Raw genomic sequence first — 72,089 nt, 5'->3', positions numbered from 1 at the left:
TTTCATTATTTGATTCAATAATTCATCAATAAGATTACCAACTATTCATGAACCTTTGGTTCATCTCTCAATCACATATAAATATCCAATTCACATTCAAATATGAATAATTTATGAGCCTTGGTTTTATGCCTTCTATCTCATAACTCAAATTGTATTTCTCATCTTATAATATCACTTTCTCATTTCATTCAATAATTCAATTTATCAATTTCATTTGATTTTTCTCTTCACATATATTTCCCCTATTAAGATAACTCGGCCTTTGGAGATACACGAATCCAACCAAACACACCAGAGTGGCAGCCAACGCCTCATCGGATAGTTCGAAGTAAATAAGTGACGACCAACGTTTCATCGACTAAGCCGAAACAAAGTGGCGACCAACGCCTCATCGAATGTATCCGAAGTAAGTATGACACACCAAGTGTCTCATCGACTCGAGGTCGAAGAATCACTGAACTCTTCCTATCCTATGGCATGCCAACTATATCCACCCTAGCCCGACTAGTTAATAGGGTATCGAAATCACATATTCATATCAGTTTCACTTTCAGTTGATCATAATTATTCGAATTCAAATCCATCGCAATAACAATTCAATCATAATTTCAAATTCACCACAAATCATTATACAATTCAATTTCACACTTGTATACATTCATCAATCAAATCCAATTCTCATTCAATTCAAATATCACTACTTACCTCAATTTCATTTTTCATGCACATATATTGAAATTATACATTTAATAATAACTAACTTGAATTAAGGTAATACAAACCGATATTTTCTCGAGCTACTCCTCGATCACTTTGTCCTTTCCTTTTGCATTCAACATCTCGGTTTCCTTGTTTGCTACGAAAATTAGATAATTATAATTAATTAATAACACACTTATTTTATAGAAAATAATAACCTTCCATGCAACCTTAACCTAAATCCCAAATTTGTTTTAACTATTTTCATCTTCTTCCTTTTTATAATTCATATTATTTCCTTATTCAATTTCTATCAAAACTTTAATATACCAATCAAAATTTTATCATTTTATCATAATTTCGAATTTCTATCAATTTAGTCCCTACAACACAAAACTTATGACCTTGTTTACAATTCAATCCTTTAATCAATTTAAATCAAAATTTCTATTAATTAAACCCCCAATTTCATCATTAGTTCAACATAAACCCTACTTAAAAATATATCATCTTTCAATATTTTCACACAAGTTCAAAAGTATTCATCTTTAGAACTTCAAAAACATCAAAATCACTAAGAAAGGGACCTAATTGACTTACCAATTTAACTTCCAAGCTTTCAAACCCTAATTTCTCCTTTTTCTTATTTTTTTTCTTCTTTCTTTCTTTCTATTTCGTTTCTTCTCTATTTCTTTTTCTTGTTTTTCTTTCTTTTATTTATTATTCATTTTATTTTATTTCTTTCATGTACTAAATTAATAATTAATTATAAAATATCTAATTAATACAAATAAAAATACTACATGTGTATTCATACACACATGTACACATGTAATATTTCATCACCATACATTTGTCATTATCTCAATTAATTGATAAAATATAATAATAATAATAATAAGTAAAAATATCTTTTACTTAATTTATAAGTAAATTTATATATTATATACACTTGTACTAATAATTTAAATACACATGTATTTATTTTCTAACTTACACATGTCACTAATTTAGTTTAATTACTAATTTAATCCTTTATCCTTTCTCTATTCTATGATTAAGCTTTTATGCTCTATTCAATTTAATCCTTTCTACTAATTACTTCTAATTAAAAATAAATTCACCTAATTAAAATCTAATTTAACTCACAATTAACTTTGTAAATATTTTTTATAAATATTTACGAACTCATTTTCCTAAGAAAGAAGCCCTAAACTCACTTTTCCGGTGCCTGTGAAATATGGGTTGTTACATTTCTCCCCCCTTAATAAATTTCGTCCTCGAAATTTACCTGAGAATAGATGGGGGTACTGAGCTCTCATAGTTTCTTCCGATTCTCAAGTCCCTTCTTCCACCTTATGACTTTTCCATAGCACTTTCACTAGAGGAACCTTTTTATTTCTTAATTCTTTTATCTCCCATGCTAGAATCTCAACTGGTTCTTCTTCAGAAGATAAATCCTGTTGAATCTCAATATCTTCAATAGAATTGACATGAGAAGGATCTGATCTATATCTGCGTAGCATTGAAACATGGAAAACATTGTGTATCTTTTGTAATTCCGGAGATAAAGCTAATCGATAAGTAACTGGTCCAATTCTCTCTACGATTTCATACGGCCCAATGTAACGAGGGCTCAATTTACCTTTCCGACCAAATCTCAACACTTTCTTCCATGGAGAAACTTTAAGAAATTCTTTATCCCCAACTGAATACTCAATGTCCCGTCATTTCAAATCAATGTAGGACTTTTGTTTATCAAATGCAGCTTTTAATCTCTCTTTTACTTTCTTGACTGCCTCTTCTGTTTCTTGAATCAATTCCGGTCCAATCACTTTCCTTTCATTCAGTTCAGTCCAACACACAGGTGATCTACATCTTCGTCCATACAATGCTTCATACGGAGCCATCTGAATACTTGGTTGGAAACTATTATTATACACAAATTCAACTAAAGGTAAGTAATGTTCCCAACCTGATTCAAAATCAATGATGCAAGCCCGAAGCATATCTTCTAATATCTGAATTACCCGTTCAGATTGTCTGCCAGTCTGCCGATGAAATGCTTTGTTGAAATTAAGCCGATCAACAATTACCCAAATGGCATTCTTTTTGCTCGCCGACAGTGGCAATCCCGTAACAAAATCAATTGTGATACGATCCCATTTCCACTCAGGAATACTTATCGGTTGAAGCAATCCAGTAGAAACCTGATGTTCTGCCTTTACTCGCTAACATGGAAGACATTACAAACATATTCAACTATATCTCTTTTCATTCTGGACCACCAATATAGATCTCGTAGATCATGATACATCTTTGTTCCTCCCGGGTGTAAAGTAAATGAACCATCGTGTGCCTCTCGGAGTATTAACTCTTTCAATTCAGATTTAGCAGGCACACTAACTCGATCTCGGTATCTTAAGCATCTATGTGCATCAATGCTGAAATTTTCTACTGTACCAGTATGTATCATTTCTCTTTTCTTCAACAATTTTTCATCTTTCAATTGAGCTAATGTAACACCCCAAACCCGGCCCAAACGTTATGGCCAAATCTGGCCCGTCACATTGAAGTGTTTTAGCGAAAACCTTGTTTTCATTGGAAACACTTCCTTAAAATGAAAAACCTTAATTACTTTGTAAAACCTTAATTACTTCCTTAAAATGGAGTTGCAGAAGCGTAGAAAACATACTATAATTTAGGAAACCCATGTTCAACTTCTCGTAATTACAATGAAAATAGTAATAATAATTCAAGTAACCATAGCATAATCAAAACCTTATTACAATCTGATCTGAAACATACTTAATAAAATAAAACTTATAAGCTTAAAAAAACAAGTCCAATTTTTGTCTTGCTAACTGGCCACCCAAAGTCCCTCCAAACATTGAACTATCTACCGAGCATCACCTGAAAATAAAATAGAAGAGGGGGTGAGTTTTCGAAAACTCAGTGTGTACAACCTTGGACAGAAAATAAGTATTCAAAAATCATCATACATCAAACATGCAATGCAATCCCATTCAAATTATCCACCCGCTACACACCAGCTTCGTCCCCTATCACACCATGTAGGGATATAAATATCGACCCACCTAATAGTAGCCCGGTTGCGGAACTACCTTCATTTACATATTGGGCTTAAAAGCCGTCGGTGGATCCATGATTGTCAGACAACCATGCGATCCTCATAAACTTCCTAAGCAGAACATCATATGTATGCATGTCACATCCAAAAAACTTACATTCAACACCTAGGGGTATTTTTGTCATTTTCGCCCTTAGGGGCATTTCGGTAATTTTCCCTTAATTACGGTTTTCACTTACCTTGTCCCATGAACAAGTCCTGCGAGCTAATATGAACGAATACTATGCACCGGGTAGGATTCCAGAGAAGAGGAGGTGGGTCATTAAGACCGCTTAAGTACCAAGCTCTCCCTAGATCCAATCCTAGACATGTATGTACCCGTTGCCACACCTTAACCCTATGACTTGTCCACGGTCTCATTTAAGTAATTAAGTTTTATGTAGTCATCATATACTAGTCCCAAGACCCCTTACAAATCCCAGATAAGTTCACATACCTGTATATAGCCTACTAGACCTAATTATATTCACATGGCCCATTAGACCCAAATCACATTTATATGGCCCTTTAGGCCCAAATCACATTATATTCATTCTCACATATGAATTTCTATCACATAGCATCAATGATAAATTTTTGGCCTATTATGAACAGCCCATCGGGCCCATTAAGCCTATTCTGGCCCGATTCGCCAATTCACAGCCCAAGTCCATGGAGTTGCCCATGGGCCTCAGATAAACTATCAGTTTTCTCTTCACGAGTGTTCGTACACTCGCAAGACTACTGTAGCCAAACTTTCGGCTTTTCGACATTTTGACTTTTCGACAATTCAGTTTTTGCCATTCTACTTGTGTGTGCAGTGTATGTACACACCTAGTAGGCAAACGTGCTGCGATTTCCTTAGCCGAAACCTACAATCGATATCACTCAAAGATTAATCTCACATACTTATCGAATACTTTACCAAAACCCAGAATCTCACCTTAACCTTACCTTGTGCGATAAGTATAACAGCCCATTCACTAACCACGATCAACTCCTAGATTTGCACCAATCGTAACTATTAAAACCAGAATAATAGGTGACTCGTATCCAACACAAGTCCTCTTACCTTACTATGGCTATTCGACAAACCTTAGCCAATGGATGATAAATACTTACCAAAATCGCAACACCTAAGGGGCAATTCGGCAATGAGCTAAGGTCTGAGATCCGATACTAATTCGCTACCATAGTTGATTAGAAATAGTGAGGGACAATATTCGATACTTAGTAAAGAAACCGATTGGGAGAACAACACTTACACTAGATTTGATCGAAGTAGAAGGAGTAGTGATTCCACCAAGTGTATTCGGCCAAAGAAGTTCAGCCCTTTACGATTTTGTATGGCAAAAGAGGGTTATTCGGATCCAAGGAAAAAGAAAGAAAAGCCAGCAATGAGGTAGAGGAAGAACAGAATTCGACACAAGGAAGGAGAAAAAGAAAAGAAAGGTAGAGGGTTTTCGGCTTTTAGAGAAAATAGTTTCTGGTAACAGGGTGAAGGAAATTCAGTCATTAGCTTCATACCCTAGCATTCGGCACCTATTTATAAGCCTTATAGCTGAATTTTCCCATGCCCAATTCCCCATTCGACTCCATCACTTCTCCCTTCTCATCTCCTCGTTTTTCTCCCTATTAACCCCTTGAACCTTTCCTTAATTTTCTCTCCTGAACACTTCCCTTGGAGTCCACTTTCACTCCACTTCCATCCTTCTAAAAGGATTTTTGGATTTCGGGATTTTTGGGGCGTTACAACTGTAACATCCCAAAATAGGGCATAAATGAAATAGCGGTTGCGAAACCACAAATTCGAGGTATAAAAAATTATTTTATTATCACTTTAAGGTCTATGGCATGATTGCATGATTGTGTGAAAAATTTGTTTAGAAATTTTATCGATAGAGGGTCCAATTTGATATTTAGGACTAAATTGCAAAAGTTGTAAAATGTGTGTTCTAGTTCACAAAGGTACTAAGTACTTGTGAGTAATGGGTTTTTAAAGTGGAGGTCCTTGGACAGTAATTAGACCATTATACTAGTTTGGACAAAAATACCTAAAGGAAGATAAAACACCATAGTTTTCAATTAAGGGCATTTTGGTCATTTAGTTATTAAAATGAATTAAAAACAAAATTAAAAGCCAATTTTTGTCCATCTTCAACCCCTTGGCTGAATTTCACATGAGGAAGACATATCGAGGGTTTTTCAAGCTTCCAAGCTCGATTGTAAGTCCGTTTTAGCCCTATTTTTAATGTTCTTTACGTTTTTGGAGTCCCGGTAACTTGATTAAGCTTATTCTAGCAATAATTTTACCTAGGGTTTATATTTGGAAAAAATACCCACAGGTGAAATGTGTTTATTTTGATGTTTTATGGCAGAATATGAAGCTTTAAATTGTGTTAAACAACTTTTGCTGAGCGATTTTACGTGAAAATGAGTAAAACGACATAATTGGTAAAAATACCTAATGTTCATAGGTACATGTTAGAGTGAGAATTTGATGTTGTCATAGAAGGGAAAAATGATCAGCATGTCATAAAACATAAGAAAATAGGATGAAGTTTAATTTCCGAGTGTTGGGGAAAAAGTGTAAATATGTAAAAGTTTAGGGGCAAAAATATAATTTTTCCAAGGTTTGAGTCAAGGACTGTTTTAATAAATGTGAGTATTAAATAAGCTAATTTTTTTTATTCTAGATCAAGAAGAACGAAATCCGGAGTTAGACCGGGGAAAGAAAAAGATAGTGGACTAAATCGATATAGTTGATCGTATATTGTTTCGCGGTAAGTTTGTAGTAAATAAATGAAATATTCTATTGTTTTATGTTAACGTTGTTAATTTCCAGCATGTGTATATTTATTTTATGAAATTATTCAAAGAAGACTCAAGCATGAATTAACGGAGAAGTAATTTCAGAAAGTCCCGGTTGAACCTTAGGAATCTGTAGGATACAAATGTCATGACATTAGGGTTTCAGGATACCATGTAAGACCATGCCAAGGCATGGCAATTGGTAAGGTTTCTAAGGCAAGGAAATCATGTAAGACCATGTCAAAACGTGGCATTGATAAGTTATTACAAGGCAAAGGTCCTATGTAAGACCATGCCAAGGCATGACATTGGTGAGTTCATAAGGCAAGGATACCATGTAAGACCATGTCACCCGTGTATCCTTAGTATTCCCAGTGGTTCAACGGGAAAATTTAAAGAGAATGTCAAGGTAAGGTAAGGTAAGACGAGTTATGCTAAAAAGGTAAAACAAGTTCATGCTAGAAGAGCAAAGGTAAGTATATAATGTTCATGTATGCTTGATAAGGAAAAAGGTAAGTAAAATGTATTAATAAATTTGATTAAGTAAGTAAGTATTTAAGTAAGTGAGTAAGTGAAGAAGTTTAAAATATGTCTATGACAATTAATGAAGTTGCATTAAGTAGTATCATGCCAAGTAGTAAGATAATTCTTATGAATGTTGTAATTTATTTGCATGCAAACTTACTAAGCTTAATGCTTACCCCCTTTATTTTCCTTCTTTTTGTAGTTTTTTCAAGCTAACTCAGGGATTGTAAAGTACGTCAGAGGTTTGGGCACACTATCACTAGGATTATTTTGGTAAAGCTAGACGTTTCATTTTGAGTATGGCATGTATAGCATCGTAGCCATTTTGTGTGTATGATCTTATGATATGGCTGATGAATGGTATGTAAATGCTTGATAATGATTAGCTGTTGGAATGGCTAATCAAGGACATGTTTGGTGTTATGTATGCCTAAATGCTAGTTATTCCATGGAAATCATGAAAAAGGTGAAATTAGCTTTAAAACAGTATCAGATAGCAATAATGATGTGAATTTGGAAAATCACTAAAAATAGTAGAAATGGATTTAGATAGTAAATGAGATATAAAATTAAATCTTATTGAGTCTATTTTCATATGAAGGAAACAGAGTAAATAAAGGAGTTGTATTTTACGAGATATTTAAATTTTAGTGAAACAGGGTCAGAGTGATTTCTGAATCCCCTGTTCTAACTTTAGAAATTCTCTAAAAATTGTAAAACAATAATTATGAGTTATACTTTATATGTATAGATTCCTTATTAAGTCTACTTTTAAAGAAAATAAATGTCATGGTTATTTGAATTACTTACAGGGAGAAAATTAATTCATAGTGAAAAGAGGTCAGAGCAGCCAAACACTGAAATAGGGGAAATTTTAACTAATAAACTGTACTAATTGGCTAGACCAAAAGTCCTGAAAAACATTTAGTAAGAAGATATATGAGTCTAGTTTTAGAGAAAATTTACGGATTTGGATTTCAAGTTTCGTAACTCGAGTTATGATTTATTTAGTGACTGTGATGCAAATGGACAGTTTATTTATGAAAGATGAAATAAATTATTTTGATTTGTTTAAGTGATCGGAAAATTTTTATTGATTCTGGTTTGTTCTCGAACCATTTCAATTTCATGTTTTAGGGTCTCGAGGACCCTTTTTAAGGACATATTGAATGAATGAGACTAAATTAATTTTAAAAGCAAATTTTTATGCCCCAAATTAGTAAGCTAAGTCAGGCAACGCCTCGTGCTCGACTCCGACGACGGTCTCAGGTAAGGGGTGTTACAACAACTCTCCCCCCCAAAAGAAATTTCATCATTGAAATTTCCAACTACTAACATAGACTACCACACCACACTTCTACTGCGCACTCTAATTCCAACTTAGGTAAATAGCACACTATGGGTAAGTACGTACCATTATTCGCCTCTGAAGCGTCTCCATCCTCTTGAAAACATGCTGCATAGACCAAAGCTGGCTGCCTTGCCTCAGCATGATCAGCACCTCTGCTTGGTGCTCCACGACCCAAACCATTTCCACCCTTGGCCTGATCACGACCTCTCGGCGGTAGTTGACCACCCCTCGGTGGCTGTACACCACCTCGGTCCACGACTGGCACCTGAGCTAACATTCTAGGGCAATTCCTGATCCTATGCTCCATAGATCCACAAGCTAGACAAGCTCCCGTCCTCTTCCAACACTCGCCTACATGACCTTTCCCACAATCAGCACAAAGTGGCACCCCTGGATTAACAGCAGAGGTCCCTGTTCTGTCTGGCCTATTAACTCTGGCCCTAGCCCTAGGCATCTGTCCTACACCGGGAGTTTCAGCCTCCCTCTTATTCCTACCCCTTTCTTTCTCCTTATTTAAGCGCTCAGTGCACTTTACCTCCTCTGTAATCTTTGCCTTCTCCACCAACTCTGAGAAAACTCGCTCCCTTTGTGGAGCTATCAGTACCCTGAGGCTATCTCTAAGTCCATCCTCAAACCTCACGCAACGCTCATACTCCGTTGTCACCATTACCCTCGCATCCCTACTAAGGCATAAAAACTCCACCTCATACTCTGCCACTGATTTGTTCCCTTGGGTCAAATTCAGCAACTCCTTCCTTCTAGCATCCACATAACTTGCACCCACATACTTCCCTTGGAATGCAGCTTTGAAGAACTCCCAAGTAACCCGCTTCGGTTGGGTGCCCTCTTTCACCGTCAACCACCACTGGTAGGTTCTTCTCTAAGTAGTGACACTACACCTTTCAATTTTTCCTCAGGTGAGCAGTCCAGGTCCTCCATTATCCTTTCAGTGGCCTTCAGCCAATATTCTGCCACATTAGGAGCCACGCCGCCACGCCCTTAAAGATCTCAGCCCCGTTCGATCGAAGTCACTCCGGAATGGACCCCCAATTTTTGCTGCCATTATTGGGCCCAGCGGACCTTTCCAAAATTCTCAGCATTGCCTGCGACAATGCATCTTCTTCCTTGGCCCGATCATACGGTCCATCCCTAGCCACAGGTGAGGCCGGAGCCTCTTCTACTTCAATATTGGGCATATGGCTTGATGCCGACGATTCAGCCCTAAAACTTCCACGGCCTCGGCCACGGCCCCTTGCATCTCTTTTAGCACTCATTGTCGATTCGCGTATTATCTGGATTAGAAATTTTATGAAGTTTTAGTTAGTAATTAACACGATGTTTTATGGAAATAATTAAAGAGAAGACTATTTTTGGAATTCCTTTACAGTTCCAAGTTCCTGCGTGCTTTGGTTCCCTTCTAACAAAATAATCTAAAGTAGCCCTCTAACTATCTACTGTATAACAATTTAAATAAACTTTAGAATAAGAATACTTACTTGGTTCGACGTCGAAGACTCGGTGTGCCACTCAACAAGACTTCTTCTTTTCCACAACATTGTAATTTTTTTAAAACACAAAAAGAAACCAAGTAATAAGGCCCAAGTCACAGCCCAGTTTTGTAACTTGGGCTCTGATACCACTAAAAGTAACACCCCAAACCCGGCCAGACGTTATGGCCGAATCTGGCGTGTCACATTAAATTGTTTTAGCAAAAACCTTGTTTTCATTGGAAACACTTCCTTAAAATGAAAAACCTTAATTACTTTGTAAAATCTATTTTCAGTTGCGAAAGCTTTATTTAGAACATATGATTTTATGAAAACTCGTCATTTAAAAATGGAGTTACAGAAGCGTAGAAAACATACTATAATTTAGGAAACCCATGTTCAACTTCTCGTAATTACAATGAAAATAGTAATAATAATTCAAGTAACCATAGCATAATGAAAACCTTATTACAATCTGATCTGAAACATACTTAATAAAATAAAACTTATAAGCTTAAAAAAAACAAGTCCAATTTTTGCCTTACTAGCTGGCCACCCAGAGTCCCTCCAAACATCGAACCGTCTACTGAGTATCACCTAAAAATAAAATAGAAAAGGGGGTGAGTTTTCGCAAACTCAGTGTTTACAACCCTCAACGAAAAACAAGCATTCGAAAATCATAATACATCAAACATGCAATGCAATCCCATTCAAATTATCCACCCGCTACACACCAGCTCCATCCCCCATCACACCATGTGGGGATATAAATATTGACTAACCCAGCCCATACACCAGTGGTAGCCCAGTTGCGGAACTACCTTCATTTACATATTGGGCTTAAAAGCCGTCGGTGGATCCACGATTGTCAGGTAACCATGCGATCCTCATAAACTTCCTCCGTACCATAATTCCCACCCCATATGCAACCTAAACAGAACATCATATGTGTGCATGTCACATCCACAAAACTTACATTCAACACCTAGGGGTATTTTTGTCATTTTCGCCCTTAGGGGCATTTTGGTAATTTTCCCTTAATTACTGTTTTCACTTACCTTGGCCCATGAACAAGTCCCGCGAGCTAAGATGAACGAATACTATGCACCAGGTAAGATTCTAGAGAAGAGGAGGTGGGTCATTAAGACCGCTTAAGTACCAAGCTCTCCCTAGATCCAATCCTAGACATGCATATACCCGTTGCCACACCTTAACCCTATGACTTGTCCACGGTCTCAATTAATTAATTAAGTTTTATGTAGTCATCATATACTAGTCCCAAAACCCCTTACAAAGCCCAAACAAGTTCACATACCTGTATATGGCCCACTAGACCCAATTATATTCACATGGCCCATTAGGCCCAAATCACATTTATATGGCCCTTTAGGCCCAAATCACATTATATTCATGCTCACATATGAATTTCTATCACATAGCATCAATGATCAATTTTTGGCCTATTATGGGCCCAACAGCCCATCGGACTCACTAAGCCTATTCTGGCCCGGTTCGGCAATTCACAGCCCAAGTCTATGGAGTCACCCATGGGCCTCAGATAACCTATCGGTTTTCTCCTCACGAGTGTTCGCACACTCGCAAGACTACCGCAGCAAAACTTTCGGCATTTCGGCAATTCAGCATTTCAGCATTTCAGCATTTTAGCTTTTACCGATCTACTTGTGTGTGCAGTGTATTACACACCTGGTAGGCAAGCGTGCTGTGATTTCCTCAGCCCAAACCTACAATCGATATCATTCAAAGATTAATCTCACATACTTATTGAATACTTTACCGAAAGTCAGAATCTCACCTTAACCTTACCTTGCGCGATAAGTATAACAACCCCTTCACTAACCACGATCAACTCCTAGATCTGCACCAATCGTAACTATTAAAACTAGAATAATAGGTGACTCGTATCCAACACAAGTCTTCTTACCTTACTATGGCTATTCGGCCAACCTTAGCCAATGGATGAGGAAAACTTACCAAAATCGCAACATCTAAGGGGCAATTCGACAATAAGCTAAGATCCGAGATCCGATACTAATTCCCTACCACAGTTGATTAGAAAGAGTGAAGGACAATATTCGATACTTAGTAAAGAGACAAATTGGGAGAACAACACTTACACTAGATTTGACTGAAGTAGAAGGAGTAGTGATTGCACCAAGGGTATTCGGCCAAAGAGGTTCGGCCCTTTACGATTTTGTATGGAAAAAGAGGATTATTCGGCTCCAAGGAAAAAGAAAGAAAAGTCAACAATGAGGTAGAGGAAGAATAGAATTTGGCACAAGGAAGGAGAAAAGGGAAAGAAAGGCAGAGGGTTTTCAGCTTTTAGAGAAAAGAGTTTCTGGTAACAGGGAGAAGGAAATTCGATCATTAGCTTCATACCCTAGCATTCGGCACCTATTTATAAGCTTTATAGTCAAATTTTCCAATGCCCAATTTCCCATTCGGCTCTATCACTTTTCCCTTCTTATCTCCTCATTTTTCTCCCTGATAACCCCTTGATCCTTTCCTTAATTTTCTCTCCTGAACACTTCCCTTGGAGTCCACTTTCACGCCACTTCCATCCTTCTAGAAGGTCAAAATTAAACTTTTAAAAACACTAAGCTAGGATTCGAACCTTGGACCTCCTTGCTAGCTATTAATGCCACCTCCCTACACTCTAAGTGACGTCACTTAGCCACTCCTCTACTAGGCACTTTGTTGTTATTTTCCCCTATCTTTATTTAAAAGCCCAACTACTTGCCAACCCTGATTCTTTTAATAATTAACGTATTATTTCTTCTACCCCTTAATTCAAACTCAAACTTTGACCAAGACCTACCTTTGTGTAATTAGCACTTAACCAGAATTATTAAGCACAAAAAGAAAAATTCAAGATTTCGGGATTTTTGGATTTCAGGATTTTCAGGGCGTTACAGTTGATTTAATATGGTCGAACATCACTGGTTTAACTTTCAATTCAGCTATCAAACTCCCATCATCACAGATACTGAGCTGTGCAAACATTGCTCTCAAATCAATTGCGTCTTTTCTACTCAAAGCGTCAACCACTACATTATCTTTTCGTAGATAATAATCTATGACACAATTATAATCTTTTAAAAGCTCGATCCACCGTCTCTATCGCAAATTTAATTCTTTTTGGGAGAATAGATATTTCAAACTTTTATGATCCGTATAAATATAGCATTTCTCACCGTATAAGTAGTGTTTCCAAATCTTTAAGGCAAAAATCACTGTTGCTAGCTCCAAATCATGAGTTGGATAGTTACGCTCATGTGGTTTCAACTGACAAGATGCATAAGCTATTACTTTCCCCTCTTGCATCAGTACACAGCCCAAACCACTTAATGAAGCATCACTGTATACGATAAAATCTTTCCCCTACTCTGGTAATGTTAGAACTGGTGCCTCTGTCAAATTTGTTTCAATTTTTCAAAACTTTCTTGACACTGATCATCCCACACAAATGGTACATTCTTTTGTAGCAGTTTGGTCTTCGGCAAAGCTATCTTCAAAAATCCATTTACAAATCTTCTATAATACCCAGCTAAACCAAGAAAACTACGTATCTCTAATACGTTTCTTGGTGGTTTCCACTGTACAATCACTTCAATCTTCTTTGGATCAACTTAGATTCCATCTACAGATACTACATGACCTAGGAATACAATCTCTAACAACCAAAATTCACATTTGCTGAGTTTTCCATACAATTATTTTTCCCGAAATATTTGTAGTACAATCCTGAGATGCTGATCATTCTCTGAATCTGACTTCGAATAAACTAGTATATCATCAATAAAAACTACTACAAACTAGTCTAAATATGGTTAAAAGATATGATTCATGAGATCCATAAAAGCAGCTGGAGCATTTGTCAACCCGAATGGCATTACTAAGAACTCATAGTGACCATATCTTGTACGGAAGGCTGTTTGTGGAATGTCGCTTTCTTTTACTTTCAACTGGTAGTAACCTAATTTTAAATCAATCTTTGAAAATACAGAAGCTCTTCTCAACTATTCAAAAAAAATCATCAATGCGAGGAAGTGGATACTTGTTCTTAATTGTCACCTTATTCAACTGTCTATAGTCAATGCAGAGTCACATTGAGCCATCTTTCTTCTTAACAAATAATACCGGAGCTCCCTACGGTGATACACTCGGTTGAATAAAACCACGGTCTAATAAGTCTTGCAATTGTATCTTCAGCTCTTTTAACTCTATAGGTGACATCCGATACGGAGGTATAGAGATTGGAGCTGTGCCCGGATAAACCTCAATAGCGAACTCGACCTCCCTATCTGGCGGTAAACCCGGTAATTCTTCAGGAAATACATCAGGAAACTCACAAACTATCCGAATTTTACTGCACTGGCTTCCAACTGAATCTGAATTAATAACATATGCCAAATATGTTGAACAACCCTGCTGAAGTAATTTACTAGCCTTTATTGTTGAAACAATTCATGCTGGCCCACTAGTATGAATACCATTTACTTCAACCTGACCTTCACTCACATTCTGAATGTTGAATCTCTTTTTATAGCAATCCAAAATCACTCCATGTTCAGATAACTAGTCCATTCCCAATATTATATCAAAATCCCCAAATGGCATAATTAACAAGTCAACCGGAAAAGTTTTATTCTGTATAATTAATGAGCATCTTGGACAGACCTGGTTCACTAATACTGTTTGCCCCAACGGACTCGACACCTCAATAGACACTCTAGGTATTTCGAATTTTAATTTTCCCAACTCAACTAATTTTGAATTAATATAGGAATGCAAAGATCTAGGATCAATTAAAGCATAAATAGGCTTAGAATATAATAAAAATATACATGTTACCACATCATGAGCATCACCTTCTTCGCGGGTTCTAACCACATATGCTCTAGTCGGCACCTTAGCTTCAGACTGCCGAGTCACTATGTCATTTCCTCTTCTCGTACCTCCTCCTCTAGATACTGGTCCACCTCTGCCCGATCCTCTGCCTCTAGCAGTACAGACCGATCTCTATGATATCACATGTGTAGCACCATCATTCTTCGGGCAATCTTTAATATAATGGTCTGTAGATCCACATATAAAACACCCTCTTGTCAATCTCCAGCATTCACCTCTGTGCTTTTTCCCGCAATGTTCACAATCTGGAATATTAACATCTCGGGACGGACCTCTTACACTACAGATGGATACTGTAGTTTGTTTCCCCTGACTCTTTTCTCTTTTATCTGATCTAAAACTGGGTCTCCATCCACTCCGGGAATCCCTGGATCTTTTACGTAAAGGGTTCGAACTTGCAGTTCCCATTCATTTTCCAACAAATTTAGAAGTTCCGAACTTTTTGTCAAATCCTAAGACTTGCTCTACCATCTTGGCCCGCTCAATCAAATCAACAAATTCAGTAATACTTTTAGATACCAACTGTAATTTGATCTCATCTCGCAGACCCCGTAGAAATCTCTTACAACTGTCAGCTTCAGTTGGAATAAAATCTGAGGCATATCTGCTGAGTCTCGAGAATTCTCTCTCATAATCTATTACTGACATGTCACCTTGTTGCAACGTCAAAAACTCTTGCTTCTCGTCTTCGATATACATTTCTCCGATATATTTCTTTTGAAACTCTTTCTGAAATAGATCCCAAGTTATATGATTCTCTGGTAAATGTCGAACCACTGATTCCCACCATACTTAAGCCTCCCATTGCAGTAATGATACAACACATAACAGACTTTCTCGAGGGGTGCATTCTAGTTGTTGCAATACTCTCTTGGTCAACTCCATCCAATTTTTAGCTATGGACAGATCAACTCCTTTCAGACCCGAGAAATCTGTGGCACCATATTTTCTTAATTCCTTAATTGGGGCCCGTCTAAGAACAGATACAGTCGTAGTAGCAGGTATAGACTCCACTGCTCGCTGAAAAGCATCAGCTAATATTTTTACTAATTCAGATTCCCTTCTACCTTTTTCATCTCTTTCTACATTAAGGGGTTGGTTTCTAACTGGATTTACACTGCGAGTAGCTGACTCTGTTTCATCTAACTTATACGACTCTTCATCCCCAGTGAACATTTCTTCATTTATATCATCAAGGTGTTCATCGTACATCTTTAATCTATAAAACAAAAATAATTAGATAGGTCAGCATCCAAAACTCCTAACTCAGTTCTGACTTGACTGTGGCATGTACTTCTAGACTCACTTACGAGCTCGATTTAGTCCGGGAATCAACTAAACCTGATAGCTTTGATACCAATAAAATGTAACACCCCTTAACCCCAACCCGTCGCTGAAACAGGGTTACAAGGCATTACCAGAATTAGACGCTAATAACAAACAACACCGAGTCATAAATCTATACTTCAATTTAAAATTTCTCAAATTCCACCTTTAAGTCCCTAATTTGGACCTACGAGGCCCAAAATATACTTAGGAAGTGTTTTGGGATTAAACCGGGAACTTTGAAAACTTTTCCTTGAGAATAGGGGCACACACCCGTGTGCCCTGGGACATGCCCGTATGGCCTACCCGTGGGGCTCCCATGGCTGTGGGGCCAGCCTATGGGCAGATCTGACTTTCTCACACGACCGTGGAACTAATCTGTAGGCAATTCTGACTATGCCACACGGCCTGGGCACACGCCCATGTGATTTGGCCATGTGAAAACATGATTTTTCACCATTTTAAAGCCATTTTCACATATCAAACACACCTAATTCATGCCCAATACATTGACTTATAAATCTTGATCAAATAACATTCATCTATTCATTTCAGATACTTTTTAAAAGTTACAAATTACTTACACCCAAAACATAAATATATTAAAGTGACTAAACAAAACCTAATACATGCCACACTTCTAAAAGATAGATTCATCACCAGAAATTAAGCTGAGGTCGGGATTAACTCTGATGCTGCACCGAACTTCAACTTCACCTAGCCCGCGCACGGAAACAAACCGTACGCTAAGTATTGGAATTACTCAGTGGTATTACCATAATTCAAATTAAAGCAAATATAAAATATCATAAACATGCATAGATAATTAACAAATCATACATATAATTCATACCAAGTTATCATATTTCCATTGTATCATTTTCATTATTTGATTCAACAATTCATCAATAAGATTACCAACTATTCATGAAACTTTGGTTCATCTCTCAATCACATATAAATATCCAATTCACATTCAAATATGAATAATTCATGAGCCTTGGTTTTATGCCTTCAATCTCATAACTCAAATTGTATTTCTCATTTCATCTTATAATATCACTTTCTCATTTCATTCAATAATTTAGTTTATCAATTTCATTTGATTTTTCTCTTCACATATATTTCCCCTATTAACATAACTCGGACTTTGGAGGATACACGGATCCAACCGAACACACCAGAGTGGCGGCCAACGCCTCATCGGATAGTTCCAAGCAAATAAGTGACGACCAACATCTCATCGGCTAAGCCAAAGCAAAGTGGCGACCAACGCCTCATCGAATCTATCCGAAGTAAGTATGACACACCAAGTGTCTCATCGACTCGAGGTCGAAGAATCCCTGAACTCTTCCTATCCTATGGCATGCCAATTATATCCACCCTAGCCCGACTAGTTAATAAGGTATTGAAATCACATATTCATATCACTTTCACTTTCAGTTGATCATAATCATTCGAATTCAAATCCATCGCAATAACAATTCAATCACAATTTCAAATTCACCACAAATCATTATACAATTCAATTTCACACTTGTATACATTCATCAATCAAATCCAATTCTCATTAAATTAAAATATCACTACTTACCTCAATTTCATTTTTCATGCACTTATATTGAAATTATACATTTAATAATAACTAATTTGAATTAAGGTAATACAAACCAATATTTTCTCGAGCTACTCCTCGATCACTTTTTCCTTTCCCTTCGCATTCAACGTCTCGGTTTCCTTGTTTGCTATGAAAATTAGCATAATTATAATTAATTAATAACACACTTATTTTATAGAAAATAATAACTTTCCATGCAACTTTAACCTAAATCCCAAATTTGTCCTAACTATTTTCATCTTCTTCCTTTTTATAATTCATATTATTTCCTTATTCAATTTCTATCAGAACTTTAATATGACCATCAAACTTTTATCATTTTTCCATAATTTTGAATTTCTATCAATTTAGTCCCTACAACACAAAACTATGACCTTGTTTATAATTCAATCCTTTAATCAATTTAAATCAAAATTTCTATCAATTAAACCCCCAATTTCATCATTAGTTCAACACAAACCCTACTTAAAAATATACCATCTTTCAATATTTTCACAAAAATTCAAAAGTATTCAACTTTAGAACTTAAAAAACATCAAAATCACTAAGAAAGAGACTTAATTGGATTACTAAATTAACTTCCAAGCTTTCAAACCCTAATTTCTCCTTTTTCTTATTTTTTTCTTCTTTCTTTCTTTCTATTTCATTTCTTACCTGTTTCTTTTTCTTATATTTCTTTCTTTTATTTATTCTTTATTTCATTTTATTTCTTTCATTTACTAAATTAATAATTAATTATAAAAATATTTAATTAATACAAATAAAAATACTACATGTGTATTCATACACACATGTACACATGTAATATTTCATCACCATACATTTGTCATTATCTAAATTAATTGATAAAATATAACAATAATAATAATAAGTAAATATCTTTTACTTAATTTATAAGTAAATTTACATATTATATACACTTGTACTAATAATTTAAATACATATGTATTTATTTTCTAACTTACACATGTCACTAATTTAGTTTAATTACTAATTTAATCCTTTATCCTTTCTCTATTCTATGATTAAGCTTTTATGCTCTATTCAATTTAATCCTTTCAACTAATTACTTCTAATTAAAAATAAATTCACCTAATTAAAATCTTATTCAACTCACAACTAACTTCGTAAATATTTTTTTATAAAAATTTACGAACTCATTTTCCTAAGACGAAAGCCCTAAACTCACTTTTTCGGTGCCCGTGAAATATGGGCCGTTACATGCCCAGTCCCAGCCTCGAAATTTGGTAAGGGGTGTTACATTTAGTGGTATCAGAGCATGGTTTAGTCAGTTCTAAGACTAGCCTACCATGAGTACGAGTCTAGCTATAACTGTATACTTATATTGTGACGACTCCTGATGAGATAAATTGTATTTCATTCATATAGTAAATGGATCCTGACGTAGCTACGGCAGATGACGTAGAAAGTAATACGCCAGTTGATAGTGGGCCTGTGACGATGAGTCAGGGCAGAGGAGCTAGAGAAGCTTACCTCCATATGATGGATGCGTGGTATTCGGAGTTCATTCGTGAGAATTCGAATACTCCACCTCCCCCGCCTCATCTGATTCTTCAGTATGCCCCTATATCTCCGGAATGAGTGGATTTGGTTAGGAGAGGAAAACCCTAGTAGATAATATACGAAAGCAAGGGGCCGAGGAATTTTGGGCTAAGATTGATGATGAACCGGAAAGAGCAAAATTTTGGTTAAAAAATACCATTAAGGTATTAGATGAGTTATCATGCACGCTTGAGGAGTGCATGAAGTGCACAGTGTTACTTCTACGAGACTCAGCCTATCAATGGTGGAACACCTTTGTGTCGATTGTACCAAGGGAAAGGATTACATGAGAGTTCTTCTAGGAGAAGTTCCAGAAGAAGTATATTAGTCAGAGGTTTATAGACCAGAAAAGAAAAGAGTTTTTAGAGCTGAAGCAAGGCCGTAGGATAGTAACAGAGTATGAACGTGAGTTCGTTAGGCTCAGCAAATAAGCTACGGAGTGCATGTCTACCGAAGCCATCATGTGTAAGATATTTGAGGATGGATTGAATGAAGACATCCGATTATTAGTTGGCATCTTAGAGTTGAGGGAATTCGTGGTGCTTGTCGAGAGAGCATGTAAGGCTGAGGAATTGGCCAAAGAGAAGAGAAAAACTGATATTGAGTCTCGAAAAAAGGATAAGCTGATATTGAGTCTCGAGACTCAAGGAAAAGAAAGATGGGGAAATTACAGCAGACCTCATCTAAGAGATCAAAAGAGTTTCCTCCCCGATCCAACGCGTCAGTGGGGTTCTCAAATAAGAGCAAGAACAAGTAGAACACGGCTTCTAAAGCTCAGACCACTTCTATCGCTAGTGTCGGTAGTGTTCGACCAAATAGGCCGAAGTGTTACCAATGTGGTAGACGCCATTTTGACATAGCCAAGCGAATGAAAGAGGTTGCTTCAAATGTGGATCTCTAGACCACTTCATCCAAGACTGCCCTGAATTAGATGAGAAAGAGAAAGAGCTAGAGATGAGGGCAAGTAGTGCTCCCTCAAGGTGTAGACCACAAAAGAACCCGAGCAATGGGGCTAGCAGTAGAGGTGCCCCTAGAGATTTAGCTGTGAGGTCTGAGGGCCGTGCGCCTGTAAGGACTTATGCCATATGCACCCGTGAATAGGCAGACTCTCCCGATGTGATCATTGGTACCTTTGCTATCCACAATATTTCTATTGTTGCTTTAATTTATCCGGGGTCTACCCATTCTTATTTTTGCATGAAATCAGTGCCCAATATGAAAATGCCAATTGAGTCTACGAAATTTGTAGTAAAGGTGTCAAATCCATTAGGCAAGCAAGTGTTAGTTGACAAAATATGTAGAAATTGCCCTTTGACAATTAGAGGTCATCGTTTCCCAGCTAACTTGATGTTATTTCCGTTTAATGAATTTGATGTAATCCTTGGGATGGATTGGTTGACTTTTCATGGGGTTGTAGTGGATTGTGAACGAACAGTTATTGAGATGAAATGTGAAGACAGGAATGTTCTTTGGGTTGAACCAGGTAAATTGGGTGGATTCCCATCTTAATTACTTCGTATAGGATGGCTCCTACGGAGTTGAAGGAGTTAAAAGTTCAACTACAAGAGTTAATTGATAAAGGTTTCGCGAGATCAAGTTTTTCCCCGTAAAGAGCTCCGGTACTTTTTGTGAAGAAGAAAGACAAGTCGATGAGGTTATGTATAGACTACAGGCAACTCAACAAGGTGACTGTGAAGAATAAGTATCCCTTGCCAATGGGTCGATGAGGTTATGAATAGATTACAGGCAGCTCAACAAGGTGACTGTGAAGAATAAGTATCCCTTTCTAAGGATCAATGATTTGTTCGATCAGTTGAAGAGAGCTACCGTGTTTTCTAAGATCGACTTAAGGTCTGGCTACTACCAGCTAAGGGTTAAGGAACAAGATATACCAAAAACCGCGTTTAGAACGAGGTATGGGCACTAAGAGTTTCTTGTTATGCCTTTCAGTTTAACAAATGCCCTACAGTGTTTATGGATTTGATGAACCGTATTTTTTGGCTGTATTTGGATAAGTTCGTAGTGGTTTTTATCGACGACATACTAATTTACTCACGTGATGAGAGTAAGCACGCGGAGCATCTTAGAACGGTTTTACAAACCTTGAGAGATAAGCAGCTATATGCCAAGTTCGGTAAGAGTGAATTTTGGCTTAAAGAAGTTGGATTCCTAGGACACATCGTGTCGAGAGATGGAATCAGAATTGACCCAAGTAAGATCTCGGCCATTTTTGAGTGGAAACAGTCGAGGAATGTGACAGAGGTTCGAAGCTTTTTGGGTTTGGCTGGGTACTACAGTAGATTTGTGAATGGATTCTCTATGATAGCTACTCCGGTGGCAAGGTTGTTACAAAAGGATGTCAAGTTCGAATGGACAGATAAGTGCCAACAGAGTTTTGAGAAACTAAAGGCTTTGTTAATCGAAGCTCTAGTTTTAGTGCAACTGGAATCGGGAAAAGAGTTTGTGGTTCATAGTGATGCATCCTTGAATGGGTTAGGTTGCGTGCTATAGTGTTCGCGTTGAAATTACCCAACCACAATTTGGAGCTAGCAGCTATAGTGTTCGCGTTGAAAATTTGGATGCACCATTTTTATGGTGAGAGATGTTGGGGATTCATCAACCATAAAAGTATAAAGTATTTGATGACTCAGAAGGAGTTGAATCTACAACAACGAAAGTGGCTAGAGTTGACAAAGGATTATGAGTTAGTTATCGAGTACCATCCGAGAAAGGCGAACGTGGTCGCCGATGCTTTGAGTAGGAAATCACTGTTCGCCTTGAGGGTTATGAATGCTCAGTTGTCTATGACTGGTGATGGTTTGATTCTGGTAGAGTTAGGAGCTAGACCGTTGTTCCTAGAAGAGATTTGCGAAGCCTAGAATAACAATAGTGAATTGCAAACCAAGAGAACTCAGTGTGAGTTAGGTGTTGAATCAAATTTTCGAATTAGAACCAACGGATGCTTGATGTTCCAAGAAAGAGTTTTTGTACCCAAGGATAATTAGCTTATTCAGAAGATTTTACGATAGGCCCATAGTAGTTTCTTATCTATCTATCTGGGTACTGTAAAGATGTATAACGACTTGAAGAAAATGTACTGGTGGTCGGAGATGAAAAGAAGCATTTTTGAGTTCGTTTCTAAGTGTCTAGTTTGTCAGCAAGTGAAGATTGAACACTAGGTACCTTCGGGTTTACTTCAGCCTATCATGGTCCCCGAGTGAAAGTCGGACCAGATTGTTATGAATTTTGTGACGAGTTTGCTAGTAACCCCGAGGAAGAAAGATGCCTTGTGAATTGTAGTTGATAGACTCACCAAGTCGGCACATTTTATACCTGTGCGTACCGACTACTCCCTTGAAAAATTAGATGATTTGTATGTTTCAGAGATAGTGAGACTTCATGGGGTGCCCTTATCGATTATTTCGAATAGAGATTTGAGGTTTATCTCGAGGTTTTGGAAGAAGTCGCAATAAGCTTTGGGGACAAATTTGAACTTTAGCACAGCTTTCTACCCGTAAACCGACAGACAGTCGTAGAGAGTAATTCAAATCTTAGAAGATATGTTGTGGTGTTGTGTTCTCGGGATCTAAGGCAGTTGGGAAAAATATTTACCGCTGGTGGAATTCACCTACAAAAATAATTATCAGTCGAGTTTGGAAATGGCACCTGATGAAACTTTGTATAGGCGTAAGTGTCGAACGCCTTTATATTGGACCGAGCTGAGAGAGAATCAGATTCATGGGGTCGACTCAGTCAGAGAAACTGAAGAAAAGGTTAAAGTGATTCATAATTGTATAAAGGCCACATCGGATAGATAGAAATCCTATGCGGATTTGAAACAGAAAGAGAACGAGTTTCAAGTTAGGGATAAAGTGTTTTTAAAGGTATCCCAGTGGAAGAAGGTTCTCCGATTCGGAAGGAAAGGCAAATTAAGTCCACGATTTATTGGACCTTGTGAGGTGACTGAGAAAATTGGACTAGTAGCATACCGATTGGTTTTGCCCTCATAATTGGAAAAGATTCACGACGTGTTTCATGTGTCCTTGTTATGACGATATAGATCGGATCCTTCACATGTGATTTCACCGGAAGAAATTGAAAAAAGTCCGGATATGACCTATAGTGAAGAACCGATTAATATTTTGGATCGAGAGGTCAAGAAGTTTAGGAATAAAAGTGTAGCACTCGTAAATTTTTTGTGGCATAGACACGGTGTCGAGGAATCCACGTGGGAACCTGAAGAGACAATGAGAGATCAATACCCGAACATGTTCTCTGGTAAGATTTTCGGGGACAAAAATCCCTAAAGAGGGAAAATTGTAATAGCCCGAATTTGGGCCTAGTCGGAACAGTGGTTTTGGGACCACTAATCCGAAGTTGGAGAAAGTATTTTATGATTAATTTTAAGTTATAACATGTTTATATTAGTGCATGAAAAATTTGGTGAAGTAATTTTAGTGATTGCATGCTTAATTGTGAAAAGGGACTAAATCGCATAAAGTGCAAAAGTCCTATTTTGATAGCTAAGGGTGTCAAATAGATAGAGAACCTAAATTGGAGGTCTTTAATGGGCAATTAGACCCTTTAGAATAGCATGGCTGGCCATAGGAGATAAAGGTGGTCAAAAGTCAAAATTTGGTGAAATTAGGTGTTGAAAATGAATAAAATAAAACAAATAGTAAAAGCTGTCATTTTTTTTCATCTCTCTTTCTTCTCCATCAATTTTTCTCCAAGAAAATGACCATTGAAGCTTGAAAATTTTTTAGCAACTTAAAGCCTTTGAAAGTAATTGATTTGAGGGTTTTTCTTGAATATTTTAGTACTTTTAAGGTCCTTGTAGCATGAGTTTCTAACAAGAGGACTATTTTGCAAAATGGTTGAAAGTCTAGGGTTTTCCCATGATAGTAGACATGTTGATTTCTAAAATTTTATGGAAGAATATGAGTTATAGTTGTGAAATAAACAACTTTTGTGAAGTTGTTTTCATGGAAACCCTAACTAAGGACCATTTTGCATAAGTTGTAAAATAGGTGATAAATGTGTGAGATAATGAGAATTGTAGGTTGCTCCTAGCATGAAAAGTATTCGGCTAGGCTTGGTTAATGAGAAAATGTGATAAAAATCAATTTTCGAGTCTAGGGGTAAAATGGTTATTTTGCAAGAGTCTAGGGGCAAAATGGTCATTTTGCCCAATTTTAAATTTTTGAGTACCTAGATCGATAGAGTGATTAAATTTGTGAATTTTTATCATTATAGATCAAGAATTACAAAATTCGGGCCTAGACCGAAGAAAAGCAAAGCTAGCGGACTAAAATCGACTAGTCGCGTACATTTTAATTACCAAGGTAAGTTGTATGTTAATAATGCAACTATATCTTTATAACGTGTAACTGAATTGATATGGCATAAATTGTTTTAATTTTGAATATGAGAATATATGTTGAGGAATTAGCATAATAGAGACTTTCGTTGAACATTTGGAATAGACTTGGATATTTGTATTGTGATAATGGGTGATATGTGTGCTAGTGTAAGACATGTCTGGGACATGCATCAGCCTCACGGTAGAAAAGTTAGTGTAAGACCTATCTGGGACATGGCGTCAGCTTTTCGTGTGTCAATGTAAGACCTGTCTGGGACATAGCATCGACACCGATAGATGAGAGCTATTGTAAGACCTGTCTGGCTATATGAAAGCCAGTGTAAGACCATGTTTGGGACATGGCGTCGGCATCTTAACACATGTTAGGGCTATTGAGTATCCGGTAGTATTCCAAATGGTTCAACAAAAAGGTTTATGATTTATATAGAAATGAGAAGAGTTATGATCATGTGATGAGTGGTACAGGTACCTAATTGAAATGTATGAGATGTGGGTTCAATGTATGCAATACAAATTGTATTGGATGGTGATGAGTAAGTTGTATTTACGTCTACTTATAGTGTTCATGAATAAGCTATGAAAGGTTATGAGCATATTGCCTTATGATAAGTAGTTGTTGTTTATTTTCATGCAACATACTAAGCTTTATGCTTACCCTATTTTCTTTCCATTTTCTTATAGTGCCGCCTAGTTAGCTCGTGGATCAACGGACGTTAGAGGCATCGATCGCACTATCAATTGAAGCACTTGGTATAGTTAGATCGCTTTATTTTGATTATGGCATGTATAGGACTCTTTGATTTTGTTTTAGTGTCACATTCTTTTGGGGCCAAATGTGTTGGCTTGCTTTAACATTTGACTCATTTTGTACAATGCCATGAAAGATGGCTAGCATTGAAAGTTATTATATGAATGTAAAGTAGTCTTTCTTGAATGAAGAATTGTTAGTATGGTTGAAATATATGAATCGTATATAGACCTTAGCTATGATTGTTTTGGTTGTGAAATCATCTAATTTAGACCTTGATTATGTTGGTTGTTGTTATTTTGTGTTTCAGGGTGGCAAAGGGCTTGGTAGATAGCCCTATGTTATCCACACGGGTGTGTGTCTAGGCTATGTGTGACACATGGCTAGCCCCATGGGCGTGTTGTCTGGCCGTGTGTCCCCTGCACGTAAAAATTTCAAGTCAGTATGCATGGTAGTAAACACACAGGTATAGACACAGCCGCCTCAGCCGTGTGGAGGACACGACCTTTGGCCACAGGCATGTGCCTTGGCTGTGTGCCCCTTATTGGATGTTGACGTCAGAAACAGAATGTCAAGATTTTTAGACACGGGCGTGTCATAGCCGTGTGAGGGACACGGGCCATAGGCACGAACGTGTCTCAGGCTGTGTGAAAACCCCTGTAGGTTCGAATTTGGAATTAAATTCATACGGGTATAGGACACGGGCGTGTCCCTCGATGCTTAGGCCGTGTGTGTCACACGGGCCATCAGCATGGCCATGTTATAACGACCACAGGGGCGTGTTGCCCTTCCACGCGGGTGTGTGCCCTATTTCAAGAATCATTTTTATTTAGTTGGTTTAAGGACCCTAGTTGGTTCCAAAAGGTTTCCAAGGAAAGTTTGAGGCCTTGTAGGCCCACTTTAAGGAGTTTAAACAGAGAGTTTAAACAGAGTTCGAAAGAGTTTTAAATTTAATCAAGTCTTGGTGACTCGGAAATGAATGTATGGATGTGGTTAAGTATGGTAATGCCTCGTGCCTAGTCCCAGCCTCAGACTCGGGTAAGAGGTGTTACAAGAAACTACAAGAGGACAAAACATATTTATAGAAAGTATCGTATTATAAGTGAGGCAATTGTATATGGAATCATGGATATAGTAAAGGTCGCATCTAAAGATAACCTTTCGAACCCATTTACCAAGACTTTACTAGCTACGAGTTTTGAGAAACATATGGAGCATATGGAAATGTGAATTATGACTCATCTACTTCACTAGAGCAACAGGGAGACTGTTGGATCTGGTACGCTAAGTATAGTATATTCGCTTGTAATCTTATAAATGTTTTTAAATAGATTGGTTAATAAAACAAACTTATTGATTACATTAATATACTTTTTATGATTGCCATCATATGGTTTTTGTATGCAAATAAAAATGGAAACAAATGTTTCTCATTGTTTATCTAATGTTTAAATTAGTACTAAGTGGTATTCCATGGTTGAATGGTAATACAAAAAGAAAGCTTATATTAGAAGACAAACCAAAACATGTCCTCGGTCTAATAAAAAAGGAGAAAACTGATTAAAAGGCTAATATGCCATCCTCAAGTCCAACTGGGGAGATGTTTTATCTTGGGCATCGGTGCAAATGACTCCTAAAATATAGATAGACAGATGTGACTGACTAGATTGATAGTATATCGGATTGGACCCAAAAAGAATAGATCCCAAATCTGTTTATGGGTTTATTCACTTGTGTTGTTGGTTCGTGACGGAATGTGCAAGTGTTCACAGTTATTATCAAGTAATAAGTAAGTAAAAAGAGTTATCGTCTCCACAGAGATTGTGTTTAAATAAATAATTGTAAAATTACTATTCACAAGTTGGTTAAGAAAAACACAATATTTTCAAGGTGATGGTTTTAAAATTAAATTAATGCAAATGAATTAACCTAAATGCAATGCAATATAATATGATGCAATGAAATGGTTTTAGCTGCAATTTCACAAGTTTTAACAATAATAACATGAATAAGGTAAAACAATTACAACACTTGACTCAATTCGTTCTTCATTATGTTTAACAATTTTCTGGAAAGATTCCATAGCAATTCATTAACTTGGAGTCTCATATAAGTTCTTTCGAAGTCTTATACTTAGAAAAAAATGTATATTTCTATGCCCATATTTAACTAAGGATTCCTTAGAATTTATTTGAAGTAATAAGGATGGATTATGTTTGAAACTATTTAATCACATAAACCTAAAGTTATGCAAGGTAATAGTGTTCTCTTAGATTATTACGAACCTTTAATTTATTCTAATTAGGATATAAATTAAGCATGCACCTTACAATTATCATGTCCATTAGCACCATCTGATTAGGATTAAACAACTAATTCTAATGCATCCAAACATACTTTAATGCATGAAAAACATGAATGATTTTAATTGGAAGCATGAACGACTAAGGCACAGACCAACATAAACCTAAATCGAATGAATTTAATCAAATCATTGTAATTATTCTAGGTAAAATAAATTTAAGTCATCATCATTAATGAAAAAAAGATTAAAAATTTTGTAAACATGTTTGAGTGACTAAGAAAAAAATTAAAAGTAAAGGAAAAATAAACTCTTTGATGAATTCAGTGATTCCCCGAAGACTGATCATGGTGGCTTCCTCCAATTCTAACGGTTGCTCCTTCGCAAATTGCTTCTCAAGGTGGCCAGCCAATAGAGGTTTTTCTCAAGTAAATTCTTGTTAAAGAAAGGGGAAAATCGAAAGCTTTAGCAAAGAGAGAAAGATGAGAGTTGAGGGATGTGTGGGATGAATGGGATTGAAGGATGAAATGATAGGTGAAAGGAGGGCCTATTTATACTTGAGGGAGAGCATGGGAATTTTCTAAAAATAGCTTTCATATCCCTTGGATTTCTACCTTACTTGGTTGACCATGAATTGTGGGATGAGGGTTGAGTGGTTGCTTGATTCATGCTTGATTTCATGCATGAATCATGCAAGGGGTTGGACGGTAATCAAGGTATTAGTTGGAGACTGATTTGTGATTTTTTTTCATATATCCAAGGACCTCTATTTTCATTATTCAAAATATTATTTTGGGTCTCTCTTGATGTCTTGCCAAATTTGGGCTTCTTTTCCCCCTGTTAGACGATTTTGGCAACCCAATTGAAAAGAATTTTAATTCTCTTCAACAACCATCTTCAAGCTGGTTCAAAGCGATATTCTTGAGCCTAATTCATCTTCTTTTCCATCCAAAGTATTGGATAATTAGCTCACTTATATGTTTCTTCAATTGCTTCCAACATTGAGTAATTTAATTGTCCATACTGTAACAATTTAACAAAGAAATTATAATGTAGCATAATTCAATGAAATGATTTAAAATTAAAACCTATGTAAAATTACAAACTCTACTTAAATTATGCCCAAATTATGCCCAATGTCTCAATATCAACCAAAATTACATAATTAGCTCTCCAAATGCTCAAGATTTGCATGAATTCTAAGTAAAAAGGTATTATAAAGTATATATAATTTAGACTTATCACACCCCATACTTAATCTATTGTTCATCCCGAGTAATGTTTCATGCAAAGAAAAAATTTAGGGCAATCTTGAACAATATTTACATAGAATCACTTCTCACATAATCATGCATCAACAAATTTATGCTCACAAAATCTTTTTGGTAATAAATTGATCGAATGCAAATATAATTTCAAATTTTCATATCAAGTAAAATAAAATGTTAGCAACAATCATAATTAGCAAAACTAGCTGAACAATCATAATTATTTGCCATCAAGCTCAAGTTCTACTTGGCAAGAATTAGTAGAATGCTTCATGGTAAAGTATTTCCCACCTAGAAAAAATGCTAAGTTACAGAATGAGATCACCACTTTTTAGAATATGGATGATGAATCCCTATACGAGGCATGGGAATGATTCAAAGAGTTACTTCGTAAATGCCCTCACCACGGGATTCCGCATTGCATCTACTTGGTGACATTTTATAATCGTCTCAATGCGCACACTAGAATGGTGGTAGATGCTTCAATGAATAGTGCTCTCCTTTCTAGGTCTTATAATAAGGCCTATGAAATTATTGAGAAATAACCAGTAAAAACTACTAGTGGCAAACTAACCGAGCCGCTTTAGGAAGAAGAGTAGCAAAAGTGCAGGAAATAGATGCCCTTACTTCACTCTGATCTAATGCATCTTCAATCTCTTCAATATTGAAACAATTTACTACTAATGGTTTTAATGATGTTGTAGCCCAACAAACGAGTCAATTTGATGTTATTTCCTGTGTATACTGTGGGGATGAACATTCGTTTGAGAATTGTCCATCAAATCTCGAGTTTGTTTATTATGTAGGAAACCAAAACTAGAATAGAAGTGGACAAGGACCACAGTCGAACTTCTATAATCCTTGGAATAACCAATGAGCTAGACCAAACAACAACTACAGACAACATAGATCAAATCAACCTCTTGGTTTAATCAACAAGTTTAGAAACCACCACAAGCTGACCATCCAAAAATTTGGAGAATTTTTTGAAGGCGTACATGGATAAGAATGATGCCTTAATCCAGAGTCAAGCAACAACACTAAAAAATTTAGAGAACCAAGTAGGTCAGTTAGCTACGAAGCTTTGTAATAGACCACAAGGAGCAGTGCCAAATGACACGAAAAATCCAAGGAATATGGGTAAGGAACAAAAAATTGGTTCACGATGGATTGTGCAAGTGTACACAATAGTTATCAAATAATAAGTAAGTAAAAAGAGTTATTGTCTCTACAATGATTGTGTTTAAATCAATAATTTTAAAATTAATATTTACAAGTTGGTTAAGAAAACACAATATTTTTAAGGTGATGGATATTAAAATTAAATTAATCAACTATATGCAAATAAATTAACTTAAATACAATGAAAATTGCAATGAGATGGTTTAGCTGCAAATTACTAGTTTTAAAAGCAATAAGACTAATAAGCTAGAACAATTACAACACTAGTCAATCTATTCTTTATCATGCTTAACAATGTCCCGGAAAATATTCCATGATAACTCGATCATTAATTAACTTGAAATCTCATAAGTTCTTTCGAAGTCTTATACTTAGAAAAACATGAATATTTCTATGTCCATGTTTAACTAAGGATTCCTTAGAATTTATGTGAAGTAATTGGGATGAGTTAGGTTTGAAGAAATTTAATCACATAAACCTAAAGTTATGCAAGGTAATAATGCTCTCTCGAATTATTACGAACCTTTAATATATTCGTGTCCATTAGCGCCATTTGATTAGGATTAAGCAACTAATTCTAATGTGTCAAAACATATTTTAATTCATGAATAACATGGATGATTTTAATTGGAAGAATGAACGATTGAGGCACAGAACAACATAAACATGAATCGAATGAATTTAATCAAATCATTGCAGTTATTCAAGCTAAAACAAATTTAAATCATCATCATTAATGGAAAAACAATTAAACAATTCAATAATATTTGAATAACTAAGAACAGTTTAAAGATAAAGGAAGAAGAAACTCTTGATGAATTCGGTGAGGTCCCCAAAGACTAATTGTGGTGGCTTCTTCGTAAATTGCTTTTCAAGGTGGCTGGAGAAGAGAGTTTTCTCAAGGAAATACTAGCTAAAAGAAATGAGAAGATGGAGAGCTTTAGGCATGGAAGAAAGGAAAGAAAGATGAGAGAATGTTTAGTGTTGAGGGATGTGAGGGATGATATGAAAAGTGAATTGAAAGGCCTATTTATTTTTGAGGGAGGGCTTCGGAGCTTGCTAAAAATAGCATGCACATCCCATGAGAATCTCCTAAGCATGGCCGACCATGATTTGTGGGATGAAGGGGTGATTGTTGCTTGATTTGTGATCAATTCTCCCCTGATTCATGGCATGGAGTTAGACGGCAATCAATGCATTAGTTGAGGGTTGATTTGTGATTTTTTTCATACATGTAGGGACCTTTATTTTAATTATTCCAAAATTTATTTTGGGCTACTCTTGATGTCTTGCCAAATTTGCGCTTCTCTTTCCTCTTTTAGACGGTTTGGTAACCCAATTATAAAGCAAATTCATTCTCCTCAGCAACCATCTTTCAAGCTGGGTCAAGGAAATTTTTATGAGCCCAATTCATCAACTTTGTTGTCCATAATATTGGTTAGTTAGCTCACATGCATGTGTTCTTTTACTTGCTCCCAACATTGAGTGATTTTAATGGTCCATACTGCAGCATATTAACAAAGAATTTTCATGTAGCATAATTCAATGAAATTATGTAAAATTAAAACCTAATTATATAAAATTACAAACTTTACTTAAAATTTTCCCAATGTCTCAATATTAACTGAAATTACACAATTAGCTATCCACAAGCTCAAAATTTACATGAAATTTAAGTAAAATTGTGCTAAATACACCTATATATTTAGACTTATTGCACCCCTAAACTTAATCCATTGCTCGTCCCGAGTAATGCAAAGAAAAAATTTAGGGAAATCTTGCACAATATTTCAGTAGAATCAACTTTTCATATAACCATGCAACAACAAATTTATGCTCACAAACTCTTCCTACTGATAAGTCGCTCACATGCAATTTATAATTTCAAAATTTTATATCAAGTAAAAGAACATGTTAGCTACAATCATAACTCGCATGCTTTTCCAAGCCATATGTAAATCCTACCATTCATGTATTCTTCCTTATTTTTAATTAAGCAAACAATCCTAAGGTTAACAATGGTCTTCATATGTTGAACTTAGTAATTTCTCTCCATTAATGTAGTCGACATAATTATCATAATCAATAGGTCTTTCACAAGGTTGTAATGGGGCTAGGCTCAAGGTAGGGATAAAGAAAAGTGATTTTTTTAGGCTAGATAACCTTAAACTTGCCTTGGATCTTCGTAGCACAATCACCTTACTAATTGGGTTAACACTGCCAAACTTTAATTTTAAACTCATGCTTCTGAACATTTTGATCAAAACATTTGATCATACATCAACATTCGATCTTTTTTTGAAGCATATACCACATTCTAACTTCTTTCTTAAGATTTCTTTTCACCAAAGCAAGTAAAGTCAAAACTGGTGCAAAGATAAGGTAAAACTTATGAAAAGAAGTTAAGATGGCTTATGATGTAGGTAAATCAAATAACAAAGGCCATATAGCTCAAAATAAGGTTTCAATGGTTAATTATAAACATGGTAGGCTTGAAAGGCTCCAATGATCCAAAAAAAAATGTGCCTATATCATTTTTAGATTTTATGCCTAATAGGATTTTGCCTTAAGAAAGTTACTAAGACAATTCTAAAGACTTCAACCTTCTTGTATATTTCCAATAAGCCTGCTGTTGGTTATGCATAAATTTCCACATATCCATCATAGTTGAAAATTCTAACTTATTCATAGAGTTTGAAGAAGTGGTCATCGGAATGGTCAACTCAGGATTAACACTTGGCTCAACTAGTTCAACAATATTTGGTTCCACTCTTGGTTCAGGGCTATTCGATTTGCCTTTAGATTTGGGTTCTTCAGTTTCATTTAATGAGTCAACTTCTAGTTCAGACTTGGTTGATGACTCATCAGATTCTGGTTCATTTGGCTTGATTTGGTTTAACTATACAACATTCTCCACTAACCTTTCAAGATCATGTATTGTTAAGAAACCTTGAACATAACGACCCTTCATGTTTGCTTTTGATTTAACTTGGGCTTTCAATCAAAGTGAAGTAATCAATGATGGGAAATAAGCACTTCCTTGAAAATAATTTTTCCCAGCATTGATAAACTTCTCTACCATAATTGCATACAACAAAAGCATTTCTTCCATCGAGATGGTAGAACTATGTGAGATAGGCATGAAGCTATATTGAATAAGGTAGAAGCATACCTTAGTAACTGGTTTTAAGTACTCCTTTCGAAAAGAATGACTGTCCTATTTTCTTATTATCTATTGGGATCTCGGATTGGCAACAACATTAAGTACTTATTGAATAAAATCCAGTTGATATTTGTCATCATGGTAGAGTATTCATCTTCTTCAGTATTAGGTAGGTTGAACAAATCATTAATAGATTTAAAAGTAAGGGATACCTTCTTTTTACGAACAATAACTTCAGAAGCATTTGATGTGGTTAAATTGGCATAAAATTCTTGTACTAATCCCTCTTCAGGCAGTGATCGTGCATCACAAAATTGATTTCACATTAAAGCATCAATTTTTTTTCGAAATGACAAAGGCACAATCATCTTTTCATTGCTTTCCAAATTGAAACCCTTTTCTGGTATCATTAGCTGATTTTTGAAGATGGAATCAAATTTTTCTCTTGCTTCTTCATCTTAAATCACAATTGAATTTTCAACAAAAGTCTTTGAAGATCTAGTTCTTTTATGAGACATGACTAATTGGCAAGGATTTACCCATGAATTGTCTGAGATAGTGTAAATAATTCCTACATCTAATCATTTAATGAATTTCTTTTAAACTACCTCTTTCATAATAGGATTGAGTCTTCTTTGCCCACTGATTATAGATTTCTTACCCTCCTCTAAGATAATCTTGTGCATACAAAAGGAAAGGCTTATTCCTCAAATATCAGCTATGGTCTAGCTTATTGCCTTCTTAAATTTCTTTAGAACTTTAATCAGCTACTCATCTTGTTGTTCTATTAGTTCTTTTGAAATAATCACAGGAAAAGTAGAACAGTTACCCAAATAAACGTATTTCAAATAAGAGGGAAGTACCTTTAGTTAAAGTTTGGGTGATTCCTCATTTGACAACTTTGGTTTTGCGTATTCCCGAGTTTCTAACTCCAATGATTTGAAACATGCTGGTTGAACATAGCCCTTTGGATTGGCTTCCCTCAAAGCCATATTTTCCTTACCTTGTTCATCTTATTGTAACTCAAACCCTAAGGTGTTTTCCAATGGGTCTTCTTCAAAATTGCACTCCCATTTTGTAGAAACGAAAGATTTTAGTTCCTTCATTACTAAGCATCATTCCACTAGATTAGGGAATTTCATGGATTTAAGAACACTAAAAGTCACCTGGTCATCTTGAACTCTCATTGTGAGTTCACCTTTCTACACATCTATTAATGTTCTCCCCATTTCTAGGAAAGGTCTCCCCAAGATGACCAACACTTCCTTATTTTTTTTAAAAAATCTAAAACGATAAAATCAGGAGGAAAAATAAACTTATCTACATGTACCAAAACATCCTCTATCTTTCCTTTTGGGTGTGTGACCGCCTCCGGACATACTAATGTCCAAAGTGTGAAGACTACTATAAAATATAAAAAGACAAGGTGATATCCACAAAAATATGGGATTTTACAATGAATTAGGTGAGTACTCTGAGGATCGTATCCAAGGGAGACAAGTGCCAAATCAATTCTAACCTAAACACTAAAAGATCTAATTAATAATTTTAAATCAGTCATAGTACAAACAAAATGAAATAAAGGATTTTTAGGGTTTTATAATAATAGTAATAAAAAACAAAATAACATTAAAAGATAAAAATCAAGAGATAAAAAAAGGAGAATAAATCAAAACTAATTATGGGTGATTAGCTCGCTTCAGTAATCTCCATCAACTGTTAGTTTGGGTTCCTTATCAATCAACTAGTCGCGAGTTAGCAGGATCTTCTGATTTTCCACTAACATAATGAGTTAGGAAGAACTACTTATCTTCGGACCTCACAGTTCAGACTGGTTTGGGGTTAAGGTGTTCACAATTGGGCAATATCAATTTTGGGTTAATTCCCACCTTGATGACTTCTCAGGGTTGTCAGGCCTAGGGTTTGTTTCATGTTCTTCCTTACCCAAATAGCTAATCTATTGAGTAACTTTACAAAATAATTAACAGATCATACCTCCACTCACTAATCCCCCATAGAGGGATTAGTTCCTCATGGCTTCAACAGACAATATATAATCGATGTGAAGAGAGGCATGCTAATTAAATTGACAAGATAGATTAAATGAAAGAGCCTGATTGTATTGAAATTAAGCATGAATCCACAGATTTTGAATGCTTCGAAAGTTCAGATATTTTGAAATCAACAATAACAATTGAAATAAATCTAAAACCCTAAGAAAGAAAGAAATTGTGACAAACCGGATTAGTGCCTAATCGGAATAGTGGTTTCGTGACCAAAAATCTGAGATAGAAATAATTGTTTTATAATTATTTTTGGGTTTATGATATAATTTCATGATTTCGTGAAAATTTCTGATGAAATTCTATGCATTAAGCGCTTAAGTTGAGATTAGGGACTAAACCGAATAAATTGTAAAACTCGTGTTTTAGAAGTTTTTAGTATGAAATTGCTTTGGGATATTAACTAGGAGGTCTTAAATAGAAATTTGACCAATTCCTAAGTTATGGACAAAAGTTGGACATGGAGGGAATTTTTGGAAAGTTTAGTAGTAAGGGCATTTTGGTCATTTGTATATTAAATGAAATTTTTGTATAATGTGATTTTTGGATTAAAATAAATAGTTCGAGTGTTAAATGATCTAAATATGTTGTTATAGATCAATAAAGGCATGGAATCGACCTCGAACGGGAGAAGGAGAAAGTTTTGGACTAAATTGCAAAATTCCCATATTTTGCACCGAGGTAAGTTTGTATGTAAATAATACATTAATTTCATTTACATTCTTATATTTCAGCCTATTATATATATATATATATATATACTAGCTGATGTTGAAGTATAAATCGACTATTGGAAGAATGGAAATAAGTAATAGAGAGAGATCCCAGTTGAACATTCGGAAAGATCGAATAAAATAGAGGGAGCGTAGCTAGGTCACATGTATGGTGCTGAGTGCACATCATGTGTACAAGAAAGCTACGAGATACTATGTAGTAGCTAGGTCACATGTGTGATACGGGATGTATCCCATGTAGACAAGAGAGCTACGGGAGAGATAAATGTAGCTAGGTCGCATGCGTGATTCCAAGTGAAGAACACCATGTAGACAAGAGAGCGACGAGACAAATTGCTAGGTCACATGAGTGGTACTAAGTGTTCACCATGTGTACAAGAGAGCCGAATTAAATGAAATATGATGGTGGGGCTGTGTGCTGAAACCATCAAGTATTGAGGATTAATCCGAATTGTTCAACGGGATGGCTTTGTGGTGACATTGTAATCATGGGCCTATACTCGCGATGTGTGAAATGTGGTGAAAATGATTTGTGATATATATAAGTTAAAATGAGGTTAGTACAAAGAATGTGTGAAAAAGTGAAATTAGCACTAAAACTGTTTTGGATAGTAGCAGTGACGTGATTTTGAAAAATCACCAAAAATAGAAGGAATTTAATTAGAGGTTGAATGAGATGTGAAATTAAATCCTAGTGAGTCTATTTTCATATAAAATAAATAGAGAAAGAAAAGGAATTCTATATTTTTAGATATTTACAATTGTGTGTGACTTGCTCAGGATGACTATGTGATCCCCTATTCCAAATTTGAAAAATCATTAAAAATCGTACAAAACACAATAATAAATATAATTTATATGCATAAATTCCTTATTGAGTCTAATTTTAAATGCAATAGGTTTCATGGTTATTTAAATTGTGTACTGAGAGAAATTCAATTCGAAGTGAATAGAGGTCAGATTAGTTGAGTTATGTAATAGGGGAAACTTAAACTAATAAACTCTACTAATTGGCAAAACCAAAAATTCTAAAAAAAATTTAGTAAGAATATTTATGAGTCTATATTCAGGGAAATTTTATAGATTTGAATTTTGAGTTTTTTAACTCGAGTTATGATTTATTTAGTGATCATGACGTAGGAGGGACAGCTTGATCAAATCGGAGTAAATAGTAAAATTAAAAATATGATATAATTGAGTTATGTTGTAAACATATTAGATTCCTTATTTGTTATTTATATACTTACTTACTAAGCTATAAGTTTACTGTCTTTTCTCTCCTTTGTCTTATAGTGTCATCCAGCTAGCACAGGAGTTAGAGATCGTTGAAGATCTGCCCGCACTATCAATACTCTTGGTATTTGAACTCAACATTTTGAAATATGGCATGTATAGCAGACTTAGTTATTTTGTTACGTGTCATAATTGTCTAGGTTTAAAATACTAATTATAGTATCAAACTAATCATTTTGTACAAAGCCTTTGAAATTGGTTTGTATTGTTAATGGCATATGTTATAATGATTCATGATCAAATTGCACGCCATATTTTTGTTTGGGTTCTATTTAATAGTATATACTATAATTTGTTAATACCTCGTACCCTGTTCCGCCGACGGATACGGGTAAGGGGTGTTATAGAAAGCTAAACTAAATTTACAATAGAAAATCTAGTCTAAAGGAATGATTTCCATAAGAGGTGACAAATAAGCCTATTTATAGCCTTCAGGTGGACATCGTCCTTAACCCTAGGTCAGCTAATGTTCCCGAGCTTAAAGTTTGATTGTGTAGACTAAAACGCTCCTGCTTCATGTATTGTTTCCATCACAGAGTTGGTGTCGTGACACACCAGGACCTATGTCGTGACACAGCAATCAGTATACTCCTGTGTAGTTATCTTCAAAGGTATGTCGCAACACCCTCATTCTGTGTTGCAACATTAAAGGCAATCTTGCATTTTCTCAATTCTACTCCTTATGTTGTGACATCGAGTCATTCGTGTTGTGACATAGCGACCAGTATCCATTTAGTGTATCTTTTAATGATCTTATGCATACTCATAAAGTGCGTTAGCTCACCCTTAGGCCTCATTTAGTCCCTAAGGTCAATAAAAGACTCAATTTGCATGCATATTTTATTGAACGTAAATAAAACTATGAAAACTTAACTAAAACATAATGAAATTGCTTGTATTCAAGCTCCTTAAATTTGATAACTAGTTTAATCTACTACACTGAGTTAAGATAGATCAATGTGCTAGAAATCAATCTGTCAGATGAACTGTCACAGTTGTTGGTCGAACATCACCTATACCTAAGATCTTGAAAATAGACATTGGCCTCAAGTTGATGCTCGCTCCTAGATCACATAGAGCTTTACCACATTAAGATTCTCCAATATTACGGGGTATAGTAAAACTCCCAAGGTCCTTCATTTTCAGAGTTAGATTGTTTTGTAAGAATGCATTACACTCCTTTGTTAATGCTACAGTTTCGAACTTGCCAAGTCTCTTCTTCTTGGACATAATTTCCTTCATGAACTTGAAATAATTGGCCATTTGATCTAAGGCTTCTACAAATGGGATATTGATGTGAAGCTACTTAAGAACATCCAAAAACTTCTTGAATTGCACCTCCTTTTTCTATTGCTTGAGTCTTTGTGGATACGGAGGTGATGGAACCCTAGCTTAGATTGGACAACTTTTCTAAGGTAATATATATGCTTATAAAAAAGGGGTTAACTTATCATAATTCACTATTTTAGATTTACCCCTTCAGAATTTGCAACATCTGGCTTTTCTGGTGTAGGAATTTCAACTGTTTGTAGACTTTCCTTTTCTTGGGTAGGTTCATCTTCAGCCTTAACTTCCTTGGGTTCCAAAGTCTTTCCACTTCAAAAAGTAAAAGTCTTTCCACTTCAAAAAGTAACTACTTTGCAATGTTCCTTACCCAAATTCCTTGGGTTTTTTGTGTCAGTCGGCAAGGTTCCTTGTGGTCTATTACAAAGCTCCATAACTAACTAACCCATTTGGTTCTCCAAATTTTTCAGTGTTGCTGCTTGGCTTTGGATTAAGGTGTCATTCTTCACCATGTACGCCTTCAATAAATTCTCCAAATTTTTGGATGGTTCAGCTTGTTGATTGAACCCTTCAGGTTGGTTTGATCTATGTTGCATGTAACTATTTTTCGATCCACCTCCTTAGTTACTCCAAGAAAAGTTTAGATGGTTTCGCCATAAAGGGTTATAGAAGTTGGACTATGGTCCTTGTCCACATCTATTCTGGATTTGATTCCCTACTTAATAAACAGACTCAAGATTTGATGGAAAATTCTCAAAAGAATGTTTGTCCCCACAATATACATAGGAAATATTGTCGAATTGACTCAGTGGTTAAGTTGCAATATTATTCAAACCATTAGTAGTAAACTATTTCAATATTGAAGAGATAAAATATACCTGAATTGAGAGTGAAGTGAGGATATCTACTTTATGCACTCATGCTACTCGTCTTCCTAAAGCTGCTCAATTTCTTAGCCACTTTGCTACTGTCTATTCTCTCGATAATTTTATAAACCTCGTTATAATACTTAGAAAGGAGAACACCATTTGCAGAAGCATCTACCACCAACCTTGTACGTAGGGGTAAGAAAACTCGATTCGACTCAAAAAAATAGAAAAAAATCGAATTTCAATTTAAACAAATCGAGTTATTTGAATTAATCAAATTATTCGAGTCAACTCGATTTCTTTTTTAATTTCGAGTTCAAATCGAGTTTGATTCTCGAATTTGAATAAATCAAATAATTCGAATCAACCAAATATCAAACTATAATATTTTACATTTTTATTCCAAACTCCCAAACCTCTTTACTTTTCCCTTAAAATTTTACTCCCTCCCACTTTCCCTAAAACTTTTACTCCCCTCTCATCCCACCCCCTTCTACCCCAAACCCATTCCCCCTCCCCTAATTTTTTTTGAATATTCCCCCCCCAAAAAAAATTTTACTCCCCTCGTTTATTTTCCCCCAAAAATTTTACTCCCTCAACCCCCAAAACTTTTTATTTTTCCCTTAAACTTTTACTTCTCACATTTTACCCCCAAATCAAAAATTAAAATAATCCAAAAAAAATATCTAAACATAAATAGTAATAATTTTATTTATAACTACTATTTATATTATTAAATTAAATTTCACATTTTGTACTATTTATATTATTGAATTGTTTAATCATATTGAATCTTTAGAAATTTTTGTTAAAATTGAATTATTGATAATGCTATAAAATATTCATATTAAAATTTTATGTTGGTATCAATTTCAGATTTAATCTTTAAGATAACTTTTATTAAAAGAATGTCACATTTTTTACTTTTAATATATTTTTAAATTTCAAAATACATAGTAACTAGAATCAGAAGATATATGAAGCAACTAAGCAAGCAAAAAATCTAACCCGTATATAAAAGATTAGTAAATAAATTATGAGGGGATGAAAGTTAATAACAAGTTTGATTACAGTGGAAAAATTTGATTATGGTGGGTGACAGTGATTACAAGTACCCAAAATCATTTTTTTCAATTTAACTCGAACAAATATATTCGATTCAAACTCCATCCCACTCAACTCGATTCGAGAAAATTTCAAATCAAGTTAGGATGACAAAATAGGATTAGTCAACTCAATTAACTCAAAATTTTTTCATTTGGTTCGACCGAACACTCACCCTTACTTGTGAGTGCGTTGAGACCATTATAAAATGTCTCTAATTGGATGCAATGTGGAATCCATGGTGAGGGCATTTGCGTAATAACTCTTTCGATCTTTTCCATGCCTTGTATAAGGATTTGTCATCCATTTGCCGGAAAGTGTGATCTCATTTTGCAACTTAGCATTTTTTTTAGATGGGAAATACTTTACCTAAAAGCGTTCAGCTAATTCTTGCCATGTAGAAATTTAGCTTGGTGGCAAAGAATTAAGCCATGCTCGTGCTTTATCTCACAACAAGTATGGAAACAACTTCAGTCTCAATGTGTCTTCGGTTACACTAACTATATTGAAGGAATCACTCACCTCCATGAACAATCAAAGGTGAAGGAGTGATTCTTCTTTGGGCATTCCACTAAACTGACCCTCTGTTTTAAGCATCTGGAACATCACAAGCTTCAATTCAAACTGTGGTGCCTTGATCTCTGATCTCCTAATTCCCAAATTTAACTCATTAAAAAGTGGTGTAGTGTATAGCCTTATGGCTCAATCCCTATCATCAACAATAAGGATTAGATTACAAGTATTAACGAATCCATTCCTTTGAACATCATTTTGATTTTCAAGGTTCATTTCTACGACTTGTCTCTGGGCTAGTTTTTCACGTCTCCTTTTGTTTAAATGTCTGCTCGATTTTAGGATTTACAGGAAGTAAATCAATGATTCGATATATGCTCATAAACACCTGAAAAGAAAAGCACAAAAAATAATTAAATAAAAAGTAAATAAACCAAATCGCAAGAAATAATTTAGCAAATAATCATTAAATTAACAGTCCCCAGCAACAACGCCAAAACTTGGTTTGCGACGGAATGTGCAAGTGTACAAAGTCGTTATCAAGTAATGAGTAAAAAGAGTTACCGTCACCATAGGGATTGTGTTTAAATCGATAACTGTAAAATTAGTATTCACAAGTTGGTTAAGAAAAACACAATATTTTCAAGGTGATGGATGTTAGAATTATATTATTGCAAATGTACTAACCTAAATGCAATGCAATGAAATAGGATGCAATGAAATGGTTTTAGCAAAAATTTCAAAGGTTTTAATAAAAATAACATGAATAAGCTAGAACAATTACAATACTTGACTCAATTCATTCTTCATCATGTTTAACAATATTCTGAAAAAATTTCATGGCAACTCGATCATTCATTAACTTGGAATCTCATATAAGTTCTTTTGAAGTCTTATACTTAGAAAAACATGTATATTTCCATGTCCATATTTATCTAAGGATTTATTAGAATTTATGTGAAGTAACAGGGATGAATAACCTTTGAAATGATTTAATCACATAAACCTAAATGTATGCAAGGTAATAGTGTTCTCTTAGATTATTACGAACCTTTAATTTATTTTGGTTAGGATATAAATTAAGCATGCACCTTCCAATTATTGTGTCTATTAGCACTATCTAATTAGGATTAAGCAACTAATTCTAATGCATCCAAACATATTTTAATGCACGAATAACATGAATAATTTTAATTGGAAGCATGAACGACTGAGGCAGAAAACAACTTAAACATGAATTGAATGAATTTAATCAAATCATTGCAATTATTCTAGATAAAAAGAATTTAAGTAATCATCATTAATGGAAAAACGATTAAACAACTTGCAAATATGTTTGAGTGACTAAGAAAAATTAAAAGTATAGGAAGAAGAAACTTTTTGATGAGTTCGGTGATTCCTCAAAGACTGATTGTGGTGGCTTCCTCCAATTCTTGCAATTGCTCCTTCACAAATTACTTCTCAAGGTGTTCGACCAATAGAGGTTTTTGTCAAGGAAATTCTTGTTAAAGAAAGGGAAATATGGATAGCTTTAGAGAGGAGAGAAATATGAGAGTTAAGGGATGTGTAGATGAACGAGATTGAAAGATGAAATGAAAGGCGAATGTAAAGGCCTATTTATACTTGAGGGAGGGCTTGGAAATTTACTAAAAATAGCTTGGATATCCCTTATATTTCTCCCTTGCTTGGCCGGCCATGAATTGTGGGATGAGGGTTGAGTCGTTGCTTGTTTCATGCTTGATTTCATACATGAATCATGCAAGGGGTTGGACGAAAATCAAGGTATTAGTTGGGAGCTTATTTGTGATTTTTTCATTCATCCAAGGACCTTCATTTTAATTATTCGAAATCTAATTTTGGGTTACTTTTGATGTCTTGCCGAATTTAGGCTTCTCCTCCCCTGTTGGATGGTTTTGGCAACCTAATTGAAAAGAATTTTAATTCTCTCTAGTAGTCATCTTCAAACTAGTTCAAAGCAATATTTCGTAGCACAATTCATCTTATTTGCCATCCAAAGTATTGGATAATCAGCTCACTTATATATTTCTTCAATTTCTCCCAACATTGAGTAATTTAATGATTCATACTGCAACAATTTAATAAAGAAATTATCGTGTAGCATAGTTCAATGAAATTACATAAAATTAACACCTAACTAAGTAAAATTACAAAATTTACTTAAATTATACCCAAGGTTTCAATATGAACCAAAATTACATAATTAGCTATCCAAATGCTCAAGATATGCATGAATTCTAAGTACAAAGGTATAATAAAAGTCTATATAATTTAGACTTATTAGATGTTCATAGTGCGGCATACCTAAATCTTGAGTGGATGACAGACTATGTATGTGTGACTCATACACTTTGATGTAGGTAAAAGCCTGAGTTCGAATAGATAAGGAACCAAAAGTTAATGCATTTGGTGTACGACTTCTGCAATATGTAGCTCATTCACAATAGTGGAATTCATAGCCCGAGCCATGGGTAAATGATATATTCTTATTGGCATTACATGGTTGATGAAAATTAAACGTGGTCACGGGTTGTTCGTCTCAGTGATCAATGAATTGATTACTATTTTATAGTAATTGAGTTTTCATGAAGAAAGATGTAATGGTTACCATGAGATAAAATAGGATCATATTGGGAGAACAGATATTATCCCAAAGAGATTAGGAATATCCTATAAGGGTAACACACTTATGACAAAGTCATTGGACGAGTAGTGATCAAGTTGCTTTTGTAATGGTATGTTGTTGAAGAGAGCTCATTCATGATATTATAGTGGAATGACTTCATAACTAAATGAACTTATAACTAATAGGTGAAAATTCAAAACTTAATTATAAGTAATTTGAGCCTTAATTGCATATGTTCAATCGGTCTTTCCACTAGCTCATTGATACCATAAATAAATTGCATGATAAATCAAATGAGTAGAAATGGATAAAAATGATAAAGTTAGAGAAATGGGTTACATTCAGAAATGAATTTGGTTTTCTCACTAAGTATGGAAATAATCTGAAAATAAATTTATAGTTTTGTGAATTATTAATTAATTGAAGTTCGAAAATGAATTTAAATTAATTGGCCATTGTCAATCTAATTGAATGTAGAAAAATTAAATATATTTTCTCATAGATTCTTTTAGGTTAAAGTTATCATGATTTTAATGAAATTAGAATTGAGTTGAGAAAATTATTTAATAGAGAAATTTATTAGGCAAATAATATTTAATTTGGAAAATAGAAAAAACATGTACTGTGTTGGAATAAATTATAAAGTGCTAGGTTAAAGTTCAGGAAACACATATAATTAGATTCAGTACAAGAGAGACCCAACTGCCCTTATATGGAATATATGGGACGACATACCTTAGTATTCTCATTTAGGGTTGTTACCCCTCTCCCTAAATAATAAGGGGTTGGGAATTTTTCTATCAAAATAATATTATTTGTATTCTACCATTTCAACCAGGATTCTACCAACTCTCCATATAAAAAGATGGCACTGGTAGACTTCAAAAACACTAACAGAAAAAGAAAAACGCAACTTTCTCTGAATTTTTCAATATTTCTATTCTGGCAAAAAAGTTTATGGTACTGTGTTTGATTTCAATTGTTTAAGCCCACACTCGAAGCAATTCATGGTGCAAAAATAGCGGTGATGATTGTTTGGATGAAAGTTGGGAACGACAAGGATCCGTCTATTCGAAAACACAGGTGTGAATTCAGTCCAGGTTTTATTACTATAAATATCACAAACTAGTCGGTTTTCAAATTTTTTTTCTCTGTGCAAGAAAATCGTTTTCGATTCATATTTTTTCCAAGGCAAAGCTATTTCATCAACATGTCACTTACAAAATTATATATCTCATAAGAAAACTTGTAAGGCGCCATATGAATTATGGAAGGGCTTTTGTTATAATCTAAAATATTTAAAATTATAGGGGTGCTTAGCCAAAGTTATGTTAACTGAGCCTAAGAAAAGAAAATAGGTTCTAAAACTTTTGATTGTATGTTCATCAATTATGCTAAACATAATGCTATAAATAGATTTCTTGTTTTGAAAATTTATGTGATTGATCTTTATATCATACTTGGGACAAAAAATGATTAATTTTTTAGCATATTTTTCCTTTAAAAGCTGATAATATTTATCATACACAACTTTTGTAAAATGAAAGTGAATATGATGATTTGAAAAGGTCTAAAAGACCTGAAATTGAAAAATCCTTTAGAAATAATTTTTACACTTATTTGATGGAAAATGATTCATTAACTTACTATGATACAATTTCTTCTTCTCAAGCTCCTTTTTGTTCTGGAAAGAAACTATTAAAGTAAAACTTGATTCTATTTTACAAATTAAACTTGGAAATTATTTAATTTACCTCTTGGAGCAAAAATTATCGGTTGCAAACGAGTTTTTAAAATAAATTTAAACCTAATAGATCTACTGAAAAATATAAAGCTAGACCAATTGCAAAGAGTTTTACATAAAAAAAACATAGACTATTTTGAAACTTTTGCTTCTGTAACAAGAATTTTTCAATTATGATTTTAATTAATTTGGCCTCTATGCACAAATTTTCATACATCAAATTAACGTTAAAAAAACACTTATTATAAATGGTGATTTAGAAAAAGAAAATTATATGAAATAACCTAAAGGTTGTGTCATTCCAGGTCAATAAATTTAAGTGTATAAACTTCTTAAATCCTTATATGGCTTGAAACAAGCACCTAAATACTAAAATGAGAAATTTGATCGAATATTAGTAAATGATAGTTTTTCATCTATTAAAGTAGAGAAATGTGTATGTACAAACTTATTAGAGTTAATTGTGTGATTATTTTGTTGTATGTTGATGAAATATTAATTTTTAGTTCTAATTATAAGTTAGTACTTGAGACAAAGAGAATTTTTACTTCCAAATTTGAAATGAAAGGTATAGGCAAAGAAAATGTTGTATTGGGTATTAAAATCATAAAGAAAGGTGATAGAATAATGCTATCACAAGAACATTATGCTAAGAAACTTCTAAAAAATTTTGGACACCGTGATGTCAAACCAATGTGTAATTTTTATGATGCTAATACTCAATTGAAGAAAAATAAAGGTGACCATATTGCTCAATCTTAATATGCATAGATTATCAAAAGTCTTATGCATTTAATGAATTTTACTTGACTTGAAAAAGAATCTGTTGTATGTTGTTTATGGAGATACACACATAACCCAAATCATGAACCTTGGATTTCTATAGTCAGACTTATGAAATATTTGAAGGGTTTCATTGGTTATTATGTTTTATTTAGTATATTTCACATTGTCTTAGAAGGATACAGTGACACTAATTAGATTCCATATTCAAATGAGAGAAAATAAACTACTAGTTATGTACTCTCCCTTGATGGTATTGCAATATCTTGGAGATAAACAAAGCAAAATATTATAGCAAAATCTATCACGAAGTTGGAATTTATTGCTTTAGAATTGGTAGGTAATGAGGCCAAGTGGTTGAAAAACTTCATAGCAAGTATTCCATTAGGCATAAAACCAATGGCTTTTGTGTCCATGCATTGTGATTGGAACTTGCTAATAGTCATTATAAGAATAAAACTTCCAATGGTAAAAGTAGACATATTCAGTAACACATCAATAGTCAACTCGATCATCAGGTACGAGCTACAGGATGCCATGTTCATTGTCGTATTAACTACGACCATTTTATACTTAATTGAACAAATCATAAAATCAAATACAAGTAAATCATGCGTATAATACGATAAGTAATCATTTTTGGGTCATATATGAGCTTATGGAAGCTTTACTATTAAGTTAAGGATTAAGGATGAATTAAGACCAAACTGTAAAGATTTTCAAGTTTTGGGTTGACATCGACACTTCGATAGTTCCTCGTTGCCACGCAATTCACTAACTAGGCACATAGCAACATGACCTTGAATATACATCATTGCGATGTAACTCTCTAGTTGTTCTTCGTTGTGACGCAAGTAGTATGTCATCATGATGTAGTTCACTATTTCTAAAAGGACCAATTTGCGACAAGTTGGAAAGACCTGAATTAACAAATAAACATCCCATTTACAACCAATTCAAAAATATACCAATTACATTCAAGCCAAAATATGTCAAAATGGTACTCCAATATAACATTAAACAACCAAATTCCAAATCTGACCATTTTTTTATGCATAATCGACTTAAACCCTAGATTCATGTCATATACAATCAAAAGAGTACTTTACGAACTTTGCTAAGTCAAGGATTCGTTTCTTGGATGCTAGAACTACTTCTTGTGCTCCCAAGGATCACCTATACCTATGTAGGGAGAAAACAAATAGTACATTGAACAATAAGGCTTAGTGATACATTTATGATTCAAGTTATATATAAGAAAAGCAACAACAATATGGTTCAAGATAAAATATGCATATATGCACCAACATCCACCCAATTAAATCTCCAAAGTGTCAAGAATTTTCAATCATCAATTTGTATATATGACATACTTATATTAATACCAAAACAACCTATTCAACATTACACATATTTAACCAACTACAACTTGGTTAAAAATTAATAATAATTCAATAAATATCAATTCCATATCATTCAAAAATTAAGTATTCATTTATGCATGTTTACAATATGTCATTACAATAAAATCATTCATGTTCCATGACACTTATCTCTTTTACTTTGATTTAATACCATTCAACTCATTTCTAGAGTCTATTAACTCATTCATATTCGTTTTAGCCCCCTGGCTTATTTTCTCTTGATTAGCTCATTTCAACATTCCGCACTTATACATAATTCAATCCAATATCCACTGTAGCTAAAGGTCGAGGAATTGATATGTCGTAAATGTAACGCCCCGAATCTGGGCTTAGAAGTATTGGGCCTTGAGTATGGGTCCGTAAGGAGGTTGTATATAAGTATTTAATTGTGCAAGGAAATGACACAATTAAATGTCTTCTTTGGTGGTTAATGGCTCTGAGAAGTGTTGGAGAAATCTTGGGTTCAAACTTGGGCTTTAGTAAAAGTTTTGATTTTAAGTGAATAAAACCTTAGGTGCTTGGAAGAAGGCCTTTTAAATTTTTGTGTTAAGTAAATGACACAAGGAAGCATGTGGTCTAGTGGTTGGGGCGTCATTAAGGTTGCAAGGGAACCTGGGTTCAAGTCTTGCCTCTTGCAATTTATTTTGGTTTTTCTTTTAAAGGAACCTGGACTTTGGCCTGTAGATCTTATAATTAATTGAGGCAAAATGGTGACGCAAAGAGCCTTGTAGTGTAGTGGCAATGTGGCGTCACAAGGGTAGCAAGGAGGTCCAGGGTTTGAGCGTTGGCATGGGATATTGATGAGTATTTATTTTGCACTCGTGGGCGGAAAGTGGTTGAATTAGAGTAAAATTCTATGTGGTGGAAGGTTGATTTGGTCATAAGAATTTGAATTGAATTTGAATGGGAAGTTGGAGTGATTTGTGGAGGAAATCAAGGAGAGGATTATGGATGGATTTTAGGAGAGAACAGGGGAGTTTGAAAGTGGGTAAGTATGTAACAGCCCATTTTTAGGGTTAATCGGAACAGTGGTTTCGGGGCCACCAAATCCGACGAGTAGGCTTGTAAATATTATATTTAATATTTACGAGTTAATTATGATTTTAAAAATGTTTTTGATATTGTGATATTTGTTTTATAAGTGATTTATTAAGTTCAAGTGGTATGACCCTAAGGTTAAGTGGGTTTAGGAAATGAGGTATCGGGACCTCATTTATATAAACCGAGTCGTAAATATTTTTATAAATATTTACGGAGTGGCAAAAAGATGGTATTAAAGTTTCGTTGAAAAATTTTATCGTTTCGATAGTTAATTAAGCAAAAAGAACTAAATCGCGTAAAATGAAAAAGTTACATTCTAATTGTTTAAGTGTTTATTTTCCATGATTTACTAAAGTATAAGTCCCTATTTATCAATTAAACCATTACTTTATGATAGTGGAGATTGGTGGTTTGGCATATATGAAATTATGTATTATTATAAAGGACAAAAAGGTAAATGGAATATTAAAATGTATTAAATAAAAATAAAACATAAAATGGTCATGCAAATTTTATCTCTTGGCCGAATATGGAGGAGAAAAGAAAGCCATTGAAGCTTCCTTAGTTTCGGCATTTGCATGAAGTGATTTAGGTATGTTTTGTGTTCGGTTTTTGATAATTTTTATGTTTTTGAGATCGTTGCTTCGTATTCTAGCTAGCCCGTATCTCTGATTTCAAAACTGTTAAAGTATTTGAATGTTGCCATTGTTGAGTGCATGAGTATTTTGATAGTTGATGATGGAAAATAAATTATTGTTGTTGGATATACATGTTTTGTAAAGTGAGTTTTGGTAAAAATGTCAATTTTGGATTAAATTGTGAATTATTGAAATTATGTGGTTGAAAGTGTGAATAAATGAAAATATGGGCTGTTATGAAGTAGTAGTAAATTTGTCTAGGCATGGGTTTGGCAAAAAAATTGAATGAATTTAATTTTTTGAGCTTAGGGACTAAATTGTAAAGAAGTTGAAATATCAGGGGCAAAAATGTAATTTTGCCATAAAGTAATTTATGGTCTATTTTAATACCATTAATATTCAGTTAAGCTTAATTATGGTTAAAAATAGTTAATTTGCATTTTTTTGAGCTCAGTGACTAAATTGAATAAAAGTAAAACTTTAGGGGTAAAATAATAATTTTACCAAAATATGAAATTGAGTTAAAATGAATAGAATATGAATTGTAATAGTTGAATTTGATTGATTAGATCAAGTTAAGCCTCGTACGAGTCTATATCGAGGGAAAAACGAAGTATCGGATTCGTCGATCTAATTTATCGTTACCGCGAACGAGGTAAGTTCGTATGCAATAAGCATTGTTAAATTTATGTTTCTAATGCTTTAATATCGTATAAATTGTATATACATGAATATTTTAACTTCTGATGACATATCGACAAAATGTGGCACTTAGTGTGCGGGGCAATCAAATATGGCACTTAGTGTACGAAATATTGAGAATGGCACTTAGTGTACGAAATATTGAGAATGGCACTTAGTGTGCGAGATATTGAGAATGACACTTAGTGTGCAAAATATCGAATGATTCAAAGGGAAATTATAAATTGTGATTGAATGATTAAATAGAGCAAAGTGAACAGGTATACATGCTATATTATATAAATTGTTTATGAGACGACTTTATAATGGTGATATTTGGGCTTTGAGCCTAGCAAGCTTTAAGCTGGTGAATAATATTATCGGGTTTAAAACCTAGCAGGCTAAATGCCGGTGATTTGATAAAAGTCTAAGACTATGAGACCTTGTGTTAAATCGGCAATTGAATTTGTTCAATACATTAAGTTGGCCAGGTATGTGATATATTCTTATGCATGTTAGATCGATTGGAATTGAATCATGAATGTGAAATGAGAAGCATAGGTGAAAATGCCTGTCATATATGTGAGTAAGGGCAAAACCATCGTAAATTATCGATAAGGGTGGACTATGTGCGGAATCATCTTATAATTGCTAATTTGAACGATTGTGCGATTGTGTGTGAATCATTGAGCATGATGTATTGTATTGAGATTATCCTTGAGTGAAATTATAGATATGTGATGAAATTGACTGGTGATATACATGTTTAAATAATGTGAATGCAAAGAATGTGTGAAAGAGTAAATTTGTAATAAATCTGCTTGGGGCAGCAGCAGTAACGTGATTTTGGAAAATCACCATAAATTGTTGGAGTTGAGTTAGAAGCTGAATAAATTATTTAATTAAAGCTTAATGAGTCTAGTTTCTTATAAAAGAAACCGTGTAAGCAAAAGAATTGCTGATAATGAGATATTTGAAGTGGCGTGGGATAGAGTCAAATGACTTCGAGGTCCCCTGTTCTGTTTTTAGAAAATCATTATAATTTTTACAAAAATGGTTATAAGATAAAATTTATATGCTTAGACTCCTTAATGAGTCTAGTTTCAAATGAAATCAAATAGAACATATTTGAATTCTGTACAATGAGAAATTTGATTCGTAGTGAAGAGTGGTCAGATTAGTCAAACAGTGAAACAGGGAAAACTTTAAGAAAAATCTGGTATTGATTAGCCAAACCTAAAATTCTGAAAATTTTATGGATGGAAGATATATGCTTCTATTTTCAGGGAAAATTAACGGAAATTGATTTTGAGTTTTGTAGCTCCAGTTATAAATAATTTAGTGACTATTGCTCAGGAAGACAACTTGTAGTGAATTTGTGATTATGTTGTAAACATTGATAAAACTTGTTAATGAGTTGCTTATTGTTTTCTTATGAACTTACTAAGCGTAAAGCTTACTCCCCTTTTCTTTCCCATATTCCCTAGGGTTGCCAGGTTAGCTCGGGTTGGAGGCCGTCAGAGATATTATCACATTGTCAAGTCTACGCTATCGTTGTAAATAAATCTTAGTGTTTCGAGTCTATGGCATGTATAGGGTTGTAAAGTTGAGTAAGTAAATGATACAAGACTAAGATATTGGTAAATATTTAATAATGCCTCATGAATATTTTGGGCCTTGTAAGCTCGATTAAAGGATAATATACGTGTGTATGAAAAGTTTAAAATTGATCAAAAATTTTTACGGTCTGGTTTTATATAAATGGATAAGTTTAAATCTGGTAGCACCTCGAACCCTGTTCCGACGAGGGATACGGGCGAAGGGTGTTACAAAGTATGTGCCAAATTTGCTTAGGGGAAAGCTGATAATTTCGGCTTTGGGAGGGGAGTGTTGATTTCAGCAATTGAGAGCCTTTAGGGGGATCATTCGGGTTTTATTTTGTTCTCCTTTTCTTCCAGTTTTCTCAGCAAATACTCTTCTTGTCTGCTGTGAGTTTTAAGTTAAAATCGAGACGATTTTTTGGTAGGTACCTTTCATTTTTTTCTTTTCTTTTCCCCTCTTCTCTAAAGCCGAATACTCCTTTTCGGATTTCATTCTTCCCACTCCTCTGTTCATTGGCTATCACTTCTTCTTCTCTGCTCTCCTCTCCTTCTCTTAATATAGCCGAATATATACTTCTTTACTCCTTCTCTATTTGTAACCGATTTCAAGATTATTTTCCCCTCTTTGTTCTATTTACGGTTTAGTAGTGGTGAGTTGCTTGATTACTACTTGTTTCTACTATTCTTGCAATATGTTGAAGTCTATTCCTTCTTATACTTTTCTAAAACCGACTGTCCTTTTCTCCTTCTGTTCTCTTACAGCCGAACCTCTCTCTCCATTTCTATTATCAATTTGGCAAGTAATCTCTGTTAATCGAACTCGCGATGAGCAAAGGGGGTTCTAGCAATAAAGCGATGACAATGGTGTCGACTGGGAGTGGACGTGTAGCCTCTGCCCAAGTTTAAACGATGTAGGGTGTCTGCAGTTAGGGATTTTTCGCCAGGTTGCGGAAGGGTGTCTGCACCAAACTTTGGATTTAGTAAGCAAATCACAGTTGACCAAGGCAAGCGGTAGTCAACCCTTTGGCTAGGGGTTTTTGTTAAGATTCTTATAACTGTATTGTTAAGTGATTAACCGATGTTATATTGAATATAGGTTCTGGTGATTGTGAATTCTTAGTACTCTACGTGATTAGGTGTGTAACTGTACACCGTAAACCATTACTGTCAAAGCCAAAAGAAGTGTGTAACCACACCCTTCTTTACTGTAGATAGACAAAAGTCGAAAAGCCAAAATGCTGAAATACCAGAATTCAAGGCCTCATGAGCGTGCAAACTCATGTGGGGTGATCCGAACCCACAAAGCATGGGCGATAGGCTGTAGAGGCCGCTATGAGCACTCACGTGGACTTGGGCCTCGATAGGCCGAATGGGCCAAATGGGCCCATGGGCCGCTTGTGAAAACTTAACTGTAGGTGAGAAGTAGTTGGGCTTGTCATGTCTGTACATGGCATAGGCCGTTCTGGGCTACGTTAGGCCGAAGTGGTCCGTGTGGGCCCAATGGGATCGTGGGTCCTACATGGATAAAATCTACGGTAAGTGACAAATTATGAACTCAGCTATGGTGTTCGCATACTCGTGACTGAAATTGGGCTAAATGGGTCACATGAGCGTGTGGGCCCACTTGGGTCGAGTAATGGGCTATGGGCCCATTTACACCGTTTTGACCATCTAGGTTACTTGAGTTGCTCAAGGCGACGGTAGACCTTTTATGAGGTCGTAATCTGTATTGGGACCCCAAAATTAGTAAAATAACCAAAATACCCCTAAAGGGTAAAATGACTGTTTGCCCCTTGAGGGAAAATGACTGATTTGTCTGAGATTTGTATGACTAATTTTGTGCATGACATACCGCTTGGGATTGGGCTATTGTTATGGAGGAAGAAATCGTATTGGTGGTTGTGCCACATATTTTGATATTAGCAGTATTGTTGCGATTTTAGTTAGTGCCACAACCGGTGCTAACACTATAAGTGTAGGGATGGCGTGGGTGATTTATTCCCCACAGGTAGTGCAGGGTTGGATGGGTTATCATGCATTATTCATATGGGTTTGATATTAAAATGGGCTAGGCCCAATTGATATTGATTCTGAGATGGACTAGGCCCAATTGAGACTGTGATGGGTTGAGACCCAAATGTTAATGAATCGGGCTTTGGCCCACATATATTATAAACTGGACTGTACTGTTACTAGATAAGGCTCAAGCCCAAAATGATTCTAAACTCTATTTTTGATTGACTGTTACACACTGAGTTTTCGTAAACTCACCCCGTTTATCAACTGTGCAGGTAACCCCCGGGGATAGATGGATCGGTGCTGCAAGGGACTCGGAGATGGCCACACACTGCTTATGTTTTCATATTTTTTTATTTACTGTTGCGTATTTTTTTTATATTTGGGTTGTAATAAGGCCTCTCTTAATTCTAGTTTTTATTTTAAACTTTGGGATTTTATCTACCATGTTTTATAATAGTTAGAAGTAGATCCTGGTTTTCCAAAACAACAACTGTTTTCAAAACACTACGTTTCCGCAACTTAACTTTTAAACATCATGTTTTCATAAATCAGTTACTTTTAAAATTAACTTTTACGACCCAAAAAGGAATTTTGGGAATAAAATTAATGAGTTTTCAATGTACTATGTTTTAAATAAAAAGGGTTTCTAATGAAAACATGGTTTTCGAAAAACACTTCAATGTGACATGCCAGATTCGACCATAAAGTTTAGACCAGGTTTGGGGTGTTACAGTAAATCAATGTAGTAGATTAAACTAATTTCTACACATTAGGAGCTTAAAAAGGTATTTTCATTAAGTTTCAATTATGTTTTCTTAAGTTTCTTTTAAGTTAATAAAATCTAGAAATTGAGTCTTTTATTGACCTTAAGTGTAACATCCAGAAATAGGGCTTAGTCAGAACATTGGTTTCAAAACCACAGATCTGAGGTCAATAAATTATTTTATCATTATTTTATATGTTATAGCATGATTATATACGTGCATGAAAATTTTGGTGAATTAATTTTGGTGTTTGAGTGCTTAATCGTGAAAAATGACTAAATTGCATAAAGGGCAAAGTTTTGTTTTAATAGTAAAAGGTGTCAAATTGCTAGAGAACCTTAATTGGGGGTTTTTAAAGTGAAATTAGGCCAGTAAATAAGTGATAGCCGGCCATAGGAGGAGCAAAAGAGTTGAAAAGTCAAAATTTGGTATGGTTGGTATTTGATGACATAAGCAAACACTAATTAAATAAAACAAAAGTAGCCACCCTTACTCTTCATCTTTCTCACCGAAAATACCAGCAAAAATAAGGGTTTGGAAGCTTGAAATTTTGGCAAACTCTTCACCCTCATAAGTAAGTGATTTAGATGTTTATTTTTGATAATTTTTGTACTTTTGGAATCCCTGTAGCTTATTCTAGCTAATGAGGGGACAATTTTGCAAAATGATTGAAAGTCTAGGGTTTTACCATGAGAATATTCATGTTGTTTGCTGTATTTTTATGGAAGAAAATGAATCTTAGTTGTGAAATAAACAACTTTTGTGAAAAGTGTTAGCATGAAAACACCTAAAAGTATCATTTTATAAAGTTTGTAAAATATAGAGTAAATGTGTGTAATAATTGAAATATTGAGTTGCTATGGTTATGAAAATGGTTCAACTAGGCTTAAAGAGTAAGAAAATTGAATAAAAACCATTTTACGAGCCTAGGGGAAAATGCATAATTTTGGTAAAGTTTAGGGGCAAAATTGTAAATTTTCCAAAATATGATTTTTGGGTCAATTTGAATAATGTGAGTCCTAAATGGGCTATATTTGAAATGATAGATCAATGAAATCGAGATTCTGGCTTATATTGAGAAAATACAAGGTTCTGGACTAATGGTAAAATTGTCGTTTTTGTATTCGAGGTAAGTTCGTATTACTAAATAATCATGTTATCCATGTTATTGTTAATATACTTGAATCTATCTTACTTCGACTATATTGAATTATATGTTGATGGCATTGAGTATGATAAAAGTGATACCAAAAGTTAATAACATTCACGTGATGGTAGAATACATTAGAAATTCAATGGAATATGATATCCCATAGAAACAAGTAAGTCGCATGTAAATAATATAACTACATCGTTATTACACGTATTTGAATAGATATAGCATAAATTGTTTGATTGTGGAAATGATTATATATGATGACAATTGATGTAGAGGAACCTCCCGGTTGAACCTTAGGAATAAACGGATATTCATGCCATGACATTTGGGCAATATGTGTGTGCTAGTGTAAGATATGTCTGGGACATGCATCAGCCACATTATGAAATGCCAGTGTAAGACATGTTTGGGACATGCATCGGCATTGAGACGAGAGCCAGTGTAAGACATGTTTGGGACATGCATCGGCTACGAGATGTGTCAGTATAAGACCATGTCTAAGACATGGCATCGGCACGGATATGTGAGAGCTAGTGTAAGACCATGTCTGGGACATGGCGTTGGCCTCGATTTCGATAGTCAGTGTAAGAAAATGTCTGGGACATGGCATCGACTTGATGGATAAGCCAGTGTAAGACCATGTCTGGGACATGGCATCGGCATTATCCCCTATGTTTAAGGCTTAGTGAATATCCGATAGCTTTCCGAATGGTTCAACAGTGAGAGTTACAGTTTAAGCTAAATGAAAAAGTTTATGACCATATTGTGAGTGGTACAGGTACTTACATGAAATTGATGAAATGTGAATTCAATTCATGTTATATGATTAGTAACGAATGAATATGAGCATGTTGAGTAACACAGGTATGTATGCCAAGCTCATGAGCAATGATTTCAGTTTATGATGTACATTTAGTGAAGATGAAAATAGGTAATTCATGCTTATGAGAATGATTTTGTGATGACCTTGTGATTATAGGTCTATACTTATGATGTATGAATATGTAACTTTACCAATGTGGTGAAAATGAATTAATATGGTGTAATAAACGTAGTATCGTTAATTTACACTAAAACAGTTTTGGACAGCAACCATAGTCTGACTTTAAAAATCCACCAAAAATTTTGAAAATTGGGTTAGAGGCAGAATAAAATATTAAATTAAATCTTAATGAGTCTAGTTTCACATAGAAGAAATGGTGTAAGAAAAAAAGTTGCATATTATGAAATATTTTAATTGTTGTGAGACAGAATCAGAATGACTTCGAAGTCCCATGTTCTGATTTGATAAAATCAATGAAAATTGTAAAAAAAATAGTTATGAGTTATAATTTATACTCTTAGAATTATTAATGAGTCTATTTTCAATAGAAATAGACAGGAACATCATCTGAGTCCCGTATTATGAGATAGTTAATTTTTAGTGAAGAGGGGTGAGAACTATCACACATCAAAAAAGGGTAAATTTATTGAATAAACTGTAATAATTGGCTGAACCAAAAATTCTTAAAATTTTATGCTAAGAATATGTATGAGTATAGTTTCAGAAAAAAATTATTGGAACTTAATTTAGAGTTCTGTAGCTCTAGATATAAATAATTTAGTGATTGTGACTCGAGAAAATAGCTTGACTGGAACATGAGTGTAAATGCAAATAGGGTTGTATTACAATGAGAAGCAAGTTGATAAATTGCTTATTATTTTCATAGGGTCTTACTAAGCTATAAATCTTACTTCCTTCCTTTCCTTTCCTTTTGTGTTTTTAGGTTAGCTCGGGGTTGGAGATCGTCGGAGGCAGCATCACACTACCAAGTCGTTATCTTTGCAATAATGAAGCATATATTAGAAATTTCAAGTGAGTAGCATGTATAGGGATCTAGCTGATTGACATGTATTATTTTTCTTCGGCCAAATGTGTTGCCTTATATTGAGTTATATTTATATGGTCATGAGATGTGGCTCATATTGATTATGGCTTGTAAGCCTAGCTATTCATGTCATGTCTAATGTGATTATGTTTGTTTGCCATGCATGGTTAGTAATATTACATGTGTGTTGGATGTATATTCTATAACCAACTGAGGTGGCCATATTCATATAGAAATTGCATGTTATAAACACAACGTGATAATGATTGAACATGAGTGCTTGATGAATAAGTTGGTAACCATAGTATAATGATAAAAGTGGTCATTAAAATGACAAGTCTTATGAATGTGAAATAAGGAGTCTAAACTTGGTATTGCATGAGTAGATGCATTACTTGTAAGAGGACATGTTAATATTAAGGATGTGTCTTAATAGAGTGTTTAATCACTAAAATGATGCCATGATTTGCGATTTTTATGTGCATAAGGTTGTAAAAGATTATAGGTAACATGAAGGCTTGGAAAATAGCCAAAGTGTTAGCCACACAGGCTGAGACACGGCCGTGTGTCTCAACCGTGTGAGGGACACGACCTGGAGACACGAGTGTGTGGTCCAGCCGTGTGGTTCGATGTGCATGCTGACATTATAAACAAAGAGTTACATGGCCTGAAGACACTGGTGTGACCCTATGTCCACACACGCGTGTGACCTTATTTCATGGGAAAATTTTCTAAGTTTTCCTGAAACTTCTTAAAGTTCTCGGTTTAGTCCTGAATTGATTTTGATGAATTTTTTGGGCTTCGTAGACCCAAATAAGGGACGACATGCATGTGTTTGAAAGGTTTGGAATTAAAGAGATTTTACGGCCCGATTTTTGCATGAATGTGTATGTTTAAGTCTGGTAGTGCCTCGTACCCTGTTCGGCGTCGGACATGGGTAAGGGGTGTTATATTAAGGGTTGAATAAGGTCTAAGGGTGAGCTAATTAACTCTATAAGTGTGTAGGAGACCATTAAAAGGCTACTAAATCAATATTGGTCACTATGTCGCAACACGGAAGGCTCAATGTCGCAACATAGGAAATAAAATGGAGAATTCACTAGAATGCCTTCGATGTTGCAACACAGATTAGTGGTGTCATGACATACCCCTAAAGATGTCCCAGGAGGAGTACACTAACTACTATGTCGTGACACAAGTCCTGGTCTGTCGCAATATCAAACTTGGATGGAATAAAACATGAGCTATGGGGCATTTTGGTCCACAAAATCAAACTTAAAGCTTGAGAATGTTAGCTAACCTTGGGTTAAGGACAACGGCCACCTGAGATCTATAAATAGTCTCCTTTGACACATGTAAAAGACATCATTCACTTAGCCTAGATTTTCTTTAGTAAAATTAGTTTAGTTTTTCTTTCGTTTTTAGGTTTTAGAATTTATTTCAGTTATTTTTTGTTGTACTCAAGAGATCTGAATAGTTGAAAGCATTCAAACTTTGCAGATTTATGATTAATTTCAATACAATCAGGCTCTTTCATATACTCTATACTATCGGTTTAATTAGCATGCTTTATCTTTATATTGATTTTATATTGTCTATGAAAACCATGAGGATCTAATCCATCTATAGGGGATTAATGGAGGTATGATCTATTAATTTTTTTATATGGTTAATCAATGGATCAACTATTTGGGAAAGGGAGAATGTGAAACAAACCCTAGCCTAACAACCCTAGGAAGTCATCAAGGCAGGAATTAACCCAAAATTGGTATTGCCCACCCGTGAACACCTTAACCCCAAACTAGTCTAAACTGAGAGGTCGAAAGATAAATAGTTCTTACTGACTCGTTATGTTAGTGGAAGATCGAAAGTTCCAGCTAGGGTAGTAACTAGTTGATTGACAAGGAACTCGAAACGACAGTTGATGGAGATTACTGAAGCGAGCTAATCACCCATAATCAGATTTGATTCATTCTTCTTTTCTATCTCTTGAAGTTTATTCCTTTCTATGATATTTTTTTCTTATTATTATAAAAATTGTAAAAATCCTTTATTTTATGCTTTCATACTATAACAAATTTAAAGTACTAATTAGATATTTTTGTGTTTAGGTTAGAATTGATCTGGCGCTCAACTCTCGTGAGTACGATCCTTGAAGAACTCATCTTCTTCGTTATAAAACAATATTACAACTAGACCAGTATACTTACAATACCGCCTTATATTTTTACATTTTATTGCAGTATTCACCTCTGGACATTAGTACGTCCGGAGGTGGCCAAGTTGTTTGCGCTATTGCCAGGGAGGCAATGTCACTAGTTTGATTTTAATTTATGCACTTCAAAAAGACTAATTAGGAAATTTTTAAGTTATAGATATGAATTTAAATTTATGTAACTACCTAACTTTACTATTACTTATTTAATTTTTATAGGAAGTTTCTAGTGCATATTCAGAAGTAGAACTACAGCTGCCATAACTAAAGAAAATCGGTAAATAGGAGAATGGATTATATGTGGTCATAAGACGAATTAGATTATGGTGCTGATATTTACGAAGGAGTCTATGAAGACTAGGAGATATAGGAGAACCAACGATTAGTAATGCTTGGATTAAGTCAACATTAAGGAGATACCCCAATTCTTTCCTAAGACGATAACAACCACATTGATATGCCATCAGAAAAGTACCAAGAGGTGCTACATCCAGAGTTGAGCAAAGAAGAGAATGTCACTATAGAAACTTATGAAAAAAGAGAACTTCAAGACTATTATTTATCTTAGGAGGCAGAAGAACATTAAGAAAAATTAAGCACAACAATAGAAAGAGAAGATATAAAGCTAGTAGCGGAAATGGTTTGTTAACCGAAGAACCAGATCAACATGGAACTCATTGTCCTAGAAATCTTGGGTTCTGCCACTAAGGTCAGAACACAAGAGCAGTATAACATAGACCAACAAATAGAAACAACGGTAATTGTGGCTGACCTAGTGGAAGAGTGTCTGTTGATTCAAGATTTCCCAAAGCAAAATAAAGATATACTAGTATTCCTAGAGATTTGATGGTCTAGGAATTTTCCAGATGCCGAACAAAATTGGATATATTTATATATATATATAGAAATGACCTATGATCACCTAGTAGGCCTCAACCAAATGGGACAATTGATGACCATAGGCCCTGAGCTATGGGCATCTCAGAATGAGAGGTTATTATAAGAACCATGCAAGAAAGTTATCTGTAAACAAATCGGGGAATTCAAAAAACTGTAAATTCAGAATCCAAGTGAGGTAGTTCAAAATTCTATGCCAATCATTACCTCAAGCACACTTGAAAAAATATTTTTGATTAATAAGACGGGCAAAAACACAATGAGCAATGAGTATGAACTGCAATTTTCAACCTTCTTACAAAGTAATAATGTTAAGCGAAAATTAAAATGGTTGTGCGGTTACGTGATACTACAAATAATTAATAGTTATGAACTACAGAAAGAGTTGTTAGTTGTTAAAGCAAACCGAAAAGGCAAGATCAGATAGAGGTAATCACAAGCGAATAGAATAGCACGATGTGTGTTGAACCAATATAGATAGAGACAATTTACTTGGATCACCCTGGTGTACACTAACAAAGCTGAAGGACGAGTCTAGCAGCAAAACCAAACAATCTTTATGTAAAAGCTCTAATTAACCGTACAAAATTGTATATTTTACTAACTAATTTCATTAAAATATTATAGGTAGATCGAAGGCAACGTTAACAAACACATGAAGCACTCTAAAGACCAGAAATATGGGAAAACGATGCTAACATCGTGACACAACCACCCCGTGTCGCAACATTGATTGCAGGGGTGAGGAATTACAAAAATCTTCTCGATGTCGTGACATAGCTGATAGTCCCCCAAATATTCAAAAATGTAGGGTGTGTCGTGACATTGAACCCCGATGTCACGACATGAGCAATCTGATAGGGATGTAGCGATACAAAACCCTATGTCACGGCATTGCTATAATTTTATGCAGGGTCATCTCGACCCAATTTCGAAACTTGACTTTTTAGCCTTAGAAATACCCAGTTTTTTATCTCAAAAACACCCATTTTAAGCATAAAAACATCATATTAACACAACCTAACCTAATTTTAACATCCAACCCTCTCTTAAAACTCTTTAAAACCTTTAAATCCTAAACCTCTTTTTTTCACCAAAAACTTAGGTTTTCAATCCTTCATCCTCATTCCTAAAAGCCACATTGGAGGAGAACATCGTCAAATCAATCAAACCAGAGGCACATACGAATTCGAAAGATTGAGGTTAAAATATTCTCAACTCTCTTTTACTATTCCATTGATTATTGTTCATATTTTTGCTAGAAACTTTGTTTTTAGAGAATACCTCCTAACAAAAATAAGAAAACTACAATAAAAAATACTCTGGTAGTTTCAGACCTTGAAAAATTTGAGAATCTAGAAACGAAAAAATATTTTCTTAAGTTACAAGGTAGGCCTATAATCCAGGAATAAGGGTTTGAACCTTCAATAATTTTGTGCAATGAAATTTGGACTTTCATTAGATACCATAATTAGGAATGATTTTATATCATTCCCAAGGAAACCGCAGTGGTCTCGGTAGTGCAACCATTTTACGCTTCTTTTAGAGACCAAGAAATACGAAAAAGAATAAATTGGGAAACTGTGACAGTGAAGGGTGAAGAGGTGCCAATCACTCCTAGGGATATATGTGAATTCTATGATACACCTTTCTATGAAAAAGACTTCCTTAGTAGCACTGATTTAAATAAATTTGAGAATATAGACATGGAAGATGTTATTAAGTACTGGACTCAATACAGAGGTACATGAAACTATAGGCCCGATACAGAGTTTCCCATTAATTTCGATCAAGTAATAATGTTCCCTATTATGAAAATATGGATGCAGTTCATCGGCACCAGAATTGTGCCTGCTCTAAATGTTTCTAATCTGAATACTTTTCAACCTATTTTGTTATATGGCATTTTGTAGCGCAAGCAGGTTTGTGTGGGCAAATCGATTTACCGAGACATGAGACGGTGTACGCATTGCCAAAAAGATGGAATCTTTTTTCCTCACTTTTTGACAGGCAGGAGTTCCAATGGGCGAGAATGAACAGTTCATGAAACCAACAAAAAGCATAATTGGAGATTCGTAGTACACCCAATATGTCAAGCTTCAAAGGAAAAAAATCATGAATTGGAATCAGAAGAGGAAAAGTTGAATGTCTCAGTGTCACTTAAGCGAAAGAAGAAGACAATAATTCGAAGAGGAACCAGCGGGAGCATGGAGGAGAAGCTTCATAGGATGATTCAGTGGATGCAGGAAACAGGCCCACTACTCTAAGAATTTGAAAAAATGAATGGGCTACATGCTCCAAATTATCCCCCAGACATGTTCAACTCGAAAATTGACTCATCAAGATGAGGGGGCTAATTTCGAGGAGAATAGTGCTGCTCAAGAGTACCTTGGAACGGAGGACGTATATGAAGCGGCATTCCAGCTACAGTTCTCTACACCAAAGGGGTCTGTTATTCGAATCTCAACTCGTCATGCATCTTCAACAGGTGGGAGCTCTCACCAAACATATGTCAAAGGAAAGGGAAAAGCTCCGATGGAAATGAGCCAAGCACCACATTGGTATGATGAGGAGGAGGATTGAAATTTTTTATTTTTTCTTTCAAAGACTTGTATTAATTTTTTATTTAGACTTTGTAGGAGGAGCATTAATAGTAGATTTGTATTTATCTTGCATTTTGTTTAAAATTTCTTTGTAGGAACTCAACACAAAGGAGACACAAACAATTCGAGCGTACACGACCAAAAGAGGAAGCACTCACCATTAGCAGCTGGAGTGACCACGACCAATTGGGTAACTTCTTTCCTTATATTTAGGGGCTATGCGTTGAAGACAACGTGTCAACTAAACCGTGGGGGGTAACATAGAAAACTTGTCTATTTGTTTCTACATTTTTCTTTGATTATTCTTGTCTTTTGTGTGCTTGAGCTTGTAGAAATACAAGTGATTGGTTAGGAGCATATACATCGGTTGCTTGTGTTTACAAATGAATTTGGCATGATGGTAGGTGATTTTAAATTTTTTATTATTAGAATACTAAGTTCTTCTATATGTTACACTGTAAATAGGTATTAAGCAATCAATTGTACCAAATGATATAAAAAATACAAGGGAACGAGTATGCTAGTATGAATGATAAATGGTTGAATTTGAGTTTGTTTGGTTGATTAAGTTCGTGTATATTAAGATGTTAAGGGATGACATAAGGCATTTTTTGGAACACATCCAGAGCCAAAAAGTTGTCCTATTTATATTTTCCTTTAGTACAAATTTTTGAGCCTGTTAACACTTCTTGATGAACCTCATTACAAACCTCGAGCCTAAAAACATTAATTTGTATTTACCCTTTTTCTTTGGTTCTGCGTTGCACAACTATAGACATCTGGCTATACATATTGAAGGTTAAGTAGATAAATCACGGTGGAGTTTGTAAAAACAGAGTGAAATAGTAAAGATTGGTGTGATATGGAAACTATAGGATAACCTGAAAATGCAAAACAAAAGAAAAATTCAAAAAGCAAAAGTAGTACGAGTAAAAAATGTCTTGAAACTATGAAAAAGCATTCATGAGTGAGATACATTGAAAAAGAGAAAAGTGACAAAGTCACAACAACAGAAAAAACTTATTCATGAGTGCACATAAACTCATAGGCTAGACATAGTTATTATGTCATGCTATGATTACCTATATGGAGAAATAAGAAAGGTGAGAGAAGGAGAAATAAGGCGGTCAGCGGGAAAGGGTCTCTAGGGGGAAGAATAGGGATCGGTACGATGTGTTAAACTATTTTTGTGTTTGTAATGCCTCTTGATGCTGTGTTAACTATTTTTGTGTTTGTAACGCCTCTTGATGCTTACTATTTTTGAATTCGATACCTATCCTAAGCCTTAGAATGTTAGAAGCTATAAAGTCCTATGTGACCTAAATATCATTGTGCATGAATAGACATTATATTAAATAATCACATAATAACTATTTGTATTCTGCTCAAATAATCAAATTACTTGTATGATTTGTTAATGGATCCCTATAGGAGAGACCCTTAATACTTGTACATTTTGTAACATTCTGAACTTAAATGTTTATGGTCAAAAGTGGTAAATCAATTATTCATCATGTTAAAGTTTTTAGTGAATGTGAAAAGCCTAAGTCATGTGTTTTGAAGTCAATACTTGTATTATATTTTCTCAAGGGTCTTCGCTTTTATTTCTTATTGCTTGAGGAGATGCATTGACTTAAGTGTGAGGGAGATGATATGACGTAATTCGGTGTTGTAGATTAAACTAATTTTTGCACTGTAGGAGCTTGAAAGTAAGTATTTTCATTAAGTTTTAATTATGTTTTCTTAAGTTTCTTTTAAGTAATAAAATCTACAAATTAAGTCTTTTATTAACCTTAGGGTGAGCTAATGAAATCTATAAGTGTGCAAGAGACCATTAGAAAGCGTACTAAATCAATATTGGTCATTATGTCACAACACGAAAGGCTCAATGTCGTAACATAATGAAAAAAATAGAGAATTCACTATAAGGCCTTCGATGTTGCGACATAAACTAGTGGTTTCATGACATGCCCCTGAAGATATCCCAAGAGGAGTACATTGACTACTATGTCGCATCACAGGCCCTGGTGTGTTGCGATACAGGTCCTGGTATGTCACAACATCGACTATGGATGGAAGAAAACATGAGCTAGGGGGTGTTTCAGATCACACAATCTAACATAAAGCTCGAGAGCATTAGCTAACCTTCGGTTAAGGACGACAGCCACCTAAGATTTATAAATAGGCTCCTTTGTCACATGTAAACGACATCATTCACTTAGCCTAGATTTTCTTTAGTAAAATTAGTTTAGTTTCTCTTTCGTTTTTAGGTTTTATAATTTTTTTCAGTTATTTTTTTATTGTTCTCAAGATATCTAAATTGTGGAAAGCATTCAAACTTTGTGGATTCGTGATTAATTTCAATACAATTAGGCTCTTTTTAATATACTCTATACTATTTATATAATTCGTATGCTTTCTCTTTATATTGATTCTATATTCTCTATGAAAACCATGACGAACTAATCTCTATATGAGGGATTAGCAAGTCGAGGCATAATCTATTAATTGTTTTGTAGGGTTACTCAATGGATAAACTATTTAGGAAAGGAAGAACGTGAAACAAACCTAGGCCTAACAACCCCAAGAAGTCATCAAGGTGGGAATTAACCTAAAATTGGCATTTCCAAATCATGAACACCTTAACCCCAAACTAGTCTAAACTATGAGGTCAGAAGATAAGTAGTTCTTCCTAACTCGTTATGCCAGTGGAAGATCGATAGATTCTACTAGTGTAGTAACTAGTTGATTGACGAGGAACCCAAAACAACAGTTGATGGAGATTATCAAAACGAGCTAATCACCCATAATCAGATTTGTTTCATTCTCCCTTTCTATCTCCTGAAGTTTATTCCTTTTTATGATATTTTGTTTTACTATTATAAAAACCTTAAAAATCTTTTATTTTATGCTTTCATACTATCACTAATTTAAAGTACTAATTAGATCTTTTAGTGTTTAGGTTAGAATTGATTTGGCACTCGCCTCCCTTGAGTACGATCCCCGGAGTACTCACCTACTTAGTTTTAAAACTATATTACAACTCGACCAGTATACTTGCGGATATCACCTTGTATTTCTACATTTTATTGCAGTATTCATACTCTGAACGTTAGTACATCCAGAGGAAATCAGGAACCAATCATGATGGCTTAGTCACAAGGGGTAGAAAGCGAAGAGGAATTGATTCAACAATATAGCATTCCCACTAAGTTTCAACTAATTCGAGAACAAAATTTCTTAAGAGGTGGAGAATTGTAATGACTAACTTTCCAATAGTTTCAAAAATTAGAGTTTTGGAACTCAACTTTTGTAAACCGAGTCTGTGAATATAAAATAAGAATATTTATGAAGTTAATATAATAATATATTAAAGATTATTTGAGTAATTTTGTCGAATCAGAAGTTAATTAAGGCTCATGGACTAAATTGTAAAAGTCTAATCACTATAAAGTTTTAATTAAGAAAAGGCTTGAAGACCTAGATAGTAATTAACTCAAGAGCATAAAATGGTTATTTAACCAGTATGAGTTAGTGAAAGTTGATGTAAATTGTAACATCCCTTACCCGACCCGATTGCCAGGCCTGAGCTACAGGATGCTACAATCATTTAACATTCAATCCAAAGCATAATACATGCACGCATAAGCATTTCAAAAAATAGGTATGATATACAACCTTTCTCAGGTCTTATACGAGCCTACATATGCTCTAAAGTTAGCTCGAGATCAAATAAGGACCAATTTGTTAAAGTTACAAAACTTTGATTCGAAATCAAGATATGATAAACAGACTTGGTCTCATCGTGACGAAGCAGTTCCTCGTCACACCGTGACTTGAAGTCCAGAGCTCGTCGCAATGACCATCTCTTGATGTTACGACGTGGACTCTATTTTTGGTAAGATATAAGCTATTTGGTACCTATTTCACAACTACCACACAAGTTATACACTCTATGCACAAACACTTAACTTTAATATAGTAAAACATCCCAAATACATACCAAAACAATCTATTTAACCTTTTCAATTCAACTAATTCAATATAACTTTAATTTACCATAAATCATAACATTTCAACCTATTCAATTTTAAGCCATTCATCCAACAAATTATCCATTTAATAACCAACTTCTCATCTATACTAATCTATGTTCAAACATGCTACTTTAAGTACCATTGATAATTCAACCATATTTTCCAAACACACCATTTACATTAGACATTAGCATGGCCAAGATCAAGCATTGAAAAAGTTTCAAGCTATTCCAACATTCAAGTTTAACAAATGCATGACAAATATATATATGCCACAATTCTGAATTTGAAACGATCAATAAGCTACCAATTGAAAAACAATATAGTGTGAGCTTCTAGACGATTCGCTTGACACATTCCGCAAGATATCAATCTACAAGGAAAAGAGAGGCAACGGAGTAAGCATATTGAAAGCTTAGTAAGTCCATATAAAATTTACTTAACTTACCTTGAAATTTTAAAAAAATAAGATTTAAAACACATTGGTATAAACATGGCATGATTTAGCTTAGTTTGTAACACCATATGCAAATTGTCATATACAACTAATAGTTACTCAATTTAAATATGAAGAAATTATAACATAAATCATATACAACCATTTAATTTGGTAATATGTACCAACCAATTCATAATCAATTAGAAAGCATGTAACGCCCCAAAATTCTTATTTCTGCTTTAGTGAAAATGTGACACAAATCTGCATTTGCTTCAGTGCTTAAGTGTTCTGGGTATGTGTGGGAGGTCTTGAGTTCAAGCTTTACCTTTAGTAAATTTTGTTATTTTTTGGAATTGATCCTACCTTTAGTCAGTGGGCTTATATTTAATTATCTGTACATCCACATCAAAATGAGCCTGCTGTTTTGAGTGGTAAGGGAGTTGGTGTGTTGGAGGTCCTGTGTTCGAATCCCTGCACGAGCAAGGAAGTTTTATTTTTGCTTTGCCGATTGATAGTAGTTCGGTGGTATTGGGATCCTAGGGTAGTTAGATGTGATTTAGTAGGAAGTTATCAGAATATTCTAGGGGATTTTTATATTAATTTTCAAAAAAAATATATCGTTTCTCTCTTATCAATCATAGAATTTCTTACGTCAGTTTTTCCTCCCTCTCTGTCGAATTCTGCTTTTTCCTATCTTCTTTTTCTCCTTTTCCCCTTCGATTTCTTTTTCAATTTGCTTTTGTTTGTGCAACGTTTGGTCTCGCGAGGTGTTTGGTAAGTGCTTCGAAGGCTTTGTACAATAGTTGGATGTTCGATTATGTTAATGATGTGTATCTTGTGCTTAGGAGTAGATCTAAGGGCTGGGGACTTCTCGTCAGCACGATAGTTACGCGAAATACTTGTGCTCGCTTTAAGGTTCTGGTTGTCTCAAGACGACTTTGGCATCAAAATAGAACCAGGTGTGTACCCGAAATGAAGAAAACAAGGTTTCAACAAATGCCAAAAAACAAGACTATCAACGCCACACGAGTGTGTGGTAGGTCATGTGGTAAGCCGTGTGCGATGACACGACTGTGTGATCTACCAAAGCCAGGCCGTACGCAAGACACGACAGTGTGATGTTGGAGTGTGGCTGTGTGGGCCACACGGGCTAGACTGAATTGGACTTTTGGGCCACACGAGCGTGTGGGCCCATAAAGCACACCATACAGGCGTGTGATAATTGGGCCAGGCCGTGTGAACCACACAGGCAAGGCCAATCTAGGCGTGTGGGCCACACGGGCATGTGGGGCCACTTATCTGTATTTTTTCGTAGGGTTGTACGGGTCGTCCCAAACGACTGTAGGCCTACTATAGGGTCGGTAAGGGCTAAAGAAACCCAAAATTGTATGATCTTTTTTACTAATATTCTGTATTGAGCATGATAGTATGTGAGCATGGTTAATTTGTATGTCTGAAATTGAATATATTATATATTTGATATTGGGGTTGGGATGATGTATATTGGAGGAAGTGTTCTGAAAGGCAAATTATGCCTAATAACTGGTAGCACAGCTGCATTATATTTTATATGTGCTACATCGGTACAGTGTGATGTGTAGGGCTGAGTGGGTGTTTTAAACCTCACATGGTGTGTAGGATGGTCGAAGATGGTGCGTAGAGGATGGGGGTAGGATTCTAATATCTGATTTGCATATCTATAATTGTATCTGTATCTGAATGGGCCCAGGCCTGAATTTGTATCCGTCTGATTTTGATTTTATGTTATATGCATGCTTAATTTTGTGGGGTTACACACTAAGTTTACGTAAACTCACTTCTTTCAGTTTAATCTGTACAGGCAATCTACAAAGTTAGGCAGATCGGTGCAGCAGAGGACTTAACGGTGACCACTCGCCATAAATTGTTATTTTGTTTTAGTTTTTATTTAAGTTTGGCGTTAAGCTTTGAGAGTTTGAAATTTTCTGGGACTCTCTGGACTGTTTTTAAACTATTTGGCTTTGGTTTGGGTTTTTGGTTTTAATTACTTAATACTTGAACGGTTTTCTAAAAACAACATTTTTACAAGCTTCCGCTACAAATATGTTTTATCACTAACGATTAAATGAAAGTGAGCTTTGAGAATAATAACAGCGATTAAGGCTAAATGAACTGGAAAGGGTTTTTAATTTAACGACAATGGTTTTCTTTTCAACTCATTTCATGTGACACTTCCGAATCCGGCCATAACGTTTAGGCCGGGTTTGGGGTGTTACAAAGCATATATAATCCAATTCACAATCAAACCATTTCAATAATTTCATTTCCATTAGGTTACATTTTCACCTAAAAGAACCTCAGTAAAACAAACTCAGATACACGGGACTATATTGTTCACACAAGATGATAGTGATCAGAGTTGCTCAAACAAGCTGACATTTATGAGTTTTTTCACATGAGCTAATATCGTATTGAGGTTACTAGCCCTGGCTAAATCAATGATACATATAAACCAATAATCCGCAACAAATTTTTTATCTCAAATAACTAGGTAAATTCGTTTCCATATTTGACCATAATGGCATGTCATATTTATCCTACTCCTTTACCAAATTCACATGGGAATTATTATTGTAATCGTATCATTTCAAACCCTATAACAGTATATACATGTCCTACTAATCTTGTAAACATTCCATTTCCACTTTGGTACCATACACCTATTCATAAAAACCATATATTTCGTACCTGGCAATTCAGTCCAATTGATGCCAAAAATCACTAAATTCTCATTTATATAAACTAATAAGCAAGGTAAACACAATTCGATTTTAGAGGACTAAGTAGCAATGTTTCATTTTCCCCAATTATCTTCGGTTTGGTTCAATTCATGATCTATACAATAATTTAATTAAATTTGTCAATAAAAAACATTTTATATCATGTCATGTTATGCATGAACTAGTTTAATTCCATTTTTTTGAAGATTCCTAAAGTTTTACATTTTATTCAATTTAGTCCCAAAAATCAAAATTCTTATAAATTTTAATTTAGTCCCTAGGGTCATCAATCCTAGGGTTTAAACATGCATAATTTATACTAACTAATTCGCATGAGAAACCCTCATTCTTCCGTTAATTACTCTCACATCCATTCATTAATCTCCCTAAAAGACTTAGCCACTCATCGATCCAATTACCATGTTCATCAAAATTAAATTAATCATGAAAAATACACAAATTAAATTAAAATGAAATAAGGATAGAAATTGATTCGTTTGATAAACTAGATGTGCTCGGATTCATGAAATCCTTTAACAGCTAGCGAGATATCTTTGCTGACAATAAAGAAGTGAAAGAAAAATATTAAAAAACTTAAAAGCAAAGTTTTGGACTCAAATCGAATCCAAGTTGAATAACAAGAAACTAAACTATTTTGAAAAGAAAATAAAATGTAATTTAAAATCTAATTCGAACTAAATCTACTCCTAAAACCTAATTTGTGCCCACCAAAACGGTGACCCCTATAGCTTAGCATAAGCTTGCTATTTTTAGGCAAATTTACATGTTCAATTAGGTCAATTACAAGCCTTAATTAAGCTAAATATGGGTTGTGTAGACGAAAACACCCTTAATGAAATTTTGCCTTACGTCAAACCTGTGCCATGACACACAACTTCGAATTTTACTTCTTGAATTGGCTCTATTGTGTTGTGACCCCAGAAGCTTATTTGCAACTCAGTTATCATTCTTGATGCTTTTGAGCCTAAAAATATTTTCCTGCACAATCAATTAAAGCATTAAAACTACCTTAAGGCCGGTATTGATCCAATAGGTGAACTAATTTGAAATATTGCGTAAAAATACTTATTTTGCAGTACTTTGACTCTAAGATAATAAAACTAAAAATGCAATACCTAAACATGAAACGACTTAAAAAACAAGTTCGCTAAGTGCTAAAAAGTACCTAAAATGCCACTAAAATTTATGGTAGGTCAATATGCAATATATGAAATGAACTGATGATGAGATTGAAATGTGATGTATGGTTACAATGTATATTGATTCGGTGTTACCCTAATAAAGGTCTCAAGTACAATCAAATTAGTTGGCATGCCTTAGGTTGAAAACCATCATTTTCGGGCTATCCAGGATGGTAATATATTTTATAGTGTGAACCATCATTTCCAGGCCACTTAGGATGGT

The 72,089-nt window shown here is 34.8% G+C and overlaps 2 non-coding genes across 2 annotated transcripts; one reads left to right on the top strand and one right to left on the bottom strand.

Annotated features, from left to right (window-relative positions):
- Positions 1–29,449: 29,449 nt before the first annotated feature.
- Positions 29,450–29,555, bottom strand: LOC121207825 (small nucleolar RNA R71). Its single transcript, XR_005902939.1, has one exon. It is a non-coding gene; the product is annotated as a small nucleolar RNA R71 (small nucleolar RNA).
- Positions 29,556–41,068: 11,513 nt separating this feature from the next.
- Positions 41,069–41,173, top strand: LOC121206726 (small nucleolar RNA R71). Its single transcript, XR_005901899.1, has one exon. It is a non-coding gene; the product is annotated as a small nucleolar RNA R71 (small nucleolar RNA).
- Positions 41,174–72,089: the final 30,916 nt, after the last annotated feature.

The sequence above is a fragment of the Gossypium hirsutum genome, chromosome A01, assembly GCF_007990345.1.
Source record: "Gossypium hirsutum isolate 1008001.06 chromosome A01, Gossypium_hirsutum_v2.1, whole genome shotgun sequence".
In the NCBI taxonomy this organism is placed as follows: domain Eukaryota; kingdom Viridiplantae; phylum Streptophyta; class Magnoliopsida; order Malvales; family Malvaceae; genus Gossypium; species Gossypium hirsutum.
Note: the sequence above shows the minus strand (reverse complement) of the source record. Positions and strands in the feature narration are given on the sequence as shown.